The sequence below is a fragment of the Pongo pygmaeus genome, chromosome 22, assembly GCF_028885625.2.
Source record: "Pongo pygmaeus isolate AG05252 chromosome 22, NHGRI_mPonPyg2-v2.0_pri, whole genome shotgun sequence".
In the NCBI taxonomy this organism is placed as follows: Eukaryota; Metazoa; Chordata; class Mammalia; order Primates; family Hominidae; genus Pongo; species Pongo pygmaeus.
Window position 1 is genome coordinate 22,323,692 of NC_072395.2, and position 72,089 is coordinate 22,395,780.

Consider the following 72,089-nt stretch of genomic DNA (forward strand, 5'->3'; position numbering starts at 1 on the left):
GTTCCATTCCACATTCCATTCCATTCCATTCCACATTCCATTCCATTCCATTCCACGTTCCATTACATTTCATTCCACGTTCCATTCCATTCCATTCCACGTTCCATTCCATTCCTTTCCAATTTCCATTCCACGTTCCATTGCATTTCATTCCACATTCCTTTCAATTCCATTAAATTGCATTCCATTCCACATTCCATTCCACATTCCATTCCACTTTCTATTCCATTACACTCCACTTTCCTTTCCATTCTATTCCTCTCTACTTTCCATTCCATTCCATTCCACATTCCGTTCCATGTTCCATTTCACATTCCATTCCACATTCCATTCCACTTTCAATTTCATACAATTCCACATCCCATTCCATTCCATTCCACTTTCCATTCCATTACATTCCAGGTTCCACTCCATTCCATTCCACGTTTCATGACATTCAATTGCACGTTCCATTCCATTCCGTTCGACGTTCCATTCCGCATTCCACTCCATTCCACATTCCAATCTTTTCCATTCCACATTCAATTCTATTCCATTCCACATTCCATTCTATTCCAATGCACTTTCCATTCCACATTCCATTCCATTGCATTCCACATTGCATTCCATTCCATTCCATTCCACATTCCATTCCTTTCCATTACACGTTCCATTCCATTCCATTCCGCATTCCACTCCTTTACATACCACGTTGCATTCCGCATTATATTCCATTCCAAATTCCATTGCATTCCACATTCCATTCCATGACATTCCACATTCCATTCCATTCCATTGCACATTCCATTCCATTCCATTCCACATTCGATTCCATTACATTCCACATTCCATTCCATGCCATTGCATATTCCATTGCATTCCTTTCCATTCTGCATTCCTTTCCACATTCCATTCCACATTAAATTCCTTTCCTTTCCATTCCGTATTCCATTCCGTTCCTTTTCAAATTCCATTCCATTCCATTCCACTTTCCATTCCATTCCATTACATTACATTCCACAATCCATGCCATTCCTTTCCACATTCCATTCCATTCCATTCCTCATTCCATTCCACTTTCCATTCCATTCCATCTCATATTCCATTCCACAATCCATTCCATTCCACTCCATTCACTTCCTTTCCATTCCATTCCATTCCACTTTCAATTGCATTCCATTCCATTCCAGATTCCTTTCCATTCCATTCCACATTCAATTGCATTCCATTCCATTCCAAATTCCTTTCCATTCCATACCACCTTCCATTCCACATTCCCTTCCATTGAATTCCACATTCCATACAATTCCATTCCATTCAAATCCACATTCCATACCACATTCCATGCCATTGCATTGGATTCCACATTGCATTCCATTGCATTAAAGGTTACATTCCATTCCATTCCTTTGCATTCCACATTCCATTAGATTTCATTCCATTCCACAATCCATGCCTTTCCGTTCCACATTCCATTCCATTCGATTCCACATTCCATTGCACATTCCTTTCCATTCCAGTCCACATTCCATTGCATTGCATTCCACATTCCATTCGGTTGCATTCCACATTCAATTCCATCCATGCCTTTCCATATTCTATTCCATTCCATTCCATTCAACATTCCATTCCACATTCCATTGCATCCTGTACCACATTCCATTCCATTCCATTCCACATTCCATTCCCTTCCATTCCATCCCACATTCCATTCCAATCCATTCCACATTCAATTCCATGTTCCATTCCATGTTCCTTTCCATTCCATTAAACTTTCCTTTCCACGTTCCATTCCACGTTCCATTCTTCGTTCCATTCTATTTTATTCCACGTTCCATTCCACGTTCCATTCCACGTTCCAGTCCACATTTCATTCCATTCCACTTCGTATTCCATTCCACATTCCATTCCATTCCGTTCCACATTCTATTCCATTCCATTTCATTCCAATCCACATTTCATTCCATTCCCTTCAACATTGCATTCCATTGCATTCCACATTCCATTCCATTACATTCCACATTCAACTCCATATTCCATTCCACATTCCATTCCATTCCATTCCACAATCCTTTCCTTTATTTCCATTGCATTAAACATTGAATTACACATTCATTTCCATTCCATTGCACGTTCCATTCTACAATCCATTCCATTCCATTTCACATTCCATTCAATTCCAATCCATTCCATTCCACATTCATTTCCATTCCATTCATCATTCTATTCCATTCCTTTTCACATTTCATTTCATTGTATACCACATTCCATTCCATTCCATGCCACATTCCATTCCAAATTCCATTCCATTCCATTCAACATTCCATTCCACATTCTGTTCCATTCCATTCTCATTCCATTCCAAATTCCCTTCCATTACATTCCACATTCCATTCTACGTACCAATGCATTCCATTCCACTTTCCATTCCATTCCATTCCATTCCACTTTCCATTCCATTCCATTCCACCTTTCATTCCATTCCTTTCCACTTTGCATTCCATTCCATTCCACGTTCCATTCCACTTTCCTTTCCATGTTCCATTCCATTCCATTCCACATTCCTTTCCACTTTGTGTTCCACATTGCATTCCATTACATTCCACATTCCATTTCCCATTCCATTCCATTCAACATTCCATTCGACATTCCATTAAATTCCATTTCACATTCCATTCCATTCGACATTCCACTCTACATTCGAATTCATTCCATTCCGCTTTCCATTCCATTCCTTTCCATTCCATTCCACGTTCCGTTCCATTCCATTCCACCTTCAATTTAATTCCCGTCCACGTTCCATTCCATGTTCCCTTCCACGTCCCATCCCACATTACATTCCATGTTCCATTCCCCTTTCCATTCCACGTTACATTCCATGTTCAATTCCACTCCATTCCACATTCCATTCCATTTCATTCCATATTCCATTCCATTCCGTATTTCATTCCGTTCCTCATTGCATTGCATTACATTCCGCATTCCCTTCCATTCCACAATCCATTCCATTACATTCCACATTCCATTCCAAATTCCATTCCACTCCAATCCTCATTCCGTTCCACATTCCATTCCATTCCATTCCACTTTGCATTCCAAATTCCACTCCATTCCATTTCACATTCCATTCCATTCCATTCCATTGCATTCCACATTCCATTCTATTCCATTGCACATTCCATTCTATTCCATTCCATGTTCTATTTCTTTCAATTCCACGTTCCATTCCATGTTCCATTCCACATTCCATTCCACGTCCCTTTCAACGTTCCATTCCAATCCATTCCATGTTCCATTCCACATTTCATTCCATTCCATTACATATTCCATTCCACATTCCATTTTATTTCATTCCACGTTCCGTTCCACATTCCATTTCGTTCCGTTCCGCATTCTATTCCATTCCATTTCAAATTCCATTCCATTTCATTCCATTCCAAATTCCATTCCATTCAATTCCACTGCATTCCCTTCCACATGGTTTTCATTTTTATTCCACGTAGCATTCCATTCCATTACGCATTCCACTCCAATTTTCATCCCACATTCCATTCCATTCCATTCCACATTCCTTTCCATTCAATTTCACATTCAATACAATTCCAATCCATTCCCCATTCCATTCCATATTCCATTCCTTTCCATTCCACATTCCATTCCATTCCATTCCAGTGTCCATTCCATTTCCACTTTCCATTTCACATTGCATTCCATTTCATTCCACGTTCCATTCCAAATTCCATTTTACATTCCATTCCACTTTCCATTGCACTTCCCATTCCATTCCATAACACATTCCATTCCATTGCCTTCCACATTCCATTCCATTCCATTCCACATTCCACATTCCATTCCACTTTCTATTCCACGTTATATTCCACATTCCGTTCCACGTTGCATTCCTTTCCATTCTCCATTCCATTACACTTTCCATTCCATTACATTCCACTTTCCATTCCACGTTCCATTGCATTCCATTGGACGTTCCATTCCACATTCTATTCCATTCCATTCCACATTCCATTCTGTTCCATTCCACATTCCATTCCATTCCACATTCTATTCCGCGTTGCTTTCAATTCCATTCTACATTCCATTCCACATTCCATTCAATTCCATACCACTTTCCTTTCCATTCCATTCCACATTCCATTCCACATTCCATTCTATGCCATTCCGGTTTCCATTCCACATTCCATTTCATTCAAATCCACATTCCATTCCATTCAATACCATTCCAGTCCGCATTCCATTCCATTCAATACCATTACACATTCCATTCCATTCCATTCTACATTCCATTCCATTCCATTCCACATTCCATTCCATTCCATTCCACATTCCATTCCATTCCATTCCATAACACTCCAAATACCATTCCATTCCATTCCATTACAAATTCCATCCCATACCATTCCACATTCCATTCCATTCTATTCCACTTTACATTCCATTCCATTCCACGTTCTATTCCACGTTCCATTCCAGTTTCCGTTCCACTTTCCATTCCCTTACATTCCACTTTCAGTTCTACGTTCCATTCCATGTTCCATTCCATGTTACTTTCCATTCTCTTCCACTTTCCATTCCACTTTCAATTCCGCATTCCATTCCATTCCATTCCACCTTCCATTCCACGTTCCAGTTCATATTCCATTCCATGCCATTCCACATTTTATTCCATCACATTCCACATTCCATTTTAGATTCCATTATATTCCATTCCACATTTCGTTCCTAATTCCATTCCACTCACTTCCACTTTGCATTGCAGATAGCATTCCATTCCTTTCCACATTGCATTCCATTCTATTCCAGATTCCATTCCATTGAATTCCACATTCCTTTCCCATCCATTCCACATTGCATTCCATTCCTTTAAATTCCACATTCAATTCCAAATTCCATTCTACATTCCATTTGATTCCATTCCACATTCCATTCAATTCCATTCCACATTCCATTCCATTCCATTCCATTCCATTCCATTCCATTCCACGTTCCATTCCATTCCATTCCACATTCCATTCCACATTGCTTTCCATTCCATTACATTTTCCATTCCACATTGCATTCCATTCCATTCCACATTCCATTCCATTCCATTCCTCATTCCATTCCTCATTACATTCCATTCCATTCCACATTCCATTCCATTCAATATTCCATTCCATTCCAATCCACATTGCATTCCATTCCAATCCATTCCGAATTCCATTCCACTTTCTATTCCATTCCACTTTCCATTACACTCTCCATTCCATTTCATTCCACATCCCTTTCTGCATTCCATTCCATTACATTCCATTCCATATTCCATTCCATTTCATTCCACTTTCCATTCCATTCCATTCCATTCCACTCTACTTTCCATTCCATTGCATTCCATTCCATTCCACCTTACATTCCACATTCTATTCCGTTTCATTCCTCATTCCATTGCACATTCCATTCCACGTTCCATTCCACATTCCATTCCATTCCATTCCATTCTACATTATATACCACATTGTATTCGATTCCACTCCATTCAACATTCCATTGCACATGCCATTCCACGTTCCATTCCACATTCAATTCCAATTCATTCCACATACCATTCCACATTCCATTCCATTTCACTTTCCATTCCACATTCCTTTCCACAATCCATTCCACATTCCGTTCTATTCCATATTCCATTCTACATTCCTTTACATTGCATTCCACATTCCATTTCACATTACATTCCATTCCATTCCTCTTTCCATTCCACATTCCATCCCATGCCATTAAACATTCCACTCCACATTCCATTCCATTCCTTTCCAGATTCCATTCAATTCCATTACACATTCCATTCCACATTTCATTCCACATCCCATTCCTTTCCATTACACATTCAATTCCACAATCCATTCCACATTCCATTCTACAATCCATTCCATTGCTTTCCACATTCCATTCCACATTCCATTCCATTCCATTGCAGATTCCAATCCACTTTCCATTCCATTCAAATCCAGATTCCATTCCACCTTCCATTCCACATTCCATTCTCATTCCATTGCATTTCGTTCCACATTCCATTCCACATTCCATTGCATTCCAATTTACATTCCATTCCACATTCCATTCCATTACATTCCATTCCACATTACATTCCGAAGCCGATTTCACATTCCATTGCACATTCCATTCCACGTTCCATTCTCATTCCTTTGCATTTCGCTCCACATTCCATTCCAGAATCCATTGCATTCCAATTCACATGGCATTCCACATTCCATTCCATTCCACATTCCATTACACATTCCTTTCGACATTCCATTACGCTGTCCATTCCATTCCATTCCTCTTTCCATTTCATTCCAATCTGCTTTCCATTCCACATTTGATTCCATTCCATTCCACATTCCATTCCACATTCCATTCCATTCCATTCCACATTCTATTCCATTCAATTCCATGTTCCATTCCTATTTCCATTAAATTCCAATCCACATTCCATTCCATTCCATTCCATATTCCATTCCTTTCCAATACACATTTCATTCCATATTTCAATCCGTTCCATTCCATTACACATTCCATTCAACATTCCATTCCGTATTCCATTCCATTCCATTCCACATTCCATTCCATTCCATTTCATTCAATTCCACGTTTCATTCCACACTCAATATCATATTCCATTCCACAATCCATTCCGTTACATTCCACATTTCATTCCACATTCTATACCATGTTGAATTCCATATTCCATTCCACGTTACATTCCACGTTTCATTCCACGTCCAATTCTATTGCATTTCACGTTCCATTCCACATTCCATTCCATTCCTTTCCAAGTTCCATTCCACATTCATTTCCACTTTCCATTCCATTTCATTCAATGTTCCTTTCAACATTCCATTGCATTTCATTCCATGTTCCATTCCAGACTCCATTCCACTTTACATTCGTCATTCTATTCCGTTGCATTCCACATTCCATTCCACAATCCATTCCACATTCCAATCCACTTTGCTTTCCACATTCCATTAAATTCCCTGCCACATTCCATTCCACATTCCATTCCATTCCATTCCACATTCCATTCTATTCCATTCCACATTCCATTTCACTTTCTATTCCACTTTCCATTTCACGTTCCATTTGATTTCATTCCTTGTTCCATTCCACATTCGATTGCATTCCATTCCACATTCCATTCCAAATTCCATTCCACATTCCATTCCGCAGTCCATTCCAAATTCCATTCTACATTCCAGTCCACATTCCATTCTCATTCCATTTCATTTCTTTCCACTATCCATTCTACATTCCATTGCATTCCAATTCACATGCCATTCCAAATTCCAATAAATTCCATTCCATTCCATTCCACATTCTATTCCGCATTCCATTTCACATTCCATTTCGCTGTCCATTCCATTCCATTGCAGATTCCATTCCATTCCAATCAACATTCCATTTCACATTTCATTCCACTCCATTTCACATTCCATTCCACATTCCATTCCACATTCTGTTCCATTCCATTGGAGATTCCATTCCCTTCCCTTCCATTCCATTGCACGTTCCATTCCACTTTGAATTAAATTCTATTCCACATTCTAGTCCATTCCATTGCACATTCCATTCCATTCTAATCTGCATTTCATTCCACAATTCATTCCACTACATTCCACATTCCATTCCACATTCCTTTCCACATGCCATTCCATTCAATTCCACATTCCATTCCATTCCATTCCATTCCATTCCACGTTCCATTCCACATTCCATTCCATTCCATTCCACGGTCCATTAAACACTCAATTCCATATTACATTCCACATTCCATTCTGTTCCATTGCATATTCCATTCCATATTCCATGCCAAGTTCAATTCCACATTCCCTTCCACGTTCCTTTCCACGTTCCATTCCACGTTCCATTCCATTCCATTCCACTTTCCATTTGACATTCCATTGCATTCCATTCCAAGTTCCATTCCACACTCCATTACACACTCCATTCCATCTTCCATACCGTACCATTCCACATTCCTTTACACATTCCATTCCACTTTCCATTCCACATTCCATTAAATTCCATTCCATATTTCATTCCGTTCCGTTCTACATTCCATTCCACATTCCATTCTACATTCCATTCCACATTCCATTCCATTCCGTTGTACATTCCATTCCATTACACTCCTCATTTCATTCCACATGCCCTACCATTCCATTCCACATTCTATTCCAAGTTCCATTCCATTCAATTACACGTTCCATTCCACGTTTCATTCCACGTTCCATTCCACATTCCATTCCATTCCATTCCACTATCATTTCCACATTCCATTCCACATTACATTCCTTTCCATTCCACATTCCATTCCACATTCTGTTCCATTCCATTCCACATTCCATTTCATTCCATTCCACACTCCATTCCACATTGCATTCCATTCCATTCCTCATTCCATTGCATTCCATTCCACATTTATTTCCACATTCTACTCCATTCCCTTCCACGTTTCATTCCATTCATTTCCACATTACATTCCACATTATATACCACATTCCAATAAACTTTCCATTCCATTCCATTGCAGGTTCCTTTAAACATTCCATTCAATTCCATTATACATTCCATTCCATATTCCATTCGATTTCATTCCACGTTCCATTCCACGTTCCGTTCCATTCCATTTGACTTACATTTCCGCTTTCCATTCCGCAGTCCATTCTACATTACATTCCGTTTCATTCCACATTCCATTCCGCATTCCATTTCACTTTCTATTCCCCTCCATTCCACATTCCATGCCACCTTCCATTCCATTCCATTCCACAATCCATTCCACATTCCATTCCATTCCATTCCACATTCCATGCCACATTTCATTCCATTCCATTCAAATTCATTCCACATTCCTATCCATTTCATTCCACATTCCATTCAATTCCATTCCACATTCCAATCCACGTTCCATTCCGTTCCATTCCACTTTCCATTCCATTCCATTCCACATTCCATTCCTTATTCCATATCACATACCATTCCATTGCATTCCACATTCCATTGCATTCCATTATACATTCCATTTCATTCCTTTCCATAGTCCATTCATTCCCACTTTCCATTCCACATTCCATTACACGTTCCATTCCATTCCATTCCACATTCCATTCCACGTTCCATTCCATGTTCCAATCCGTTCCATTCCACCTTGCATTGCACGTTCCATTCCATTCCATTACACCCTCCATTGCACATTCCATTCAACATTCCTTTCCCGATTCAATTCCATTCGATTCCACATTACGTTCCACATTCCACTGCTTTCCATTCCACATTCCATTAAACCTTCCATTCCACATTCCATTCCTTTCCATTCCACATTCCGTTACACGTTGCAATCCATTCTATTCCACTTTCCATTCCACGATACATTCCACATTCCATTCCACATTCCATTCCACTTTCCATTTCAGATTCCTTTCCACATTCCATTTGACATTCCATTCCATTCCATTTCACATTCCATTCCACATTCCTTCCATTCCATTCCACATTCCATTCCACTTTCCCTGCCACATTCCATTCCATTCCATTCCACATTCCATTCCACGGTCCATTCCATTCCATCCCAAATTCCATACCACTTTCCATTGCATTCCATTCCACGTTGCATTACTCCTTCCGTTCCACGTTCCATTCTACGTTCCATTCCACATTCCATTCTATTCCATTCCACATTCCCTACCATTCCATACCATTCCATTTCACAATCCATTCCATTCCATTCCACTTTTGATTCCACAGTGCATTGCACATTCCATTCTCTTCCGTTCCACATTCTATTCCCCTCTCCATTCCACATTCCATTCCACATACCATTCCGTTCCATTCCATATGCCATTCCACATTCCATTCCACATTCCATTCCATTCCATTCCACATTCCATTGTATTCCATTCCACATCCCTTTCCACATTCCATTCCATTCCATTCCACATTCCATTCCATTCAATTCCACATTCCATTACACATCCTATTCCACATACCATTCTACATTCCATTCTATTCAATTCCACATCTACATTCCATTCTATTCAATTCCACATTCCATTCCTTTCCATTCCACTTTCCATTCCATTCCATTCAATGTTCCATTACACGTTCCATTCCATTACATTCCAGATTCCATTCCACAGTTCATTCCACTTTCCATTCCACATTCCATTCCGTTCCATTCCATATTCAATTCCACATTCCATTTCACATTCCATTGCGTTCCATTCCACATTCAATTTCACATTCCATTCCACATTCCATTCCACATTCCACTCCCTTGCATTCAAGATTTCATTCCTCATTCCATTCCATTCCATTCCACATTTCATTCCACATTACATTCCATTCCTGTCCACATCCCATTCCACATTCCATTCCATTCCTTTCCAAATTCCATTCCGTTTCATTACACATTCCGTTCCACATTTCACTCCACATCCAATTCCATTCCATTCCACAATCCATTCCACATTCCATTTCGCCTTCCATTTCGCAATACATTCCATTCCTTTCCACTTTCCATTCCATTCCAATCCACTTTCCATTCCACATTTCGTTCCATTCCATTCCACATTCCTTTCCACATTCCATTCCACATTCCATTCCATTCCATTCCACATTCCTTTTCATTCCATTCCATTCCATTCGACATTCCATCCCAATGTCCATTAAATTCCATTCCACATTCCATTCCTTTCCATTCCACATTGCATTCCATTCCAGTCCACATTTCATTCCACATTTCATTCCATTCCATTGCACATTCCATTGCACATTCCATTCCACAACCCATTCCATTACATTCCGCATTGCATTCCATTCCATTCCATTGAATTCCACGTTCCATTCCATGTTCCATTCCATTCCATTGCACTGTCCATTCCACACTGAATTACACATTCCACTCCATATTCTGTTCCGTTTCATTCCACACTTGATACCACATTCTATCCCATGTACAATTCCACATTCCAATCCACGTTCCATTAGACGTTATATTCCACGTTCAATTCCATAACATTTCATGCTCCATTCCACATTCCATTCCATTCCATCACAAGTTCCATTCCACATACCATTCCACTTTCCATTCAATTCCATTCCACGTTTCATTCCACGTTCCATTCCATTCCATTCCACGTTCCATTCCACATTCCATTGAATTCCATTCCACCTTCCATTCCATATACCTTTGCATTCCATTCCAAGTTCTATTCCACACTCCATTACACATTCCATTCCACATTCCATTAAGTTCTATTCCACATTCCATTCCGCAGTCAATTCCACATTCCAATCCACGTTCCATTCCACCTTCCATTCCCTTCAATTCCACACTCCATTCCACATTCCATTCTACATTCCATTCCATTCCATTCCATATTCCATTCCACATTCCATTCCACTTTCCATTCCATGTTCCATTCGATTTCATTCCAGGTTTGATTCCACATTCCATTCCATTCCATTAAACTTTCCATTCCACATTCCATTCAACATTACATTCTGTTCCATTCCACATTCCATTCCATTCCGTTCCACATTTCTTTCCATTACACTCCACATTTCATTCGACTTTCTCTTCCATTCCATTCCATATTCTATTCCAAGTTCCATTGCATTCCTATCCGCCTTCCGTTCCACGTTTCATTCCATATTCTATTCCACATTCCATTCCACATTTTATTCCGTAACATTCCGCATTCCATTCAACATTCCATTCCACATTCCAATCCATTCCATTCCACATTCCATTCCACATTGCATTCCATTAAATTCCACATTCCATTTTCATTCCATTGCATTACATTCCACATTCCATTTAACATTCCATTCCATTCCATTTCACATTTCATACCACATTACATTCCATTGCATTCCACATTGCATTCCACATTCCATTCCATGTTCCACTCCACCTTTCATTCCGGGTTCCATTCCATATCATTCCATGTTCCATTCCATTCCATTCGACGTTCCTTTTCATTCCGTTCCACATTCCTTTCCACATTCCATTTCACACTCCTTTCCACATTCTATTTCTCTTTCCATTCCATTCCATTCCATTCCATTACACATTCCATTCCATTCTATTCCTCATTCCTTTCCATTCCATTCCACATTCCTTTCCAGATTCCATTCCACATTCCATTCCATTCCATTATATTCCACATTCCATTCCATTCCATTGCACAGTCCATTCCACATTCCATTCTAAGTTCCATTCGATTGTACTCCACATTCAAATCCTTTACATTCCGCATTGCATTCCATTCAACTCTATTGCACATTCCATTCCATTCCATTAAACAATCAATTCCACGTACCATTCCACATTCCATTCCACGTTCCATTCCATTCCATTCCACATTCCAGTACATTCTCTTCCACATTCCAATCCATTCCATCCAACATCCCATTCCACATTCTACCACATTCCATTCCAAGTTGCATTGCATTCCTTTCCACGTCCCATTCCGGATTCCATTCCACATTACATTCGTCATTCCAAACCAATCTATTTCACGTTCCTTAACATTCTATTACACGTTCCATTCCCCTCTTCATTCCTCATTCCTTTCCACATGGCATTACAAGTTGCATTCCATTCCATTCCGCATTCTATTCCACGTTCCATTCCATTCCATTCCACATTCCATTGCATTCAATTCCACATTCCTTTCCATTCCATTCTATTCTATATTCCATTCCATTACAGTCAACATTCCATTCCATTCCATTCCACATTTCATTCCACATGCCATTCCACATTCCATTTCACATTCCATTCCATGTTCCATTCCATCCCATTCCACACTCCGTTCCATTCCATTCCACATTCCATTCCATTCAATTCCAAATTTCACTCCATTCCATTGCATTCCACATTCTATTCCATTCCATTCCACATTCCATTGCATCCCATTCCATTCTATTCCACATTCCACATTCCATTCCTTTCCATTCCACTTTCAATTCCACATTGCATTCCACATTGTATTCCATTCCATTCCACATTCCATCCCATTCCATTCCACATTCCATTCCATTCCATTCCACATTCCAATACATTCCCTTCCACATTACAATCCATTCCATCCAACATTCTATTCCACATTCTACCACATTCCATTCCAAGTTGCATTGCATTCCGTTCCACGTCCCATTCCGCATTCCATTCCACATTACATTCGAAGGTCCAATCCAATCTATTTCACGTTCCTTAACATTACATTACGCGTTCCATTCCACTTTTCATTCCTCATTCCTTTCCACATTGCATTTCACGTTGCATTCCATTCCATTCCACATTCTATTCCACGTTCCATTCCATTCCATTCCACATTCCATTGCATTCAATTGCACATTCCATTCCATTCAATTCCACATTCCATTCCCTTCCATTCTATTCCATATTCCATTCCAATACAGTCAACATTCCATTCCATTACATTCCACATTTCATTCCACATGCCATTCCACATTCCATTTCACCATCCATTCCATGTTCCATTCCATACCATTCCACATTACGTTCCTTTCCATTCCACTTTCCATTCCATTCAATTCCAAATTTCACTCCATTCCATTTCATTCCACATTCTATTCCATTCCATTCCGCATTCCATTGCATCACATTCTGTTCTATTCCACATTCCATTCCTTTCCTTTCCACATTCCATTCCATTCCATTCCACTTTCCATTCCACACTCAATTCCACATTCCGTTCCAACTTCCATTCCTTTTCATATTCCATTCTATTCCAATCCACATTCCATTCCACGTTGTATTCCATTCCATTCCACATTCCATTCCATTCCATTCCACATTCCATTCCTTTCAATTCGTTATTTCATTCCATTGCATTGCATTCGATATTCTATTCCATTCCATTCCTTATTTCCTTCCATTCCATTGCTTTCCACATTCCATTCTATTCCATTCCCATTCCATTCTATTCCATTCAATTATATTCCACATTCCCTTCCATTCCATTCCACATTCCACTCCACATTCCTTTCCACATTACTGTCCTTTCCATTTCACATTCCATTTCATTCCATTCCACATTCCATTTCACATTCCATTGCATTCCATTTGACATTCCATTGCACATTCCAGTGCATTCCATTCCACATTCCTTTCCATTCATCTCCACCTTACATTCCACATTCCGTTCCATTACATTCCACATTCCATTGCACATTCTATTCCACATTTCATTCCACGTTGCATTCCATTCCTTTCCACGTTCCATTCCACGTTTCATTCCACATTCCATTCCACTTGTCATTCCACATTGCATTCCGTTCCATTCCACAAGACATTCCTTTCCATTCCACATTCCATACTACATTTCATTCCATATTCCATTCCACATTCCATACACATTCCATTCCACATTCCATTACACATTTCATTCTACATTCCATTCCTTATTCCATTCCATTCCACTTTCCTTTCCACATTCCATTCTCTTCCATTCCACATTCCGTTTCATTCCATTCCATTCCATTCCACATTCCGTTCCAAATTGCATTTCACTTTCCATTCCATTCCATTCAATTCAACATACCATTCCATTCCATTCCACGTTCAATTCCATTCCATTCGATACTACATTTCATTCCACATTCCATTCCATTTGAATCCAGATTACATGCACAATCCATTCCATTCCACTCCACATTCCATTCCACATTCAATTCCATTCCTTTCAATTCCATCTTGCATTCCACTTTCCATTCCACATTCCATTCCACTCCATTGCACTTTCCATTCCACGATCCATTCCACATTCCATTCCTCATTCCGTTCCACATTCCATTCTGTTCCATTCCACATTTCATTCCACATTCCATTCCACATTCCATATTCCATTCCACATTCCATTGCGTTTCATTCCACATTCCATTCCGCATTCCATTCCACATTCCATTCCACATTCCATTCCGTTCCATTCCACATTGCATTCCACATTCCATTCCACATTCAATTCAACATTCCATTCCACAATCCATTCCATTCCACATTCCATTCCGTTCCATTCCACATTGCATTCCACATTCCATTCCACATTTAATTCAACATTCCATTCCACATTCCATTCCATTCCATTCCACATTCCATTCTCATTCCATTGCATTCCTTTCCATATTCCATTCCACATTCCATTCTATTCCATTCCACATTTCATACCGCATTTCATTCCACGTTCCATTCCGTGTTCCATTCTATTCCATTCCTTTCCATTCCTTTCCATTCTACTCCACTTTGCAATTCATTCCATTCCACATTCCGTTACACAATCCATTTCACCTTCCGTTCCACATTCTATTTCACCTTAAATTCCTTTGCATTCCATTCCATTACTCATTCTATTCCATTCCATTCCACATTCCATTCTATTCCATTCCACATTACATTCCACATTCCTTTCCATTCCATTTTATTCCACATTCCGTTCAATTCCATTAAACATTCCATTGCACATTCCATTCCATTCCACTCCACATTCCATTCCACATTACATTCAATTCCTTTCCATTTCAAATTACATTCCACATTCCATTCCACATTCCATTCCATTCCATTCCACATTCCATTCCACGTGCCGTTTCACGTTCCTTTCCGTTCCATTCCACATTCCATTGCACATTCCATTCCACATTCGATTCCAGATTCCTTTCCGTTCCATTCCATATTACCTTCCACATTCCATTCCAAATTCCATTCCACATTCCATTCCATTCCATTTCACATTCCATTCTCATTCCATTGCATTCCATTCCACTTTCCATTCCACATTCCATTCCATTCCATTCCACATTTCATTACACATTCAATTCCATTCCATTTAACATTCCATTCCACATTCCATTCCACGTTCCATTCCATTTTCCATTGCACGTTCCATTCCGTGTTCCATTCCATTTCATTCCTTTACACTTTGCATTCCATTCCATTCCACGTTCCATTTCATTCTGTTTCTCATTCCACTCCACATTCCATTTCACATTCTGTTCCACATTCTATTTCACTTAGCATTCCACTCCATTCCACATTCCACTCCAATCAATTCCACATTGCATTCCACATTCCATTTCATTACATTTCACCTTCCATTCCATGCCATTCAACATTCCATTCCACATTCCATTCCATTACATTTCACTTTCCATTCCATTCCATTCAACATTCCTTTACACATTCCTCTCCATTCCATTCCACATACGATTCCACATTGCATTTCATTTCATTCCACTTTCCATTCTATTCAATTCCATATTCCATTCCATTCCACTACACAATCCATTACTCATTCCATTCCACATTCCATTCCACGTTACATTCAATTCCATTCCACATTCCAATCCAATCCATTCCTCATTGCATTCCATTCAATTCCACATTCCTTTCCATTAGATTCCATTCCATTCCACATTCCATTCCATTCCACTCCATTCCATTCCACATTGCATTCCATTCCATTCCACATTCCATTCCACATTCCAGTCCATTCCATTCCACATTCCATTTCATTCCATTCCACTTTCCATTCCATTACATTCCATTCCATTCCACATTCCATTCCATTGCACATTCCATTCTCATTAATTGCATTCCATTCCACATTCCTTTCCACATTCCATTCCATTCCATTCAACGATTCATACCGCATTCTATTCCATTCCATTCCACCTTCGTTTCCTCATTACATTCAACTGTTGATTCCATCATCCATTTCACGTTCCATTCCAAGTTCCATTCCATTCCATTCTAGGTTCCATTCCATTCCTGTCTACTTTCCATTTCATTCATTTCCACATTCCGTTCCACATTCCACTTCAGATATTGTTCCACATTCTATTTCACTTTGCATTCCATTCCATTACACATTCCATTCCATTGAATTCCACATTCCTTTCCATTCCATTCCATTCCACATTTCATTCCACATTCCACTCAATTCCATTCCACGTTCCATTCTACGTTCCATTCCTTTCCATTCCCCATCCCTTTCCATTGCATTTTACATTCCATTGCATTCTATTCGACATTCCATTCCACGTTCCATGCCACGTTGAAATACATGTTCTATTCCACGTCCCATTCCACGGTCCATGCCTTTCAATTCCACATTCCATTTCATTCCATTCCACATTCCATTCCATTCCATTCCACATTCCATTCCTTTCCATTCCTTTCCATTCCACATTCCATTCTTTTCCGTTACACATACCATTCGACATTCCATTCCCCTGTCCATTCCATTCCATTCCAAGTTCCATTCCACGTTCCTTTCCATTCCATTGCACGTTCCATTGCACATTCCATTCCATTCCACAATGCATTCCACTTTCCATTGCACATTGCATTCCACATTCCATTCTGTTCCATAACACGTTCTATTCCACATTCCATTGCTCATTCCATTCCGTTCTATTACACATGCCAATCCACATTCCAGTCCATATTCCTTTCCATTCCATTCCACTTTCCATTCAAAATCCCATTCCATTCAATTCCACATTCTATGCCACTTTGCATTCTACATTCCATTCCATTCCTTTGCACATTTCATTAGACATTCCATTCCATTCCATTCCGTATTCCATTCTACATTCGATTCCATTCCATTTCACATTGCAATCCACATTCCATTTCACATTCCCTTCCTCGTTCCATTCCATTCCATTCCACATTCCATTCCAAATTCCATTCCGTTCCATTGCACGTTCCCTTCCACATACCATGCCACATTACCTTCCACAATCCATAGCATTCCATTCCACTTTCCATTCCACATTCCATTCAATTCCATTCCACATTCCATTCCACATTCCTTGCCACATTCCCTTCCACATTCCATTCCATTTAATACCATTCCAGTCCACATTCCATTCCATTCCATTCCACATTCCATTCCTTTCCTTTCCACATTCCATTCCTTTCCATTCCACTTGCCATTCCCCATTCCATTCCACTTTCTATTCCACATTCCTTTACACATTGCATTCCACATTCCATTCCATTCCATTCCACTTTCCATTCCACGTTGCATTAAATTCAATTCCAAGTTACTTACCACATTCCATTGCACATTCCACTCCACGTTTCATTCCACGTGCCATTCCATGTTACACTCCACATACCATTCCATTCCATTACACTCTCCATTCCACATTCCATTCCATTCCATTACACTTTCCATTCCACATTCCATTCCACATTCCATTCTACATTCTATTACATTACATTCCACATTCCATTCAATTCCTTTCCGCGTTGCATTCCATGTTAAATTCCACATTCTGTTCCATTCCAGTTCACATTCCATACCATTGCATCCCACTCCACATTCCATTCCATTCCATTCCACGTTCCATTCCATTCCATTCCACGTTCCATTCCATTCCCTTCCGCATTCCATTCCATATTTCATTCCACATTCCGTTCCGCATTGCAGTCCCTTCCATTCTACACTCCATTCCATTCCATTCCACTTTCCATTCCATTCCGTTCCACCTTCCATTCCATTCCATTCCACTTTCCATTTCACGTTCCATTCCGCACTCCATTCTGCATTCCATTCCCTTCCATTCTACAGTCCATTCCATTGCATTACTCATTCAATTCAACGTTCCGTTCCACGTTCCATTGCATGTTCCCTTCCACGTTGCATTCCACTTTCCATTCCACGTTCCATTCCATTCCATTCCACATTCCATTACACATTCCATTCCATTCCATTCAACATTTCATACCATTCAATTCGATTCCATTCGAAATTCCATTCAATTCCACTTTCCATTTCACATTACAGTCCATTCCTTTCCACATTCCATTCAATTCCATCCCGCATTCCATTCTGTTCCATTCCACTTTCCTTTACATTCCATTCCATGTTCCATTTCACTCCATTCCACAGTCCATTCTACATTCCATTTCACATTCCGTTCCACATTCTATTTCACTTTCCATTCCACGCTCCATTCCACATTACGTTTCTCTTCGAATTCCACATTTCATTTCACATTTCACATTCAATTCCATTCCATTTCACGTTCCATTCCATTTCACATTCCTTTGCATTCCGTTCCAGATTGCATTCCATTACATTCCATATTCCATTCAATTCAATTCCGCATTCCATTCCACATTCCATTCCACATTCCATTCCATTCCATTCCATTCCACATTCCTTTCCATTCCATTCCTCATTCCATTCTATTCCACTCCATTCAATTCCTCATTACCTTCCACATTCCATTCCCTTCCACTCCACATTCCATTCCTTTCCACTTTACTTTCCATTCCTGTCCACATTCCATTCCTTTACACATTTCATTCCACCTTCCATTCCATTCTATTCCACATCCCGTTTGGCATTGCATCCCTTTCCATTCCATATTCCATTCCACATTGCCTTCCCTTCCATTCCACATTCCATTCCATGCCATTCCATTCCATTCCATTCCAAATGCCATTCCTTTCCATTGAATTCCACATTCCATTCCATTCCAATCCACATTCCATTGAATTCTATTTCACATTCCTTTCCATATTCCAATCCATTCCACGTTACATTCTATTCCATGCTCCATTCCACATTCCACCACACTTTCCATTCCATTGCATTCCACATACCATTCAACAATCCAATCCACATTCCATTCCATTCCATTGCACTTTCCATTCCACATTCCATTGCATTCTATTCCATTCCACATTCCATTCCATTCCATTCCATTCCACATTCGATTCCATTCCATTCGATACCATTCCACATACCATTTCATTCCAATCCATTCCACGTTGTATTCTACTCCACGTTCCTTTCCACATTCCACTCCGCATTCCATTCCAATAGATTCTGAACTCCATTCCACATTGCATTCCATTCCGTGACACATTCAATTGCATTCCGTTCCACATTGCATTGCAATAACTTCTACATTCCATTCCAAATTCCATTCCATTCCGTTCCACATTCCATTCCATTCCATTGCAGATTCCATTACATTACATTCTATTCTATATTAAATTCCATTCCATTCCTTTCCACATTCCATTCCAAATTCTATCACATTTCATTCCATATTCCACTCAACATTTCATTCCATTCCATTCCACATTCCATTCCACATTCTATTCCATTCCACTGTCCATTGCATTCCTTACCACATTCCATTCTTTTCAGTTCAATATTCCATTCCATTCCATTCCATTCCATTCCATTCCATTCCACATTTCATTCCATTCCATTCCAATCCATATTCCATTCCAAATTCCATGCAATTCCATTCCACTTTCCATTCCATTCCATTCCATTCCATATTCCATTCCAAATTCCATGCAATTCCATTCCACTTTCCATTCCATTCCATTCCACTTTCCATTCCATTCCATTCCATTCCACATTGCATCCATTCCATTCCATATTCCATTCCACATTCCATTCCATTCCATTCCATATTCCATTCCATTCCATTCCATTACAAATTCCATTCCATTCCATTCCATTCCACATTCTATTCTATTCCACATTCCGTTCCATTCCAATGCACATTCCATTACATTCCACATTGCAGTCAATTCCATTCCATTCAACATTCCATTCCATTCCATTACAAATTCCATTCCGTTCCATTTCACATTCCATTCCATTCCATTCCAAATTCCATTCCACGCCATTCCATTCCACATTCCGTTCCATTCCATTGCACAGTCCATTCCATTCCATTCCACTTTCCATTCCATTTAATTCCACATTCCACATTCTCTTCCACTTTCCGTTCCGTGTTCCATTTCATGTTCCATTCAATTCCATTCCGCACTCCATTCCATTCCTTTCCATTCCACATTCCATTCCACATTTCAATCCATTCCATTCCACATACGATTCCACATTCCATTCCATTCCATTTCTCATTCCATTCCACATTCCATTCCACCTTCCATTCCACATTCCATTCCATTCCTTTCCATTCCACCTTCCATTCCACATTTCAATCTTTTCCATTCCACATACCATTCCACATTCTATTCCATTCCATTTCTAATTACATTCCACATTCCCTTCCACTTTACATTCCACATTCCATTCCATTCCACGTTCCATTCCACATTCCATTCCATTCCATTCCACATTCCAGTCCATTCCATTCCACATCCCATTCCATTTCATTACACATTCCCTTCCACTCCACATTCCATTCGACTTTTCATTCCACATTCCAATCCATGTTCCATTCCACATTCCATTCCACATTACATCCCATTCCATTCCACATTCCATTCCATTCCATTCCACGTACTATTGCTTTCCATTCCACAATCCATTCCATTCCCTTCCATTCCAGGTTCCATTCCATTCCATTCCACATCCAATTCCATTCCATTCCACATTGTATTCTATTCCATTCCATTCCCTTCCATTTAAATTTCCATTCCAGTCCATTTCACATTCCATTCCATTCCATTCCAAATTCCATTCCATTCCATTCCAAATTCCATTCCATTCCATTCCATTCCATTCCATCCATTCCACATTCCATTCCACATTCCATTCCATTCCACATTGCATTTATCATTACACCCCATTCCATTGTACTTTCCATTCCACATTCCCTTCCACTCCATTCTACATTCCTTTGCAAGTTCTAGTCAACGTTCCATTCCATGTTTCATTCCACACTCCATTCCATTCCATTCCACATTCCTTTCCATTCTATTCCACATTCCATTACACATTCCACTCCATTCTATTCTACTTTCCATTCCAAATTCCATTCCGTTCTACTCCATTCCATAACACATTGCATTCCATTCTATTCCTTTCCACATTCTATTCCATTCCACATTCCAATCCTCATTCCATTCAATTCCATTAAACATTCCATTGTGCTTTCCATTTCATTCCATTCCACATTCCATTCCACTCCATTCCACATTGCATTCCACATTCCATTCCATTCCATTCCACGTTCCATTCCATTCCATTACAGGTTCCATTCCTTTGCATGCTCCCATCGATTACATTCCACGTTGCATTCGGCATTCCATTCCATTCGATTCCACTTTCCATTGCATTCCATTCCACGTTCCATTTCATTCCATTCCACATTCCATTCCACATTCCATTTTACATTCCATTCCACATTCCATTACACATGTCATTCCATTCCACGTTCCATTCCATTCCGTCCACATGCCATTCAATTGCATTCCACATTCCATTCCATTCCACATTCCATTACCCTTTCAATTCTATTCCATTCCATTCCACATTCCATTCCATTCCATTCAACATTGCATTCCTTATTCCAATCCACATTACTTTTCACATTCTATTCTACATTCCATTCCACGTTCCATTCCATTCCATTCCACATTCAATTCCATTCAATTCTACATTTTATTCCATTCCATTGCACATTACATTCCATTCCGTTGAATTCCACATTCCATTCCATTCCACGTTCCTTTCCACATTCCATTCTTCGTTCCATTCCATTCTATTCCACATTCAATTCGATTCTATTCCACATTCCATTCCACATGCCATTCCACTTTCCATTCCATTCCATTCCACATTCCATTCTTTTGCATTCCACATTGTATTCCATTCCATTCCACGTTCCATTCCATTCCACTCCATTACATTTCATTCCACATTACATTGAATTCCATTCCATTCCACAATCCATTCCACATTCCATTGCATAGCATTCCACATTCCATTCCACATTGCATTCCATTCCATTCAATATCTTTCCACATTCCTTTACATTTCATTCCACATTCCATTCAATTCCATTCTACATTCCATTCCATTCCACTCCACATTCCGTGTCATTACATTCCACATCCCATTCCATTCCGTTCCACCTTCCATTTCACTTTCCATTCTATTCCATTCCACATTCGGTTCCATTCCATTCCACATTCCACTCCACATTCCATCCCATTACGTTCTACATTCCATTCTATATTCCATTCCATTCCGTTCCACATTCAATACCATTCGGTTGCATATTCCATTATATTCCATTCCATTCCCCATTCTATTCCGCATTCCATTCCACATTCCATTCCACATTCCATACCATTCCATTCCATATTCTATTCCACATTCCATTCCACATTCCATTCCACATTGCTTTACACATTCGTTTCCATTCCATTCAACATGCCATTCCACAATGCATTTCACATTTCATTCCACTTTTCATTGCATTCCATTCCGCATGTCTTTGCACTCCACGTTCCCTTCCATGTTGCATTCCACGATCCACACCCCATTCCATTCCAATCCATTCCACGTTCCATTCCACAATCCATTCCGTTCCATTCGACTTTCCATTAGGCATTATATTCCACATTACATTCCACATTTCATTCCTTTGCCTTACACATTCCATTCCACAATACATTCCACATTCCATTCCATTCCATTCCACATTCCCTTCCACATTCCATTGCATTCCGTTCCACATTCCATTCGATTACATTCCACATTCCATTCCATATTACACTCCATTCTATTCCACATTCCATTGCACATTACATTCCACATTCCATTCCATTCCATTCCACATTCCATTCCACGTTCCATTCCATTCCATTCCACATTCCATTCCGCATTGCATTCCTTTCCGTTACACATTCCATTCCACAGTTCAGTCCACAATCCATTCCACATTCCATTCCACATTCCAAACTCTTTCCATTCCATTCGATTCCTCATTAATTTCCGCAATCCATTCCATTCCATTCCACATTCCATTCCACTTTACATTACACGTCCCATACCATTCCATTCCACGTTCCATCCCATTCCATTCTAATTTCCATTCCATTGTATGCTACCATCCATTCCATTCCACGTTGCATTTGGCATTCCATTCCATTCCTTTCCAGTTTCCATTGCATTCCTTTCCACGTTCCATTACATTCCATTCCACATTCCATTTCGCATTCCATTTTACATTCCATTCCACATTCTATTTCACATTCCATTCCACATTCCATTTCACATTCCATTCCACATTCCATTTCACATTCCATTCCACATTCCATTTCACATTCCATTCCATTCCATATTCCATTCCATTCCACATTCCATTCCATTCCGTCCAGATTCCATTCCATTGCATTCCACATTCCATTCCACTCCACATTCCCTTCCACATTCCATTACCCATTCAATTCTATTCCATTCCATTCCACATTCCATTCCATTCCATTCAACATTGCATTCCTAATTACAATCCACATTACTTTTTACATTCCATTCCACATTCCATTCCCTTCCATTCCACATTCAATTCCTTTCAATTCTACATTTCGTTCCATTCCGTTCCATATTAACTTCCTTTCCATTGAATTCCACATTCCATTCCATTCCACATTCAATTCCAAATTCCATTCCTCATTCCATTGTTAGTAACATTCCATTCCATTCTATTCCACTTTCAATTGAATTTCATTCCACATTCCGTTCCACATGCCATTCCACTTTCCATTCCCTTCCATTACACATTCCATTCCATTGAATTCCACATTCTTTTCCATTCCATTCCACGTTCCATTCCATTACAATCCATTACATTCCATTCCACATTCCATTTCACATTTCATTCCACATTCCATTTCACATTCCATTCCATTACACATTCCATTCCATTCCGTCCACAGTCCATTCAATTGCATTCCACATTCCATTCCATTCCAAATTCCATTACCCGTTCAATTCTATTCCATTCCATTCCGTCCACATTCCATTCAATTGCATTCCACATTCCATTCCATTCCACATTCCATTACCCGTTCAATTCTATTCCATTCCATTCCTCATTCCATTCCATTCCTTTCAACATTGCATTCCTTATTCCAATCCACATTACTTTTCACATTCCATTTCACATTCCATTCCATGTTCCATTCCATTCCATTCCACATTCAATTCCCTTCAATTCTACGTTTCCTTCCATTCCATTGCCCATTACTTTCCATTCCATAGAATTCCACATTCCATTCCATTCCACATTCCATTCCACATTCCTTTCTTCGTTCCACTCCATTCTATTCCACATTCAATTCGATTCTATTCCACATTCCATTCCACATTCCATTCCACATGCCATTCCACTTTCCATTCCATTCCAATCCACATTCCATTCCTTTGAATTCCACATTCTATTCCATTCCATTCCACGTTCCATTCCATTCCACTCCATTACATTTCATACCACATTCCTTTGAATTCCATTACATTCCACAATCCATTCCACATTCCATTCCATAGCATTCCACATTCCATTCCACATGGCATTCCATTTCATTCAATGTCATTCCACATTCCTTTCCGTTTCATTCCACATTCCACTCAATTCCATTCTACATTCCATTCCATTCCATTCCACATTCCGTGTCATTCCATTCGGCATTCCATTCCATTCCGTGCCACCTCCCATTTCACATTCCATTCTATTCCAATCCACATTCCATTCCATTCCATGCCATGTTCACTTGCACATTCCATTCCACATTCCATTCCACATTGCATTACACATTCGTTTCCATTCCATTCAACATGCCATTCCACAATCCATTTCACTTTTCATTCCACTTTTCATTTCCTTCCATTCTGCATGTCATTCCATTCCACGTTCCCTTCCACGTTCCATTCCATGTTCCACACCACATTCCATTCCAATCCATTCCACGTTCCATTCCACATTCCATTCCATTCCATTCGACTTTCCATTATGCATTATATTCCACGTTACATTCCACATTTCATTCCTTTGCCTTACACATGCCATTCCACAATACATTCCACATTCCATTCCATTCCATTCCACATTCCATTCCAAATTCCATTGCATTGCTTTCCACATTCCATTCCATTCCATTCCACATTCCATTCCATATTCCACTCCATTCTATTCCACATTCCATTGCACATTACATTCCACATTCCATTCCATTCCATTCCACATTCCATTCCACGTTCCATTCCATTCCATTCCACATTCCATTCCGCATTCCATTCCGTTCCGTTACACATTCCATTCCACAATTCAGTCCGCAATACATTCCACATTCTATTCCACATTCCAATCACATTCCATTCCATTCGATTCCTCATTCGTTTCCTCAATCCATTCCATTCCATTCCACTTTCCATTACACGTCCCATACCATTCCATTCCACGTTCCATCCCATTCCATTCTAGGTTCCGTTCCATTGCATGCTCCCATCCATTCCATTCCACGTTGCATTCCACGTTGCATTCGGCAATCCATTCGATTCCGTTCCATTGCATTCCATTACACGTTTCATTTCATTCCATTCCACATTCCATTCCGCATTCCATTTTTCATTCTATTCCACATTCTATTTCACATTGCATTCCAGATTCCATTTCACATTCCATTCCACATTCCATTTCACATTCCATTCCAGATTGCATTTCACATTTGATTCCATTCCACATTCCATTCCATTCCGTCCACATTCCATTCCATTGCATTCCACATTCCATTCCAGATTCCATTCCACATTCCATTACCCATTCAATTCTATTACATTCCATTCCACATTCCGTTCCATTCCATTCAACATTGCATTCCTCATTCCAATCCACATTACTTTTCACATTGCTTTCCACATTCCATTCCACGTTCCATTCCCTTCCATTCCCCATTTAATTCCTTTCAATACTACATTTCATTCCATTCCATTCCACATTAACTTCCATTCCATTGAATTCCACATTCCATTCCATTCCACATTCAATTCCACGTTCCATTCCATTCCATTCCACATTCCATTCCACCTTCCATTCCATTACCTTCTACATTCCATTCCACATTTCATTCCATTCCTTTCCATATTCAATTCCTTTCGGTAGCATATTCCATGATATTCCATTCCATTCTCCACTCTATTCCACATTCCATTCCACATTCCATTCCACATTCCATCCCATTCCATTCCAAATTACATTCAACATTCCATTCCTTTCAATTCCACAGTAATTTCCATTCCATTCCACAATCCATTTAATGCCATTCCATTCCATTCTATTCCACATTCCATTCCAGTCCATTCCACATTCCGTTCCACATTCCATTGCATTCCATTCCATATTCTATTCCACATTACACATTCCATTCAATTACATTCCACATTCAATTCCACATTCCATTCCAAATTCCATTCCATTCCATTACACATTCCATTACACGTTCCATTCCATTCCATTCGATGTTCCATTCCACGTTCCATTCCATGTTCCATTCCACTCCATTCTACATTACATTCCACATTCCATACCATTGCATTCCACATTCCATTCCACATTCGTTTGCACATTCCTTTCCATTCCATTCCACATTCCCTTACACGTTCCATTCCATTCCATTCGACGTTCCATTCTAGGATCCATTCCACATTCCGTTCCACATTCCATTGCACATTCCATTTAACATTCCATTCCACATCCCATTTCTCATTCCATTCCAATCCATTCCACATTCCATTCCAATCCATTCCACTTTTCATTCAAGATTGCATTCCACATTCCATTCCACATTCCATTCCATTCCATCCCACATTCCATTGCACGTTCCCTTCCATTCCATTCCACATTCCATTCCTTGTTCCATTCCATTACTTTCCACGTTCCATTCCACGTTCCTTTCCACGGTCCATTACACATTCCATTCCTTTCCATTCTACATTCCACTCTGCCTTCCATTCAAAATTCCATTCCGCATTCCATTCCTATTCCATTCCACATTCCATTCTACATTCCATTTCATTCCATTCCACATTCTGTTCCACATTACACATTCCATTCAATTACATTCCACATTCAATTCCACATTCCATTCCAAATTCCTTTCATTCCATTACACATTGCATTACACGTTCCATTCCATTCCATTCGATGTTCCATTCCATTCCATTCGACGTTCCATTCCACGTTCCATTCCATATTCCATTCCATTCCATTCTACTTTACATTCCACATTCCATTCCATTGCATTCCACATTACATTCCACATTCCATTGCACGTAGTTTTCCATTCCATTCCACATTCCAACACGTTTCATTCCATTCCATTCGAGTTTCCATTCTAGGTTCCATTCCACATTCCGTGCCACATTCCATTCCACATTCCATTTCACATTCCATTCTATTCCATTCCACATTCCATTCCAATCCATTCCACTTTTCATTCAAGATTGCATTCCACATTCCATTCCACATTCCATTCCTTTCCATCCCACATTCCATTCCACGTTCCATTCCATTACTTTCCACGTTCCATTCCACATTCCTTTCCATGGTCCATTACACATTCCATTCCATTCCATTCCATATTCTATACCATTCCATTCCATTCCGCAATCCTTTCAGAATTCCATTCCACATTCCATTTCACATTCCATTCCACATTCCATTCCATTCAATTCCATATTTCATTCCATTCCATTCCACATTCCATTCCATTCCATTCCACATTCCATTCCAATTAATTTCAACTTCCATTGCATTACTTTACATCCCACTTTCCATTCTATTTACTTCTGCATCAGTTCAATTCCTTTCCACATTCCGTTCCTTTCCATTCTATTCCAGAATCCATTCCATTCCATTCCACTTGAAATTCCATTCCTTTCCACATAACATTCCACATTCCACTCCGCATTCCATTCCACTTTCCATTCCATTCATTTCCACATTCCACTCCATTCCATTCTTCATTACATACCATTCCATTTCACATTCCACTCCATTATATGGCTTTCCCCATTCCATTGCATTCCATTCCACATTGCATTCCATTACATTATATTTTCTTCCACGTTCCATTCCATTCCATTCTATTCCACATTCCATTCCATTCCATTCCACAATCCATTCAACTACATTCCACATTCCTTTCCACATTCCATTCGAAATTCTGTTCCACGTTCCATTTCACATTCCATTCCACCTTCCATTCCATTGCATACCACAGTCCATTACACTTTCTATTCCATTCCATTCCACATTCCTTTCCACTTTTCATTCCTTTCCATTCCACCTTGCTTTCCACTTTCTATTACACGTTCTATTTGTCATTTTACATTCCATTAGAAATTGCACTCCATTCCATTCCACACTCCATTCTACATTCCATTTAATATTCCATTCCTTTCCATTCCACATCCCTTTCCACATTCCATTCCACATTCCATTCCACACTCCATTCCACATTCCATTCCACTTTGCGTTCCAGATTCCGTTTCACATTCCGTTCCACATTCCATTCCATTCCATTCCACATTCCATTTCATCTTCCATTCCGTTCAATTCCACATTCCTTTACACATTCCATTATACTTTACATTCCACATTCCATTCCATTGCATTCCACATTCCAATCCACAACCCATCACATTCAATTCCACTTTCCATTCCATTCCACTTTCTATTACACGTTCCATTCCATTCCATTACACGTTCCACTCCACGTTCCATTCCACGATTTATTCCACATTCCAATCCACTTTCCATTTCACATTCCATTCCATTCCATTTCATATTCCATTCCACATTCCACTCCATTCCATTCCACATTCCATTCAACATTACGTTCCACATTCCATTCCACATTCCATTTCATATTCCACTCCATTCCATTCCACGTTCGTTTCCACATTCCATTCCACATTCCATTCCATTATATTCCACATTCTATTCCTCAAACCATTCCATTCCATTCCACATTCCATTCCATTCCATTCCACATTCCATTGCACATTCCTTTCCACATTACATTCCACATTCCATTCTATTACTTTTCACATTCAATTCCACATTCCTTTCCGCATTCCATTCAACATTCCATTCCATTCCATTCCACTTTCCATTCCACGTTCCATTCCACTTTCCATTCCACGCTAAATTCCACGTTTCATTCCATTCCATTCCACCTTCCATTCCAGGTTACATTCCATTCAATTCCACGTTCCGTTAGACAATCTATTCTATTACATTTCTCTTTGGAATTCACATTACATTCCACACAGCATTTCACATTCCATTCCACTATCCATTCCACATTCCTTTCCATTCCCTTCCACGTTCAATTCCACGTTTCATCCAACGTAACATTCCTTATTCCATTCCAAGTTCCATTCCATTCCTTTCCACGTTCCGTTCCACGTTCCATTCAACATTCCATTACACATTCCATTTCATTCCATTCCACGTTCTGTTCCACATTCCGTTCCACGTTCCATTCGATGATCCATTCCATTCCAATCTACGTTCTATTCCTTTTCATTCGATGTTTCTTTCCACATTCCATTTCACATTCTATTTCACATTCCGTTTCCCGTACCGTTGCATTCCCTTCCAAATTCCATTCCACATTCCTTTGCACATTACATTCCATTCCATTGCACATTCCATTCCGCATTGCCTTCCATTCTATTCCATATTCCGTTCCACGACCCATTCCATTCCATTCCACATTCCATTTCACTTTTCATTCTATGTTCCATTTCATTCAATTCCACATTCCATTTCACATTCCATTCTACATTCCATTTCACATTCAATTCCGTTCCATTCCATTCCATATTCCATTCCACATTCCATTCCACATTCCTTTCCATTCCATTCCACATTCCATTCCACGTTCCAATACATTCCATTCAAATTTCCATTCCACATTCCATTCCACTTTCCATTCCGTTCCATTATACTTTCTATTCCACATTCCATTCCACTTTCCATTCCATTGGATTCCACTTTCCATTCCACATTCTATTCCACATTCCATTCTATATTCCATTGCGTTCCATTCCAAATTACGTTCCAGATTCCATTCCGTATTCCTTTGAAAATTCCTTTCCATTCCATTCTTCATTCCATTCCGCATTCCATTCCATTCCGTTCCACATTCCATTCCACATTCCATTACACGTTCCATTCCACGTTCCATTCCATTCCATTCCACGTTCCATTCCATTCCATTCCACATTCCATTTTATGCCGTTCCACGTTCCATTCCACATTCCATTTAGAATTCCATTCCATTCCACACTCCATTCCGTTCCATTACACATTCCATTCCATTCCATTTCACTTTCCATTCCGCATTCCATTTCATTCCATTCTATTGTATACTACATTCCATTCCATTCCATTACACGTTCCATTCCTTTCCATTCCACATTCCATTCCGCATTCCGCTCCACATTCTTTTGCAAGTTCCTATCAATTCCATTTAAATTTCATTCCATTCCATTCCACATTCCATGCCACTCCATTCCACGTTCCATTCCACATTCCATTCGACATTCCATTCCTCGTTGCATTCCATTCTCTTCCACATTCCATTGCACATTCCCATCCACGTTCCATTCCACGTTGCATTCCACGTTCCATTGCTCTTTGTATTCCGTACCATTCCAAGGTCCATTCCATATTCCATTCCATTCCATTTCAGGTAACATTCCACATTCCATTCCACATTGCATTCCACATTCCATTCTGTTCCATTACACTTTCCTTCCACATTCCATTCCACATTCCATTCCATAATAAATTAGATTCCATTACATTCTATTCCACATTCCATTCTACATTCCATTCCACATTCCATTCGTCATTTCATTCCATTCCATTCCACATTAGATTCCAAATTCCATTCCATTCCATTCCATTCCACATTCAATTCCACATTCAGTTTCACATTCCCTTCCACATTCCGTTCCGCATTCCTTTCCACATTCCATTCCATTCCATTCCCCATTCCTTTCCATTCCATTCCACGTTGCATTCCACATTCCATTACTTTCCTTTCCACATTCCATTCCACATAGCTTTCCAAATTCCATTCCATTCCACGTTGCACTCCACGTACCATTGCATTCAATTACACGTTCAATTCCACGTTGAATTCCATTCCATTTCACGTTCCATTCCACAATCAAGTCCATTTCATTTCAGATTCCATTTTACGTTCCATTCCACCATCCATTCCACATTCCATTCCACAGTTCATTCCAAATTACATTCCACATTCCATTCCGTTCCATTCCACATTCCATTCCACATTCTACTCCATTGCATTCCACATTCCATTCCACATTCCGTTTCATTCCATTACCATTCCATTCCATTTCTTTCCACGTTACATTCCACTTTCGTGTCCACCTTCCAATCTACGTTCCATTACACATTCCATTCCATTCCACGTTCCATTCCATTCCATTTTACATTCCATTCCACTTTCCATTCCATTCCATTCCACATTCCATTTCACATTCCGTTCCATATTCCATTCTGCATTCCTTTTCGCACTCCATTCCACATTCAATTCCACATTCCATTCCGTTCCAATCCACATTCCTTTCCACAATCCATTCCACATTCCATTCCATTCCATTCCACCTTCGATTCCACATTCCATTCCATTCCGTTTCAAATTCCAGTCCATTCAATTCCACATTCCTTTCAACATTCTATTCCATATTCCATTCAACATCCCGTTCGACATTCCATTCCATTCCACTTCACATTCCATTCCGTTCCATTTCACATTCCTTTGCACATTCCATTCCACTTTTAATTCCACATTCCCTTCCATATTCGGTTCCAAATTCCATTCCACATTCCATTCCAAATTCCATTCCATTTCATTTCGCATTCCTTTGCATTCTATTCCAAGATACATTCCACGTTCCTCTCCAAGTTCCATTCCATGTCCCATTCCACTTTACTGTCCAAGTTCCATTCCTCGTTCCATTACATGTTCCATTCCACATTACAATCCATGTTCCATTCCACATTCCATTCCACATTCCAATCCACCGTCCTTTTCATTTGCCATTCCATTCCATTCCATTCCACATTCCATTCCATTCCATTCCACATTCCATTGCGCATACCATTCCACATTCCATTCCACATCCCTATCCCTTCCATTCCACTTTCCTTTTCATTCCATTCCATTCCACATTCATTATGAATTCCATTTCACATTCCATTCCACAATCCATTTCATTCCAATCCACGTTGCATTCCTTTCCATTCCACGTTCCATTCCATTCCACTTTCCATTCCATTTCATTCCACATTCCATTCCACAGTCCATTCCCCGTTCCATTCCATTCCATTCCATATTCAATACTATTCGGTTCCATTAAACATTGCATTCGATTCCATTCTGCTTTCAGTTTCATTCCATTCCACATTACATTCCATATTCCATTCCATTCCATTCCACATTCAATTCCATTCCATTCCATTCTGCATTCCTTTCTTTTCTGCATTCCAATCCACTACATTCCACCCCACATTCCATTCCCTTCAATTCCACATTCTATTCCACATTACATTCAACATTCCATTTCATTCCATTCCATGTTCCATTCCATTCCATTCCACATTCCATTCCATTCCATTCCACATCCCTTAACTTTGCATTCCACGTGCCATTCCACATTCCATTTCACATTCAATTCCAATTTACATTCCACATTCCATTCCACATTCCATTCCATGTTCCATTCTATTCTTTTCCACTTTCCACTCCACTTTCCATTCCACATTCCATTCCACATTCCATTCCACGTTCCATTCCATTCCATTCCACATTCCATTCCACTTTATATTACATTCCATTCCGCATTCCATTCCACGTTACAATATTTTGCATTCCACATTCCATTCCACATTGCATTCCACGTTCCATTCCATTCCATTCCACATTCCATTCCACATTATATTACATTCCATTCCGCATTCCATTCCACATTACATTATGTTGCATTCCACATTCCATTCCACATTCCATTCCACATTCCATTCCATTCAATTACACTTTCCATTCCACTTTATATTACATTCCATTCCACATTCCATTCAACATTCCATTCCACATTCCATTCCACTTTCCATTCCATTTCTGTCCACATTCCATTCCACATCACATTGCATTCCATTCCAGATTCTATTCCGCATTCTATTCCATTCCATTCCACATTCCATTCCATTGCACATTCCATTACACAATCCATTCCATTCCTCATTCCATTGCACGTTCCACTCCACATTCCATTCCACAATCCATTCCATTCCATTCCACCTTCCATTCCACATTCCATTCCAAACTCCTATTCACATTCCTTTCCACTTTCCATTCCACATTCCATTCCACGTTCCATTCCACGTTGCATTCCATTCCACGTTCCCTTGCATTGCATTCCGTTCCACATTCCATTCCATTTCATTCTATTCCATTGCATTCCATTCCACATTCCATTCCATTCCATTCCACAGTCCATTTCATATTCCATTCCCTATTCCATTCCATTCTATTCCATTCCACATTCCTTTTCACATTCCATTCCACATTCCATTCCATTCCTTTCCACATTCCATTCCACATTCCATTAAACGTTCCATTCCTCTCCATTCCGCTTTCCATTGCACGTTCCATTCCACGTCCTATTCCCTTCAATTCCACGATAAATTCCACGGTCAATTCCTTATATTTCACGTTCCATGCTACATTCCATTCCACATTCTATTCCACTTTCCATTGCATCCATTCAACATTCCATTCCACACTCCATTCCACATTCCATTCCACATTCCATTCTGTACCATTCCACATTCCATTCCATTCCATTCCACATTCCCTTCCAGATTCCATTCCACAGCCCATTCCACATCCCATTCCATTGCATTCCAGATTCCATTTCACCTTCCGTTCTACATTACATTGCACATTCAATTGCACACTCCATTCCACATTCCATTCCACATTTCATTCCATTCCATTCCACAAACCTTTCCAGATTCCATTCCACAACCCATTCCATTCCATTCCACATTCCATTCCATTCCATTCCATTCCACATCACATTCCACATTCCATTCCATTCCATTTCACATTCCATTCCGTTCAATTCCACATTCCATTCCACATTCCATTCCACAACCCATTGCATTCCATTCCACATTCCATTCCATTCCACATCCCATTACACATTCCATTCCACATTCATTTCCACATTCCATTCCACCGTCCATTACACATTCCATTCCATTCCATTCCACATTCCATTCCATTCCATTTCACATTCCATTCTGTTCCTTTCCACATTCCTTTCCACATTCCATTCCGCATTGCATTCCACATTCCATTCAACATTCCAATCCACACTCCATTAACCATTCCATTCCACAATCCATTCCGTACCATTCCACATACCTTTCCACATTCTATTCCAAATTCCATTCCGTTACATTCCACATTCCATTCCATTGCAATTTACATTCAATTCCGTTCCATCCCACATTCCTTTCCACATTACATTCCACATTCCATTCCTCATTCCGTTCCACATTCCATTCCCCATTCCATTCCATTCCATTCCACAGTCCATTTCATATTCCATTCCGTTCCATTCCACGTTCATTTCACATTCCATTCCATTCCATTCCATTCCACATTCCATTCCATTCCTTCAGACATTCCACTCCACAATCCATTAAACGTTCTATTCCTCTCCATTCCACTTTCCATTGCACATTCCATTCCACGTCCAATTCCATTCCATTCCACGTTCAATTCGACGGTCAATTCCTTACATTTCACTTTCCATGCTACATTCCATTCCACATTCTATTCCACCTTCCATTCCATCCATTCCACATTCCATTCCACATTCCATTCCGTTCCATTCCACATTCCGTTCCACATTCCAATCCATTCCATTCCAGATTCCATTCCACAATCCATTCCACATTCCATTCCATTCAATTCCACATTCCATTCCATTGCATTCCAGATTCCATTTCACATTCCGTTTCACATTACATTCCACATTCAATTGCACACTCCATTCCACATTTCATTCCGTTCCATTCCACATACCTTTCCAGATTCCATTCCACAACCCATTGCATTCCATTCCACATTCCATTCCATTCCATTCAATTCTACATCCCATTCCACATTCCATTTCACTTTCCATTCCGTTCAATTCCTCATTCCATTCCACATTCCATTCCATTCCATTCCACATTCCAATCCATTCCATTTCACATTCCATTCCTTTCCATTCCACATTCATTTCCACATTCCATTCCACCGTCCATTACACATTCCATTCCACATTCCATTCCACATTCCAATCTAGTCCTTTTCATGTTCCATTCCGTTCCATTCCACATTCCTTTCCACATTCCATCCAACATTGCTTTCCACATTCCGTTCCACATTCCATTCCACAGTCCTTTCCACATTCCATTCCATTTCATTTCATTCCACATTCCATTTCTTTCCATTCTACGTTACATGCCACGTACCTGTCCACGTTCTTTTCCAAGTTCCATTCCACGTTGCATTCCATTCCATTCCACGTTCCATTCCAGGTTCCTTTCCACATTCCAATTCACATTCCATTGTACATTCCATTCCATTCCATTCCACGTTCCATTCTGCATTCCATTGCACATTCCATTTCACATTCCATTCCACATTCCGCTCCACATTCAATTCCACATTCCATTCCACATTCCATTCCATTTCATTTCATTCCATTCCATATTCCATTATACCTTCCATTTCACATTGCATTCCACATTCCATTCCATTCCAATTCACATTGCACTCCTTTCGATTTCATGTTCCATTCCTTTCCACATTCCATTCCATTCCATTCCACATTCCTTTTCATTGCATTCCACGTTCCTTTCCACAATGCATTACAATCCACTCCATTCCACTTTCCATTCCATATTCCATTCCACATTCCATTCCCTGTTCCATTCCGTTCCATTCCACATTCCATAGTATTCCCTGCCATTCCACATTGCATTCCATTCCATTCCACATTCCATTCCATTCCTTTGCACATTCCATTCGACATTGCATTCCACATTCCATTCTATTCCATTCCACATTCCATTCCATTCCATTCCACACTCAATTCCATTCCATTCCACATTCCATTCAACATTCCATAACATTCCAGTCCACATTCCATTCCATTCCATTCCACATCCCATAAATTTCCATTCCACATTCCATTCCGCATTTCAGTCCACGTTCCATTCCTCGTTCCATTCCACGTTCCATTCCATTCCACATTCCATTGCATTCCATTCCTTTCCACATTCCATTCCACATTGCATTCCATTTCATTCTATACCATTGCATTCCATTCTATTACATGTTCCATTCCACATTCCATTCCACGTTCCATTCGATTACACATTCCATTGCATTCCATTCCATTCCACATTCCATTCCACATTGCATTCCATTTCATTCTATTCCACTGCATTCCATTCCACATTCCAATCCTTTCCTATCCTCTCCACATTCCATTCGATTCCATTCCACATTCTATTCTATTGTTTTCCAAATTCCAATCCATTTCGTTGCACATTCCATTCCATTCCACATTCCACACAATTACATTGCATTCCACATTGCATTCCTTTCCATTACACATTCCATTCCTTTCCATTCCACGATCCATTCCATTCCATTTCACAATCTATTCCTTTCCATTCCATCTTCCATTCCACGGTCCATTCCACATTACCTTGCATTACATTCTATTCCATTGCACTCCATTCCAAGTTCCATTGCATTCCATTCCGTTCCACATTCCATTCCACATTCCATTCCATACCATTCCACATTCCATTCCACATTCCATTGCATTCCTGTCAACATTCCATTCCACATTCCATTGCACATTCCATTCCACATTCCATTCCATAATCCATTCCTTTCCACATTCCATTCCATTCCATTCCAAATTCCATTCCACATTCCATTCCATTGCATTCAACATTGCATTACATTAAATCTGACTTTCCATTCCACGTTTCCTTCCATTACATTCCACATTCCATTCCATTCCGTTCCACATTCCATTCCACATTCCATTTCATTCCATTCCACATGCCATTCCATTCCACTGCACATTCCATTCCACATTCTTTTCCACATTCCATTCCATTCCATTCAACATTCCATTCCATTCCCCATTTCATTCCACGTTCCATTCCATGTTCCATTGCACGATCCTTTCCACGTTCCGTTCCATGTTCCATTCAACGTTCCATTGCATTCCTTTCCACATTCCACTGCACATTCCAATCCATTCCTTTCCACATTCCATTCCACAGTCCATTTCACATTCCATTCCACATTCCAATCCATTCCATTCCACATTCCATTCTAATTTCCATTCCATGTTCCATTCCATTCCATTCCATGATCCATTTCTTTCCATTCCACTTTCCATTCCACATTCCCTTCCACATTCCCTTTCACATTGCATTCAACATTCCATTTCACTTTCCATTCCATTCCACTCCATTTCATTACACATTCCATTCCATTCTAATTCACATTCCATTCCATTCCACTCAACGTTCCATTCCGTTCCACATTCCATTCCATTCGGTTCCACTTTCCATTCCATTCTATTCCTCATTCCATTCCATTACATTCCACATTCCCTTCCACATTTCTTTCCATTCCATCCCATTCCACATTCCATTCCATTCCATTCCGTTGCACATTACATTCCATTTGATGCCACATTACATTCCACATTCCATTCCACATTCCATTCCACGTTCCAATCCAATCCATTCCACATTACTTTCCACATTGTAGTCCACATTGCATTCCACTCTCCATTCCATTCCATTCCACTCCACATTCTATTCCATTCCATTCAATTTCACATTTCATTACATTACATTGTATTTCACATTCCATTCCATTCCATTCCGCATTAAATTCCATTGCATTCCCTTCTGTTCCACATTCCATTCCATTCCACTCTATTCCACAATCCGTTCCATTCCATTCCAAATTCCATTCAACTACATTCCACGTTCCATTCCACATTATATTCCACATTCTATTCCACGTTCCATTCTTCTTTCCATTCCACTTTCCATTCCATTCCGTCACACATTCCATTACATGTTCCATTCCGTGCCATTCAACATTCCATTCCACATTCCTTTCCTTTCCATTGCACATTCTATTCCACATTCCATTCCGGATTCCTTTCCACATTCCCTTCCACATTCCATTCCATTCCATTCCACTTTCCATTAATCATTCCATTCCCCATTCCATTCCACTTTCTATTCCACATTCCGTTACACATAGGAATCCATGTTACATTCCATTCCATTCCACTTTCCATTTAACGATCCATTGCATATTCCATTCCACGTTCCATTCCATTCAATTCCATGTTCCATTCCGCGTTCCATTCCATTCCATTCCAATTTACTTTCCACATTCTATTGCACATTCTACTCCACGTTCCATTCTACGTGCCATTCCACGTTCCATTCCACATTCCATTCTACATACCATTACATTCCATTCCACATTCCATTCAATTACTTTCCACGTTGCATTCCATGTTAAATTCCACATTACATTCCATTCCCTTACACATTCCATTCCATTCAAATCCATTCCACATTCCATTCCCTTCCATTCCGCGTTCCATTCCATTTCATTGCACGTTCCATTCCATTCCATTCCACATTCCATTCCATATTCCATTCCACATTCCATTCCGCATTGCAGTCTCTTCCATTCCACACTCCATTCCATTCCATTCCACTTTCAATTCCATTCCATTCCACGTTCCATTGCATTCCATTCCACTTTCCATTCCACGTTCCATTCCACACTCCATTCCGCATTCCGTTCCCTTCCATTCTACAGTTCATTCCATTGCATTACCCATTCCATTCCACGTTCCATTCCACGTTCCATTGCACGTTCTATTCCACGTTGCATTCCACGTTCCAGTCCCCGTTCCATTCCATTACATTCCATAGTCCATTCCATTCCAGTTTTCATACCATGTGATTCGATTCCATTCCAAATTCCATTCCATTCAATTCCACATTCCATTCCACATTCCATTCCATTCCTTTCCACGTTCCATTCCATTGCATCCCACATTCCATTCCGTTCCATTCCACTTTCCTTTCCATTCCATTCCATGTTCTATTTCATTCTATTCCACAATCCATTTCACACTCCATTTCACATTTCATTTCACATTCCATTCCACAGTCTATTTCACTTTCCATTCCACATTCCATTCCGCATTACATTTCTCTTTGAATTGCACATTTCATTTCACATTCTACATTCAATTCCATTCAATTTCACGTTCCATTGCATTTCACATTCCATTGCATTCCATTCCACATTGCATTCCATTACATTCCACATTCCATTCAATTCAATTCTGCATTCCATTCCACATTCCATTCCATATTGCATTCCATTCCATTCCACATTCCTTTCCATTGCATTCCTCATTCCATTCCATTCCATTGATTCAATTCCACATTCCCTTCCACATTCAATGCCATTCTACTCCACATTCCATTCCTTTCCACTTTACATTCTATTCCAGTCCACATTACATTCCTTTACACATTTCATTCCACGTGCCATTCCATTCTATTAAACATTCCATTCGGCATTGCATCCCTTTCCATTCCATATTCCATTCCACATTGCTTTACATTAGGTTCCACATTCCATTCCATGCCATTCCATTCCATTCCATTCCAAATGCCATTCCGTTCCATTGAATTCCACATTCCATTCCATTCCTGTCCACATTCCATTCCTTTCCATTCCACATTCCATTCCACATTCCAATCCATTCCACGTTCCATGCCACATTCCACCCCAATTTCAATTCCATTGCATTCCACATACCATTGCACAATCCAATGGTCATTCCATTCCATTTCATTGCACATTCCATTCCACTTTCCATTCCATTCCATTCCATTCCACATTAAATTCCATTCCATTCAATTCCATTCCACATTCCATTCCATTCCATTCCATTCCACGTTATATTGTACTCCACGTTCCTTTCCACATTCCACTCCACATTCCATTCCAATAGCTCCTACATTCCATTCAACATTGCATTCCATTCCGTTCCACATTCCATTCCATTCCGTTACACATTGCATTGCAATGACTTCTACATACCATTCCACATTCCATTTCATTCCGTTCCACATTTTATTTCTTTCCGTTCCACATTCCATTCCAGGTTCCATTACATTACATTCCATTCCACATTAAATTCCATTCCATTCCTTTCCACATTCCATTCCCCACTCCATCCCATTTCATTCCACATTCCATTCCATATTTCCTTCCATCCATTCCACATACCATTCCACATTCTATTCCATTCCACATTCCATTACATTCCTTTCCACATTCCATTCTTTTCAGTTCAATAGTCCATTCCATTCCATTCCAGTCCACATTCCATTCCATTCCATTCCATTCCTGATTCCATTTCACATTCCATGCAATTCCATTCCACATTCCATTCCACATTCCATTCCACATTGCATCCCATTCGATTCCATATTCCATTCCACATTCCATTCCATTCCATTCCGTATTTCATTCCATTCCATTCCAAATTATATTCCATTCCATTCCATTTCACATTCCATTCTATTCCACATTCCATTCCATTCCATTGCACATTCCATTCCTTTCCAGATTGCAATCAATTCCATTCCATTCAACATTCCATTCCATTCCATTCCAAATTCCATTCCATTCCATTTCAATTTCCATTCCATTCCTTTCCATTCCATTTCACATTCCATTCCATTCCACATTGCATTCTATTCCATTCCATTCCTTTCCACTTTCCATACCATTCCATTCCATTCCACATTCCATTACACATTCCATTACATTCCATTCCACATTCCATTCCCTTCCATTCCACGTTCGATTCCTTTCCATTCCACATTCCATTCCACGTTGCATTCCACGTTCCATTCCCCTTTCCATTGCATTCCATTCCATTCCATCCCATTCCACTCCATTCCGGATTCCTTTCCACATTATATTCAACATTACTTTCCATTCTATTGGACACTGCATTCCATTCCATTCCACATTCGATTACATTCCATTCCACGTTCCATTCCACCTTACATTCCACATTCCATTACACGTTCCACTCCACGTTCCTTTCCATTCCCTTCCACGTTCCTTCCCACTTTCGATTCCAAGTTCCATTCCATTCCATTACATGTTCCATTCCAGTTTTCCTTCCATAACATTCCACATTCCGTTCCATTCCATTCCATTCCATTCTACATTCCATTCCATGGTCCATTACATTCCATTCCACATCCTTTCCATTCCATTCCACATTCCTTTGCATTCCATTCCACATTCAATTCCACATTCCATTACCTTCCATTCCACATTCACTTCCATTTCATTCCTCATTTCCTTCCACTTTCCATTCCACGTTGCATTTCACTTTCCATTCCACTCCATTCCTTTCCATTCCCTTCCAGATTCCATTCCTTTCCATTCCACATTCTATTCCACATTCCATTCCATTCCGTTTCACCTTCTATTCCGGATTGCATTCCATTCCATTCCATTCCACTTTCCATTCCACTCCATTCCACGTTACATTCCACGTTCCATTCCACGTTCCTTTCCACGTTCCATTCCACGTTCCATTCCACGTTCCATTCCATTCCATTCCACGTTCCATTCCACCTTTCATTCGTTTCCATTCCATCTTCCATTCCACGTTCCATTCCACCTTCCATTCCATTCGATTCCACTTTCCAATCCACCTTCCATTCCACTTTCCATTGCACATTCCTTTCCACTTTCCATTTCACATTCCATTCCAGGATCCATTCCACTTTCCCTTCCACGTTCCGTTGTGCGTTCTATTCCGTACCATTGCAAGTTCCATTCCACATTCCATTAAATTCCATTCCGTATTCCATACCATTCTATTCCAAACCATTCCACATTCCATTCCATTCCATATTGGATTCCACTTTCGATTCCTTTCCTCTTTCCTTTCCATTCCATTCCACATTCCATTCCATTCCATTCCATTCCACTTTCCATTCCATTCCATTCCACCTTCCATTCCACGTTCTATTCCATTCCATTCCACGTTCCATTCCACCTTCCATTCCAGGTTCCATTCCACCTTCCACTCCGCGTTCCATTCCAACTTGCATTCCATTCCATTCCACGTTCCAATCCACCTTCCATTCCAATTTCCATTGCATTCAATTCCTGTCCAGTCCACATTCAAATCCATGCCATTCCACATTCCATTACATTACTATCCACGTTCCATTCTATTTCATTCCACGTTCCACTTTGCTTCACTACACGTTCCATTTCATTCCATTTCAAAATCCATTCCGCATTAAATCATACATTCCATTCCATTCCATTACATTACATTCCATATTCCATTCCATTCCAATGCACATTCCGTTCCATTCCATTCCACTTTCCATTCATTTCTACATTCCTTTCCATTCCATTCCATTCCATTCCACATTCCAAAACATTCCATTCCACGTTATATTCCACCTTCCGTTCCATTCCATTCTATTCCACATTCCATTCCATTCCATTCTGTTCCACTTTCCATTGCATTCCACCACACATTCCATTCCATTCCATTCCACATTCTATTCCACATTCCTTTCCACGTTCCATTCGACGATCCATTGTATTCCATTCCACATTCCATTCCATTCCTTTCCACAATCCTTTCCATATTCCATTCCATTCCATTCGACCTTCCTTTCCATTCCATTACACATTCCATTCCACATTCCATTCCATTGCATTCCACATTCCATTCCACCTTCCATTACACAATCCATTCCATGTTCCACTCCAAGTTCCATTCCATTCTATTCCACGTTACGTTCCACGTTGGATTCCATTCCATTCCACTTTCCATTGCTTTCCTTTCCACGTTCCATTCCATATTCCATTGCATAATTCCATTCCATTCCATTCCACATTCTCTTCCACGTTCCCTTCCACATTCTATTCCATTCAATTCCACATTCCATTCCACATTCCAATCCTTTGCATTCCACATTCCATTCCACATTCCATTACTTTCCTTTCCACATTCCATTCCATTCCAAACCACGTTCCATTCCATTCCACGTTCCATTTCATTCCATTCCATGTTCCGTTTTATTCTGTTTCACATTCCATTCCATATTCCATTTCACATTCCACTCCATTCCATTCCATTGCATTCCACATTAAATTCCATTCCATTCCACGAATCATTCCATTCCACATTCCATTCCATCCCATTTCACATTCCATTCCATTATATTACACGTTCCATTCCACCTTCCATTAGGTGTTACATTCCTCTTTCCGTTCCATTCCATTCCATATTCCATTCCACGTTCCACTGCAGATTCCATTTCACATTCCATTCCACATTCCATTCCACATTCCACTCTATTACATTCCATTCCTTTCCACATTCCTTTCCATTCCATTACGTTTCATTCCAAATTCCATTCCCTACCATTCTGTATTCCATTCCATTCCATTCCATTCCTCATTCCATTCAATTCCATTCCAGTTTCCTTTCCATTCCATTGCATTCCCTTACACATTCTATAAATTTCCATTCCATTCTGCATTCCATTCCTTTCCTTTCCACATTCCATTCCATGTTCCATTCTACATTCCATTCCCTTCCATTCTAAATTCCATTGGATTCCATTCCACATTCCATTCCTCTTTCCATTCAACTTTCCATTCCAAGTTCCATTCCATTCTATTCCACATTCCTGACCATTCCATTCCCTTCCATTCCACATTGCATTGGATTCCATTCCACATTCCATTCCATATTCCATTCCATGTTCCATTCCCCATTCCATTACACGTTCAATTCCATTTCATTCCACGTTCCACTCCACGTTCCCTTCCACGTACCATTCCATTCCATTCCACTTTACATTCCATATTCCATTCAATAGTATTCCAGATTCCATTCCATTGCATTCCACATTCCATTCCTTTACATTCCACGTTCCATTCCACGTTCCATTAGATTACATTCCACATTCCATTCCACAATCCCTTCCACAATCCATTCCATTCCATTCTGCAAACCATTCCACATTCCGTTCCATTCCACTCCACATTCCATACCATGTTCCATTCCATTCCATTCCACATTCCATTCAGTTACTTTCCACATTCCATTCCATATTCCTTTCCACGTTCCATTCCACGTTCCACTCCACGTTCCATTCCAAGTTCCTTTCCACGTTCCATTCCATTCCATTCCACGTTCCATTCCATTGCATTCCACGTTTCATTTCATTCCATTTCACTTTCCATTCCACACTCCATTTCATATTCCATTCCACCTTCCATTCCATTCCATTCCACTCTATTCCATTCCACATTCTGTTCCATTCCATTCCAATTTCCATTCCGTTCAATTCCACATTCCTGTCCTCAGTATATTTCTCGTTCCATTCCACGTTGCATTCCACGTTCCATTCCACGTTCCATTCCATTCAATTCCACGTTACATTCCACAGTCCATTCCATTCTATTCCACTTTCCTTTGCACATTCCACTCCACATTCCATTCCATATTGCATTCTGTTCCATTCCACATTCCGTTCCACATTCCATTCCATTCCATTACATTCCATTCCACGTCCCATTTCACTTTACATTCCATTCCATTCCATTCCACGTCCCATTTCACTTTACATTCCATTCCATTCCATGTTCCATTCCACATTCCATTGCCCATTCCATTCCACGTTCCATTCCATGTTCCATTCCACGTTTCATTCCATTCCGTTCTACTTTCCATTCCACGTTCCTCTCCATTCAATTCCACTTTCCATTCCATTGCATTCCACATTTCATTCCACATTCCATTCCATTGCATTCCACATTCCATTCCACATTCCATTCCATTCCACATTAATTTTGACATTCCATTACGTTCCATTCCACATTCCATTCCATTGCATTCCACATTCCATTCCACCTTCCATTCCATTCCATTCCATTCCACATTCCATTCCACATTCCATTCCATTGCATTCCACATTCCATTTTACATTCCATTCCATTGCATTCCACATTGCATTCCACATTCCATTCCATTCCATTCCATTCCACTTTCCATTCCAAATTCACTTCCACATTCCTTTCCATTATGTTCCACATTCCATTTCACATTCTATTCCATTCCATTTCACATAACATTCCACATTCTCTTCCACGTTAAATTCCAGTCCATTCCACATTGCATTACACGTTCCATTGCATGCCATTCCACTTTCCATTCCACGTTCCATTCCGCATTCCATTCCTTTCCTTTCCATTCCATTCCAGATTCCATTCGACATTACACTCAATTCCATTCCACATCCCATTCCACATTAAATTCTACATTCCCTTCCACATTCCATTCCATTCCATTCCAAATTCCATTCCACATTCCATTCTCTTCCATTCTACATTGCATTCCACATTCTATTCCACATTGCATTCCTCATTCCACTCCATTCCATTCCACATTCCATTCCTCATTCCAATCCATTCCATTGCACTTTCCATTCCACATTCGATTACATTCTTTTCCAGATTACATTCAATTCCATTCCACATTCCTTTCCACGTTCTATTCCATTCCATAAATAAAATGGAATAGGGAAAGGAATGGAATGAAATATGGAATGGAATGGAATGTGTAATGGAATGTGGAATGGAATGAGGAATGGAATGTGGAAAGGAATGGAATGGAAAGTGAAACGGAATGGAAGGGAATAGAATGTGGAATGGAATGTGGAATGGAACGTTGAATGGAATAGAATGGAATGAGGAATGGAATGGAATGGAATGTGGAAATGAACAAGGAATGTAATGGAATAGAATGTGGAATGGAATGGAATGGAATGTGGAATGGAACACAATGGAATGTTTAAAGGGATGGAATGGAATGTCGAATGGAATGGAAAGTGGAATGGAAGTTGGAGTGGAAAGTGGAATGGAAAGGGATGTAAAGTGGAATGGAAGGTGGAGACGAAAGTGGAATGGAATGGAATGCAATGTGGAATGAAATGTGGAATGAAATGTGAAATGGAATGGAATATGGAATGGAATGGAATGGAGTGGAATGTCGAGTGGAATGGAAAGGAATTTGAAATGGAATGGAATGGAATGTGGAATGGTATGGAATGTGGAATGGAATGGAATATGTAATGGAATGTGGAATGGAATGGAATGGAACAATGAATGGAATGTTGAATGGAACTTGGTATGGAACATGGAACGGAACGTGGAATGGAATGTGGAATGGAATGGAATGGAATGTTGAAAGTAATGTGGAATGGAATAGAAGGGAATGTAATGGAATGTGGAACGGAATGGAATGAAACGTGGAATGGAATGGAATCTGAAATGGAAAGAGGAAAGGAACGTGGAATGGAATGTGGATTGGAACGTGGAATGGAACATGGAATGGAATGTGGAAAGCAATGTCGAATGAAATGAGAAATGGAATTTAAAGGAAAGGGGAATGGAAAGGAATGGAATGTGTAATGCAATGTAATGGAATGTGGAACGGAATGGGGCATGGAATGGTATCGAATGTGGAATGGAATGGAATGGAATGGAACGGAATGTGGAATGGAATGGAAATTAATGTGCAATGGAAAGGAAAGTGTAATGTAATGGAATGGAATGTGGAATGGAATGGAACGGAACATGGAATGGAATGGAATGGAATGAAATGTGGAATGGAATGGAAAGTAATGTGGAATGGAATGTGGAATGGAAAGTGGAATGGAATGGAATGTGAAAAGGAATTGAATGGATTGGAATGGTAATTGGAATGGAATGGTATGGAATGTGGAATGGAATGGAATGGAATGTGGAATGGAATGGAATGGAATGTGGAATGGAAGAGAAAGTGGAATGGAATGGAATGTGGAATGGAATGGAATGGAATGTGGAATGGAATGGAATGGAATGGAATGTAGAATGTAATGGAATGGCATGCGGAATGTAATGTGGAATAGAATGGAATGGAATGTTGAATGAAACGTGCAATGAAAAGTGGAATGGATCATGGAATGGAATGGAATGTGGAATGGAATGTGAAATGTAATGTTGAATGGAATGGAAAATGAAATGGATTGTGGAATGGAATGGAATGGAATGTCGAAAGGAATGGAGTGGAATGTGGAAAGGAATGGAAAGGAATGTGTAGTGGAATGGATTTAAATTTGGAATGGAATGCAATGGATTCGAATGTGGAATGGAGTGTGGAATGGAATGGAATGGAAAGTGCAATGGAAAGTGGAGTGGAGTGGAAAGGAATGTGGAATGAAATGGAATGGAATGTGGAATGAAACGTGGAAAGGAATGAAATGAAAAGTGGAATTGAATGGAATGGAATGTGGAACAGAACATGGAATGAAATAGAATGGAATGTTCAATGGAAATTTTAATGGGGTGGAATGTGGAATGGAATGTGAAAAGGAACGTGGAATGGAATGGAATGGAATGTGGAATGGAAAGTGGAATGCAACGTGGAATGGAATGGAATGTGGAATGGATCATGGAATGGAATTGAATGTGGAATGGATTGTGGAATGGAATGGAATGTGGAATGCATTGTGGAATGGAATAGAATGGAAAGAAATGTGGAATGGGATGTGGAAAGGACTGGAATGGACTGCAGAAGGAAATGTGGAATGCAAAGGAATGGAATGTGGAATAGAAGGTGGAATGGAATGGCATGGAATGGAATGCAATGTGGTATTGAATTGAAAGGAATGGAATGGAAATTAAAGTAGAATGGAATGGAATGGAATGTGGATTGGAATGGAATGCTACGTTGAATGCAAAGTGGAATGGAATGGAAAGGAATGTGGAATGGAATCTGGAATGGAATGGAATTGAATGTGAAATGGAAAGTGGAATGGAATGAAATAGAACCAGGAATTGAATGCAATGGAATGTGGTATGGAATGGGAAGGAATGTGTAATCGGTTGCGGAATTGAAAGTGAAATGGAATGGAATGTGTAATGGAATGGAATGGAATGCAGAAAGGAATGGAATGGAATGTGGAATGGAATGTAATGGAGTGGTATGTGGAATGGAATGCAATGGAATGTGTAATGAAATGTAATGGAATGTGGAACGGAATTTGGAATGCAATGGAATGGAATATGGAAAGGAATGGAATGGAATGGAACGTGGAATGGAATGGAATGGAATGCGCAAAGGAATGTGGAAATAAACGGAATGGATTGAGGAATGGAAAGGAATGGAACGTGGAAAGGAACGTGGAATGGAATGTGGAATGGAATGTAATGGAAAGGAATGTGGAATGGAAAGGAAAACGAAATGGAATGCAATGCAATGGAATGGAATTTGAAGTCAAATGGAATGTAATTTGTAATGGAATGGAATAGAATGTGGAATGGAATGTGGAATGGAATGGAATGTGAAATTGAATTTTGAATGAAATGGAATGGAATGGAATATGGAATGGAATATGAAATGGAATGCAAAGAAACATGGAATGGAACGTGGATTGGAATGTGGAAAGGAACGTGGAATGGAACGTGGAAAGGAACGTGGAATGTAACTTGGAACGAAAGGTGGAAAGGATCGTGGAATAAAATGGATGGGAAACTGTAATGGAACGTGTAATGGAACGTGGAGTGCAACATGGAATGGAACTTGGAATGGAACGTGTGATGGAACATGGAATGGAATGTGGAAATGAATGTGGAATGAAACGGAATGGAATGCGGAATGGGATGTAACGGAATGTGGAATGGAAGTGAACGGAATGTGGAATGGAATGGAATGGAATGTGGAATGGAATTGAATGGAATGTGGAGTGGCAGGGAATGGAATCTGAAATGGATTGGAATGGAATTTGGAATGGAATGGAATGGGATGTAATCGAATGTGCAATGGAATGGAATTGGGAATGGAATGGAATGGAATGGAATGAGGAATTAGAAAGGACTGGAATGGGGAATGGAATAGAAAGGAATGAGGAATGGAATGCAATGGAATGTGGAATGGAATGGAATTGATTTTTATGGAATGTGGAATTGAATGGAATATAATGTGGAATGGAATGGAACGGAATCTGCAATGGAATATTAAATGGAATGGAATGAAATGTGGAATGGAACATGGTATGGAAATTGGAATTGAATGTGGAAAGGAATGTGGAATGGTATGGAATGGAATGTTGAATGTAATGTGGAATGGAATGGAAGGGAATGTAATGGAATGTGGTACGGAAAGGAATGGAGTGAAATAAAGAATGTAATGTGGAATGGAATGGAAGGGAATGTAATGGAATGTGGAACAGAATGGAATGGAACGTGGAATGAAATGGAATGTGGAATGGAAAGTGGAATGGAACGTAGAATGGAACTTGGATTGGAACGTGGAATTGAACATGAAACGGAATGTGGAAAGGAATGTGGAATGGAATGAGGAATGGAATTTAATGGAATGTGGAATGGAATGCAATGGATTGTGTAATGCAATATAATGGAATGTGGAACGGAATGTGGAATGGAATGGAACGGAATGTGGAATGAAATGGAATGAAATGTGGAATGGAATGGAATGGAACATGGAAGGGAACATGGGATGTTATATGGAATTGAATGCAATGGAAAGGAAAGTGGAATGGAATGGAATGGAAAGTGAAATGGGATGGAATGCAATATAATGGAATGTGAAATCAATTGCAATGTAATGTGGAATGGAATGGAACAGAATGTGGAATGGAATATGAAATGGAATTGAATGAAAGACGGAATGGAACATGAAAGGAAAGTGGAATGGAACGTGGAAGGGAACGTGGAGTGCAACGTGGAATGGACCTTGGAATGGAACGTGGAATGGAACGTGGAATGGAATGTGGAAAGGAATGTGGAATGGAATGGAATAGAATGCGGAATGGAATGGAATGGAATAGAATGTGGAATGGAATGGAATGGAATGTGGAATGGAATGGAATGGAATGTGGAATGGAATGGAATGGAATGGAATGTGGAATGGAATTGAATGGAATGTTGGGTGGAAGGGAATGGAAAGTGAAATGGATTGGAGTGGAATATGGAATGTAACGTGGAATGGAATGGAATGCAAAATGGAATGGAATGCAAAGGAATGGAAAGGAATCTGAAATGGAATGGACTGGAATGTGAAAAGGAAAGGAATGGAATATGGAATAGCATGTGGAATGGAAACAAATGCAATCTGGAATGGAATGGAATGGAATGGATTGGAATGTGAAATGGAATGGAATGGAATGTCGATTGCAAAGGAATGGAATGTGGAATGGAATGGAATGGAATGCGTAATGGAAAGTGGAATGGAATGCAATGAAAAGGAATGGAATATGTTATGGAATGATATGGAAAGTGAAATGGGATGGAATGGAATGGAATGCGGAATGGAAAGTGGAATGGAATGCAATGAAAAGGAATGGAATATGTTATGGAATGATATGGAAAGTGAAATGGAATGGAATGGAAAGGAATGGAATGGAATGAAATTGGATACAATGGAATGTGCAATGGAATGAAATGTGGAATGGAATGAAATGGAATGAAATGTGGAATTGAAAGGACAAGAACGGGGAATGGAATGGAATGGAATGAGGAATGGAATGGAATGCAACGTGGAACGGAATGGAATGGAATGGAAAGGAATTTGAAATGAAATGGAATGGAATGTTGATTGAAATGGAATGGAATGTGGAATGGAATGGAATGGAATGTGAAATATAATGCGGGGTGGAATGGAACGGAAAGTGAAATGGAATATGAAGTGGAATGGAATGAAATGTGGAATGGAACGTTGAATGGAAGGCGGAACGGAAATTTGAATGGAACATGGATAGGAATGGAATTCAAACTGGAATGGAATGGAATGGAATGCGAAACCCAATGTGGAATGAAATGTCATGGAATAAGGAATGGAATGGAATGCAGTGTTGAATGGAATGGAATGGAATATGGAATGGAATGTGAAATGGAATGGAATGGAATGTGGAATGGAATACGGAATGGAATGGAATGGAAAGTGAAATGGAATGTGTAATGTAAAGTAGAGTGAAACGTGGAATGGAACGTGGAATGAAATGCGGAGTAAAACATGGAATAGAACGTGGAATGGAAAGTGGAATGCAACGTGGAATGGAATGTTGCATATAATGTGGAATGGAATGGAATGGAATTTGGAAAGGAATGGAACGTGGAATGGAATGGAATGGAATGCGGAAAGGAAGGGAATGGAATTTGGGAAAGGAAGGGAATGCGGAATGCAATGGATGGGAATGTGGAATGGAATGTGGAATGCAATGAAATTTGACATGAAATGGAAAGTGGAATGGAACATGGAATGGAAAGTGGAAAGCAACGTGGAATGGAACATGGAATGGACTGTGGAATGGAATGGGGAATGGAATGGAATGGAAAGTGAAATGGAATGTGGAGTGGAATGGAATGGAATGTGGAATGGAATGGAATGTGGAATGAAATGTGGAGTGGAATGGAATGGAATGTGGAATGGAATGTGCAATGGAATGGAATGGAATGGAATGGAATGCGGAATGGAATGGAATGCATAATGGAATGGGAAATGGAATGGAATGGAATGTGGAATGGAATGCATTTGAAAGTGGAATGGAATGGAATGGAATATGAAATATAATGTGAAATGGATTTGAATGGAGTGCGGAATGGAAAGTGGAATTGAATGGAATGGAATTTGGAAAGGAATGTGGAATGGAATGTGGAATGCTATGTGGAATGGAATGGAAAGCAATATGGAATGGAATGTGGAATGGAATCTGGAATTGAATGGAATGCAATGTGGAATGGAATAGAATGGAATGTGCAATGGAATGGAATGGAATGTGGAATGGAATGTGGACTGGAATGGAATGGAATGTGAAATGGAACGGAATTTAATGTGGAATGGAATGGAATGCAAAGGATGTGGAATGGAATGGAATGCAATGTGGAAATGTATGTGGAATGGAATGCTGTGGAATGTGGAATGGAATGTGGAATGGAATTAAATGGAATTTGGATGGAAAGTGGACTGTATTGGAATGGAAATGAACGGAATGTCGAATGGAACTGAATCTATTGTACAATGGAATGTGAAATGGAATGGAAAGGAATGTGGAGTGAAATGCTGTATGGAATGGAATGGCATGTGTTATGCAATGGAATGGAATGTGGAATGGAATGAAATTGAATGAAATGTGGAATGGAATGTAATGGAATTTGGAATGTAATGTGGAATGGAATGTGGAATGTAATGGAAAAGAATGTGGAATGGAAAGGAATGCAATGTCAAGTGTAATGGAATGGAATGGAATGTGGAATGGAATGTGGAATGGAATGGAATGGAATGTGAAAAGGAATTGAATGGAATGTGGAATGGAAAGGAATGGAATGTGAAAAGGTATGGAATGGATTGTGGAATGGAATTTAATGGAATTTGGAATGCAATGTGTAATGGAATGTGGAATGGAATGGAATGGATTGGAATGTGGAATGGAATAGAATGCAATGGAATGGAATTCAATGTGGAATGGAAAGGAATGGAGTGTGGAATGGAAATTGCAATGGAATGGAATTGAATGTGAAATGGAATGGAATGGAATTTGGAATGGAATGGAATGGAATTTGGAATTGAATGGAATGGAATGTGGAATGGAATGAAATGGAATGTGGAATGGAATTGAATGGAATGTGGAATGGAGTGTGGAATTGAATGGAATGGAATGTGGAATGGAATGGATAGGAATTTGGAATTTAATGTGGAATGATAAGAAATGGAATGTATAATGCAATGTAGAATGGAACGGAATGGAACGTGGAATGGAACGTGGAATGGAAAGTGGAATGGAATGTGGAAAGAAATGTGGAATGGAATGGAATGGAATTTGGAATGGAATGGAATGGAATGTGGAAAGGAGTGGAATGGCAAGTGGAAGGGAATGGAATGGAATGTGGAATGAAATGGAATGGAACGTGGAATGGAACATGGAATGGAACATGGAATGGAATGTGGAATGGAATGGAATGAAATATGGAATGGAATGAAATCGAATGTAATGTGGAATGGACTGGAATGGAATGTGGAATGGAATTGAATGGAATGGAATGGAATTTAAATGGAATGGATGGGAATTTGAAATGGAATGGAATGGAATCTGGAATGGAATGCAATGTAACGTGCAATGGAATGGAATGAAGTGGAAAGTGGAATGGAATGCATTGGAATGTGGAATGGAATTTGGAATGGAATGTGGAATGCAATGTGGAATGGAATGCATTGCAATGTGGAATGGAATGGAATGGAAGGTAGAATGTAATGGAGTGGGATGTGGAATGGAATGTGGAATGGAAAGGAGTGGAATGTGGAAAGGAATGGAATGGAATGCGCAATGGAATGTGGAATGCAATGGAATGGAATGTGGAATGGAATGTGTAATTGAATGGAATGCAACATGTAATGGAATGTGGAAAGGAATAGAATGGAAATAAGAATGGAACGTGGAGTAGAAAGTGGAATGGAATGTGAAATGGAGTGTAACGCAATGTGGAATGGAATGTGGAATGAAATGGAATGGAACGTGGAATGCAAAGTGGAATGGAACGTGGAATGGAATGCGGAATGGAAAGTGGAAATGAATGGAATGGGACATGGAATTAAAAGTGTAATGGAACGTGGAAATGAACGTGGAATAGTACCTGGAATGGAACGTCGAATGGAATGTGGAAAGAAATGTGGAATGGAATGGAAAGGAATGTGGAATGAAATGTGGAATGGAAAGTGGAATGGAACGTGGAATGGAATGTGGAATGGAACGTGGAATGGAATGGAATGGAACGTGGCATGGAAAGGGGAATGTAATGGAATGGAATGTGTAATTGAATGTGGAATGGAAAGGAATGTGGAATGCAATGTGGAATGGAATGGAATGGAAGGGAATGGAATGTGGAATGGAATGGAATAGTACTTGGAATGTAACGTGGAATGGAACATGTATTGAAATATAGTATGGCATGGAATGAAAAGTGGAATGGAATGGAATGGAATGCAATGTGGAATGGAATGGAATGGAATGGAATGTGGAATGAAATTGAATGAAATGGAATGGAATGTCAAATGGAATGGAATGAAATGGAATTTGGAATGGAATGGAAATTGCAATGGAATGGAATGAAGTGGAAGGTGGAATGGAATGGAATGTGGAATGGAATTTGGAATGGAATGTGGAATGAAATGTAGAATGGTATGCAGTGGAATGTGGAATGTAATGGAAGGGAATGTGGAATGGAATGAAGTGGAATATGGAATGAAATTTGGAATGGAAAGGAGTGCAAAGTGGAATGGAATGGAGTGGAGTGTGGAATGGAATGTGCAATGCAATGGAATGTCATGTGGAATGGAATGCATAAAGGAATGGAATGGAACGTGGAATGTAATGTGGAAAGGAATGGAATGGAACTCTGAATGGAACGTGGAATTGAATGTGGAATGCAATGTGGAATGGAGTGTAATGCAATGTGGAATGCAATATGGAATGGAATGGAATGGAATGGAACGTGGAATGCAAATCGGAGTGGAAAGTGGAATGGAATGTGTAAAGTAAATTTGAATGGAATGGAATGGAACGCGGAGACAGAAAGGAATGTGGAAAGGAATGTAGAATAGAATGGAGTGGAATGGAATGGAATGTGGAATGGAATGGAATGAAATGGAATGGAATGGAAAGGGGAAATGGAATGTAATGGAATGTGAAATGGAATGTAGTGGAATGTGGAATGGAATGTGGGATAGAAAGGAAAGTGGAATGGAATGTGGAATAGAATGGAATGGAATTGAATGCGGAATGGAATGGAACAGAATGCGGAATGTAATGGAATGGAATGGAGAATGGAATGTAATGGAAGGTGGAATGGAATGCAATTGAACGTGGAATGCAATGCAATAGAATGTGAAAGGTAATGTGAAATGTATATGAATGGAATGCGGAATGAAAAGTGGAATGCAATGGAATAGAATTTGGAAGGGAATGCGGAATAGACTGTGGAATGGAATGTGGAATGGAATGGAATGCAATGTTGAATGGAATGTTGAACGGAATCTGCAATGCAATGGAATGCAAGGTGCAATGGAATTGAATAGAAAGTGCAATGGAATGGAATGAAATGTGAAAAGAATGTGGAATGGAATGGAAAGGAATGGAATGGAATGTGTACTGGAATGGAAAGGAATGGAATGGAATGTGGAAAGTAATTGAATGGAAAGTAGAATGGGAAGTTGAATGGAATGGAATGGAATGTGGAATGGAATGTGGTATGGAATGGAATGGAATGTGGTATGGAATGGAATGGAATGTGGAATGGAATGGAATGTGGAAGGGAATGGAATGGAAAGCAGAATGGAATCTGGAATGGAATGTGGAAGGTAATGGACAGGAATGGAATGGAATGAAGGGAATGCGGAATGGAATGTGGAATGGAATGGAAAGGAATGCTTAATGGAATGGAATGCAATGTTAGCTGGAATGGAATGGAATGAGATGTGTAACGGTATGTGGAAAGGAATGGAATGGAATGTGAAAAGGAATGGAATGGAATGTGGAATGGAATGGAACTGAATGTGAAAATGTAAGGAATGGAATGTGAAATGGAATTCAATGGAATGTGGAAAGGAATGTGGAATGGAATATGGAATGGAATGCAATGCAATGGAATGTGGAATGGAATGGATTGCAAGCAATGGAATGGAATGTGGAATGAAATGGAATGGAATGTGTACGGGAATGGAAGGGAATGTGGAAAGAATTGAATGGAATGTAGAATCTAATGTGGAATTGAATGGGATGGAATGTGGAATGGAATGTCGTATGGAATGGAATGGAATGTGGTTTGGAATGGAATGGAATGTGTTATGGACTGGAATGGTATGTTGAATGGAATGGAATGGAATGGAATGTGGAATGGAATGTAACGGAACTTGGAATGGAAAGTGGAATATAATGTGGAATGTAATGGATTGGAATGCAATTAAGGGAATGCGGTATGGAATGCAAAGTAATGTGGAATGGAAAGGAATGCAATGTAATGTTTAATGGAATGGAATGGAATTTGGAAATGAATGTGGAACAGAACGGAATGGAATGTGAAAAAGAATGGAATGGAATGTGGATTGAAATATAATGAAATGTGAAAAAGAATGGAATGGAATGTGGAATGGAATGGAATGGAATGTGGAATGGAATGGGCAATGGAATGTGGAATGGAATGGACTGGAATGGAATTTGGAATGGAATGCAATGGAATGCAATGGAATGCAATGGAATGTGGAATGGAATGGAATGGAGTGTGGAATGGAAATTGGAATGTAATGGAATGGAACGTTAAATGGAATGGAATGGAATTTGGAAAGGACTGGAATGGAATGTTGTATGGAATGGAATGGAATATGGAATGGAATGTGGAATGGAATGGAATGGATCGTGGAATGGAGCATGGAATGGAATGTGGAATGTTACGGAATGGAAAGTGGTATGAAATGGAATGGAAAGTGGAATTGAATATGGAATGGAATGGAATGGAATGGAATGTGGAATGGAACGTGGAATGGAATGTGGAATGGAATGGAATGGAATGGAATATGGAGTGCAATCTGAAAAAGAATGAAGCGGAATGGTATATGGAATGGAAAGGAATGATATGTGGAATGGAAGGTGGAATGGAATGGAATGCAAAGTGAAATGGAATAGAATGGAATGGAATGATAAATGGAATGGAAAGGGGTGTGAAATTGAATGGAATGGATGCTTGAATGGAATGGAATGGAGTGGAAATTGGAACGGAATGGAATGGAAGATGGAATGCAATGCAAAAAGGAATAAAATGTGGAATGCAATTGGTTGGAATGGAATGGAATGGAAAGAATGGAATGGAATGGAATGCGGAATGGAATGTGGAATGAATTGGAAAGGAATGTGGAATGGAATGGAAAGGAATGGAATGCGGAATGGAATGGAATGTGGAATGGAATGTGGAATGGAATGGAATGGAATGTGGAATGGACTCTGGAAAGTAATGGAATGGAATGTGGAATGGAATGGAATGGCACTGAATGGAATGTGGAATGGAAAGGAATGGAATGAAATGCGGAATGGAATTCAATTGAATGTGGAACGGAATGGAATAAAATGTGGAATGGAAAGTGAAATGGAATTGAAAGGAATGTGGAATGGAATGTGGAATGGAATGGAATGGAATTTGGAATGGAATGTGGAATAGAATGCGGAATCGAATGTGGAAAGGAAAGGAAAGCAAAGTGGAATGGAATATAGAATGGAATGTGCAATGGAATGGAATCCAATGTGGAATGGTATGGAAACGAATGTGCAATTGAATGGAATGGAATGTGGAATGGAATGGAATGGAATGCAATGTGGAATGGAATTTGGAATTGAATGGAAAAGAATGTGGACTGGAATGGAATGAAGTGGAAGGTGGAATTGATTGGAATGGAAAGTGGAAAAGAAAGTGGAATGGAATGTGGAATGGAATGGAGTGGAATGTGGAATGCAATGGAATGGAAAGGAACGTGAAATGAAATGTGGAATGGAATGGAATGGTATGTGTAATGGAATGGAATGGATTGAGAAAAGGAATGGAATGGAATGTGGAATGGATTGGAATGCAATGTGAAAAGGAATGAAATGGAATGGAATGTGGAATGTGGAATGGAATGGAATGGATTGTGGAATGGAATGTAGAATGGAATGTGGACTGGAATGAAGTGGAATGTGGAATGGAATGTGCAATGGAATGGAGAGGAATGTGGAATGGAAAGTACTGGAATGTGGAATGGAAAGCGGAATGGAATGAAATGGAATGTGGAATGGAATGTGGAATGTAATGTAATGGAACGTGGAATGGAATATGGAATGGAATGTGGAATGGAATGGAAGGGAATGTGGAATGGAATGGAATGGTATTTGGAATGGAATGTGGAATTGAATGGAACGGAATGTGGACTGAAATGGAATGAAGCGCAAGGTGGAATGGATTGGAATGGAAAGTGTAGTGGAATGTGAAATGCAATGTGAAATGGACTGAGGAACGGAATGGAGTGAAATTTGGAATGGAATGGAAGGGAATGGAACGTGAAATGGAATGTGGAAAGGAATGGAAAGGAATGTGAATTGGAAAGGAATGCAATGTGAAAAGGGATGCAACGGAATGAGGAATGGAATGGAATGGAATGGAATGGAATGGAACGGAATGGAATGGAATGGAATCGAATGCAGAACGGAATAGAATGAAATGTGGAATGCAATGCAATTCAATGTGGAATGGAATGGAATGGAAAGTGGAATGTAAAGTGAAATGGAATTGAATATAATGGAGAATGGAATGTGCAATGTAATGGAATGGAATTTGGAATGTAACGTGGAACGTAATGCGGAATGGAATGTGAAATTGAATGTGGAAAGAATGGAATGCAATGTGGAATTGAAAGTAGAATGGAAAGTGCAATGGAAGGCAATGCAAAGTGAAATGGAATGAAATGGATTCTGCAATAGAATGCAATGGAATGTGGAATGAAATGGAATGGAATGTGGACTGGAATGGAAAGAAATGGAACGGAAAGTGTAATGGAATGGAATCAGGAGTGGAATTGAATGTAATGTGGAAGGGAATGGAATGGAATGCAAAATGGAATGTGGAATGGAATGGAGCAGAATGTGGAATGGAATGAGATATGGAATGGAATGTGAAGTGGAATGCAATGGAATGGATTGTGGAATGGATTGGAAAGAAATGGAATGGAATATGGAATGGAATTTAATGGAATGGAATGCGGAACGGAATAGAAAGGAATGGAATGTGCAATGCAATTGAATTTAATGGAATGGAATGGAATGGAATGGAATGGAATGCAATGGAATGGAATGGAATGGAGGGGAATGTGGAATGAAATTTGGAATGGATTTTAAAGCAGTGTTGAATGGAAAGAAAAGGAATGGAATGTGGAAAGGAATGGAATGGAATGTGGAATGGAATGGAAGGGAATGTGAAATGGAATCGCATGGAATGGAATGGAACGCAGAATGGAAAAGAATGGAAAGTGGAATGTAATAGAATGGAAAATGCATGGAATCGAATGGATTCTGGAATGGAATGTAATGGAAAGGAATGGAATGTGTAGTGGAAAGGCAGGAATTAGCAATGGAATGGAACAGTATGGAATGTTCAATGGATTGGAATGAGGAACAGAAAGGAATATGGAATGGAATGAAATGGAATGGAAAACAATGCAATGTGGAATGAAATGGACGGGATTGTGGAATGGAAGGTGGAATGCAATGGAATGGAAAGGAATGAAATGTGAAATGGAATGGAATATGTAATGGAATGGAATGGAAAGGAATGGAATGAGGAATGAAATGGACGGGAATGTGGAATGGAATGTGGAATGGAAAGGAATGGAAATGAAGGGAATATGGAATGAAACGGAAGGGAATTTCGAAGGGAATGTGTCATGGAATGAAATGGAATGTGGTATGGAATGTGGAACTCAAAGGAATGGAAGGTGTAATGGAATGAGAAATGGAATGCGTAATGGAACGTGGAATAGAATGTGGAATGGGATGGAATGGAATGTGGAATGGAATGGACTGGAATGTGGAATGTAATGGAATAGAACGGAGTGCAAAGTGGAACGGAATGGAATGGAATGTGGAATGGAATGTGGAATGGAATGGAATGGAATATTCAACGGAATGATGGATAGAAAGGAAGGGAATGGAAGGGAATCAGGAATGGAATGGAATGTAATGTGGCATGGAAGGGAAAGGAATGGAATGGAATTAGGAAAGGAATAAGGAATGGAATGGAAGGCAATGTGGAATGGAATGGAATGCAATATGGAATGGAATGTGGAATGGAAACAGTAATGCATGAAATGTGCAATGGAATGGAATGGAATGTGGAATGGAATATGGAATGGAATGGAATGGAATGCTGAATGGAATGGAATGAAATGTGGAATGGAATGGAATGGAATGGATTGTGGAATGCTATGTGGAATGGAATGGAATGTAGAATGGAATGTGGAATAGAATGGAATGTGGAATGGAATGGAAAGTGGGATGGAATGTGGAATGGAATGGAATGGAATGGAATAGAATATGGAATGGAATGGACTGGAATGGAAAGGAAAGTGGAATTGAATGTGAAATGGAATGGAATGGAATGGAATAGAATATGGAATGGAATGGAATGGAATGGAATGGAAAGCGGAATGGAATGGAGTGGATTGTGGAATGGAATGGAATGGAATGTAATATGGAATGAAATGGAATGGAATGGAATGTGGAAGGGAGAGGGATCGAATGTGGAATGGAATGTGGAATGGAATGTGGAATGGAATGTGGAAAGGAATGAAGTGGAATGTGGAAACGAAAGTGGAATGGAATGTAGTGGAATGTGGAATGGTATGGAATGGAGAGGAATGTGGAAAGCAATGTAAAGTAATATGGAATGGAAAGTGGAATGGAATGGAATGGAATGTGGAATGCAATGTGCAATCGAATGGGATGGAACATGGAATGGAACGTGGAATGGAATGTGGAATGGAATGAAATCTGGAATGGAATGGAATGGAATGTGGAAAGGAATGTAATGGAACGTGGAATGGAATAGAAAGGAATGGAAAGGAAAGTGGAATGGAAAGGAATATGGAATGCAAAGGAAAGGAATGTGGGATGGAAAGGAATGGAATGTAGAATGGAATGTGGAACGGAAAGTTTAATGGAATTCAGTGGAATGTTTAATGGTATGCAATGGAATGTAGAAAGGAATGTGGAATGGAAGGTAATGGATTTTTGAATGGAATGTGCTATGGAATGGAATGGAAAGTGGAATGGAATGGTATGGATTGTGGAATGGAATGGAATGGAATGCCATGGAATGGAATATGTAATGGAATAGAATGGAATTGAGAATGGAATGGAATGGAATACAATGGAATGGGGAATGCAATGGAATGGAATGGAATGGAATGCAATGCAATGGAATGGAATGGAAAGGAATGCGGAATGGAAGTTGGAATGAATTGGAAAGGAATCTGGAATGGAATGGATAGGAATGGAATGTGGAATGGAATGGAATGGAATGGAATGTCGAACGGAATGAAGAATGGAAAGGAATGGAATGTGAAAAGGAATGGAATGGAATGTGGAATGGAATGGAATGTGAAAAGGAACGGAATGGAATGTGGAAAGAAATGGAATGGAATCTGCAATAGAATGGAATGGAATGTGGAATGGAATGTGATATGGAATTGAAAGGGAACGAGGAATGGAATGGAATGGAAAGTGGAATGGAATGGAATGGAATGTGGAATGGAATGTGGAATGTAATGGAAAGGAATGGAATGGATTGGAAAGGAATGGAATGTGTAATGGAATGAAAGGCAATGTGGAAACGAATGGAATGTAATGGAATGTGTAATGGAATGGAATGGAATGGAATGGAATGCAATGCGGAATGGAATGCAAACCAATGTGGAATGGAAAGGAATGTAATGTGGAATGGAATGTGAAATGGAATTGAATATAATGCAGAATGGAATGCGGAATGGAATGTGGAATGGAATGTGGAATCGAATGTGGAAAGAATGGAATGCGGAATGGAATGTGGAATGGAATGTGGAATCGAATGTGGAAAGAATGGAATGCAATGTAGAATAGAATGTAGAATGGAATGTGCAATGGAATGGAATGCAATGTGAAATGGAATGGAATGGATTCTGCAATGGAATGGAATGGAATGTGGAATGAAATGGAATGGAAAGGAATGGAATGGAAAGTGGAATGGATGAAATGTGGAATGGAATTAAATGCAAAGTGGAATGTAATGGAATGGAATGTAAAATGGAATGAGGAAAGAAATGGAGGGGAATGTGGAAGGGAATGTGGTATGGACTGGAATGGAAAGTGGAACAGAATAGAATTTATTGTGGAATGGAAGGGAAGGAAATGGAATGGAATATGAAATGAAATGGAAAGCAATATGGAATGTAATGGAATGGAACTGAATTTGGAATGCAATGGAATGGAATGGAATGTGGAACGCAACGGACTGGAATGGAATGGAATGGAATGGAAAGGAATGTGGAATGTAAACTGGAATGAAATGGAATGAAAGGGAATTGATTGCGGAATGGAATGGAATGAAATCGAATGGAATTTGGAAGGGAATGGAATGCAAACGAAAGGAAAGGAATGTGGAATGGAATGGAATGGAATGTGGAATGAAATGGAATGGAAAGTAATGGAATGTGGAATTAAACGGATGTTAACGTGGAATGGAATGTGGAATGGATGGAATGGAAAATAATCTGGAATGGAAAGGAATGGAATGTGGAATGGAATGGAATCGAATATGGAATGGAATGGTATGGAATGGAACGGGGAAAGGAATGGAATGGAATGGAATGTGGAAAGGAACCTAATGGAATGGAATGGAATGGAATGGAATGTGAAATGGAATGGAATGGAAAATGGAATGGAACATGGAATGGAATGTGGAATAGAATGGAATGGAATGTGGAATGGAATGGAATGGAATGGAATGTGGAATGCAATGTGCAATGTAATGGAATGTGGAAGGGAATGTGAAATGGAATCGAATGAAATAAATTGTGGAATGGAATGTGGAATGGAATGGAATGGAATGGAATGTGGAATGCAATGTGCAATGTAATGGAATGTGGAAGGGAATCTGAAATGGAATCGAATGAAATAAATTGTGGAATGGAATGAGGAATGGAATGTAAAAGAAAGGAATGGAATGGAATGGAATGTGGAATGAAATGTATTGTGGAACGTAATATGGAATGGAATGGAATGTAAATTCGAAAGGATCGTGGAATGCACAATGGAATGGAAAGTGGAAACGAACGTGGAATGGAACGTGGAATGGACCGTGGAATGGAATGTGGAATGGAACGTAATATAATCAAATGGAACGTGGAATGGAATGGAATGGAATGTGGAATGGAATGTGGAATGGTACGGAATGGAATGTCGAATGGAATGAAATGCAAAGTGGAAAGGAATGTGGAATGGAATGGAATGCAATGTGAAATGGAATGGAATGGAAAGTGGAATGCAATGGAATGGAATGGAATGTGGAATGGAACGGAGTTATATGTGGAACGGAAGGTTTAAACCAATGAAATCGAATGTGGAATGGAATGGACTGGAATGTGAATTGGAATGGAATGGAAGGTGCAATGCAATGCAATGGAGTGGAATGTGAAATGGAATTGAATGGAATGTGGAATGGATGTAGAATGGAATGTGGAATGGAATGGAATGGAATGTGGAGTGTAATGGAATGGAATGTGGACTGGAATTTAGTGGAATTGAATGGAACGTGAAATGGAATAGAATGGAAGTTGGAATGGAATTCTTTGGATTTTGGAATGGAAAGGAATGGAATGTGGAATGGAATGGAAATTAATGTGAAATGGAATTTGTAATGGAATGGAAAGGAATATGAAATGGAATGTGGAATGCAATGTGAAATGGAATGTGGAATGGAAACTGGAATGGAATGAAACGGAATGTGGAATGGAATGGAATGAAACGTGGAATTTAATGGAATTGAACGTTGAAAGGGACGTGGAATGAAATGGAATGGAATTTAATGTGGAATGTAATGTGGAATGGAATTCAACGGAGGGTGGAATTGAATGAAATACAATGGTATGGAATGAGGAATGGAATGGAATTGAATGTGGAATGGAATGTGGAATGGAATGGAATGGAACGAGGAATGGAACATGGAATGGAATGTGGAATGGAACTAGTAATGGAATGGAATGGAATGTGGAATGGAATGGACTGGAATCTGGAATGCAATGGAATGGAACATGGATTGGAATGGAATGGAATGGAATGGAATGTGGAATGGAATGGAATGGAATGTGGAATGTGAAATGGAATGTGGAATGGAATGTGAAATGGAATGTGGAATGGAATGTAAAATGGAATATGGAATGCAATGTGATATTGGAATGTGGTATGTATAGCGTAATGGAATGAAACAGAAAGTGGAATGGAATGGAATCTAACGTAGAATTTAATGCAATAGAACATCGAATGGAACGTGGAATGGAATGGAATGGAATGGGGAATTGAATGAAATGGAATGTAGAACGGAATGGAATGGAAAATGGAATGGAATGGAATGTTTAATGGAATGTGGAATGGAATTTGGAATGGAATGGAATGGAACGTGGTATGTAATGCAATGGAACGTGGAATGGAATGGAATAGAATGTGGAATAGAATGAAATTTAATGTGGAATTGTATGGCATTGAATGTGGAATGGAATGGAATGGAATGCAACGTAGAATGGCAGGTTTAAAGGAAAGTGGAATGGAATGCGCAATGGAATGGAATGGAATGCAAAGTGGAAGGGAATGGAATGGAATGGATTGCAGAATGGAAGGAGGAATGGAATGTGGAATGGAATGGAATGTGGAATGCAATGGTATGGAATGGAATGTGGAATGGAATAGAATGGAATTTAGAGTGGAATGGAATGGAATTTAGAATGGAATGGAATGGAATGTGGAATGGAATGGAAATGAACGTGGAATGGAATGGAATGGAATTTGGAATGGAATGGAATTGAATGTGGAATGGAATGTGGAATGGAATGGAATGGAACGAGGAATGGAACATGGAATGGAATGTGGAATGGAACTAGTAATGGAATGGAATGGAATGTTGAATGGAATGGACTGGAATCTGGAATGCAATGGAATGGAACATGGATTGGAATGGAATGGAATGGAATGGAATGTGGAATGCAATGGAATGGAACATGGATTGGAATGGAATGGAATGGAATGGAATGTGGAATGGAATGGAATGGAATGTGGAATGTGAAATGGAATGTGGAATGGAATGTGAAATGGAATGTGGAATGGAATGTAAAATGGAATATGGAATGCAATGTGATATTGGAATGTGGTATGTATAGCGTAATGGAATGAAACAGAAAGTGGAATGGAATGGAATCTAATGTAGAATTTAATGCAATAGAACATTGAATGGAACGTGGAATGGAATGGAATGGAATGGGGAATTGAATGAAATGGAATGTAGAACGGAATGGAATGGAAAATGGAATGGAATGGAATGTTTAATGGAATGTGGAATGGAATTTGGAATGGAATGGAATGGAACGTGGTATGTAATGCAATGGAACGTGGTATGGAATGGAATAGAATGTGGAATAGAATGAAATTTAATGTGGAATTGTATGGCATTGAATGTGGAATGGAATGGAATGGAATGCAACGTAGAATGGCAGGTTTAAAGGAAAGTGGAATGGAATGCGCAATGGAATGGAATGGAATGCAAAGTGGAAGGGAATGGAATGGAATGGATTGCAGAATGGAAGGAGGAATGGAATGTGGAATGGAATGGAATGTGGAATGGAATGGAAATGAACGTGGAATGGAATGGAATGGAATTTGGAATGGAATGGAATTGAATGTGGAATGGAATGGAATGGAATGGAACATGGAATGGAATGTGCAATGGAATGTGGAACGGAATGTGGAATGGAATGTGGAATACAATGTGGAATGTAAAGGAATGGAATGTGGAATGGGATGGAATGAAATGGAATGTGGAATGAAATGGAATGGAATGTGGATGCAATGGAATGGAATGTGGAAAGGAAAGGAATGTGAAATGGAAGTTGGAATGCAATGTGAACTGGAATGTGGAATGGAAAGTGGAATGGAATGATATGAAACATTGAATGGAATGCAATGGAACGTGGAATGCAGTGTAATGGTACGTGGAATGGAAAATGAAATATCATGTGGAATGGAACTGAATGGAATGTGGAATGTAATGGAATGGAATCTGGAACGGAATGGAATGGAATGTGGAATGGAAAGGAATGGATTGTGGAACGGAATGTGGAATGGAATAGAATGGAATGTCTAATTGAATGTAATTTGGAATGAAATGGATTGTGGAATGGAATGTGGAATGGAAAGGAATGGAAGGGAATGGAATGGGCAATGTAAAGGAATGGAATGGAATGTGGAAACGAATGGAACATGGAATGGATTGGAATGCAATTGTATGTGCAATGGATTGGTATTTAATGGAAAGGAAACTGGAATGGAAAGTGGAATGGAAGTTGGAATGGTTTGGAATGGAAGGTGGAATAAAATGTGGAATGGAATGTGGAATGGAAGGTGGAATGGTATGTGGAAAGGAATGTGGAATTGAATGGAACGGAATGTGGAATGGAATGAGTTATGGAATGGAATAGAATGTGGAATGGAATAGAGTGGGAAGCGGAACGGAATGTGGAATGGAATGTGGAATGGAACGTGGAATGGTATGTGGAAAGGAATGTGGAATGGAATAGAATGGGATGCGGAACAGAACGTGGAATGGAACGTGGAATGGAATGTGGAATGGAATGTGCAATGGGATGGGATGGAATGGAACGTTCAATGGAATGGTATGGAAAGTGGAATGGGATGGAATGTTATGTGGAATGGGAGGGACTGTAATGTGGAATGGAATGTGGAATGGAATATGGAATTGAATGTGGAATGGAATGGAAAGGAACGTGTAATGGAATGGAATGGAACGTAGAAAGGAATGGAACAGAATGGAATATACAATGGAATGGAATATTATTAAATGTGGAATGGAATAGAATGCAATGTAGAAAGGAATGGAATGGAATGTGGAATTTAATGAAATGGAATTGAATATTAAATTGAATGGAATTGAATGTGTAATGCAATGGAAGGGAAAGGAATGGAATGGAATGTGAAATGGAATGGAACAGAATGTGGAATGGATTGTGGAATGGAATGGAATGGAACGTGGAATGGAATGTGGAATGGATGGGAATGGAAAGTGGAATGGAATGGAATCTAATGGAACATGGAATGGAATTGAATGGAATGGGGAATGGAATTGAATGTGGAATGGAATGGAATGTGGAATGGAATGGAATGGAATGTGGAAAGCAATGGAATGGAATGTGGGTCGGAATGGAATGGAATAGAATGTGGAATGGAATGGAATATGGAATGGAAGCGAATGGAATGTGGAATGGAATGGAATGGAGTGTGGAATGGAATGCGAAAAGGAAGGGAATAGAAGGTGCAATGGAATGGAATGTAATATGGAATGGAATGTGGAATGAATGGAATGAAATATGGAATGGAAGGGAATGGAAGGTGGAATGGAATGGAATGGAATTTGGAACGGAGTGGAAAGGAATGTGGAATGGAATGGTATGGAATTTGGAATGGAATTTAATGGAATGGAATGGAAAGTGGAATGGAAAGCAAAGGAATGTGGAAAGGAATATGGAATGGAATGGAATGTGGAATGGAATGGAATGGAATGTGGCATGGAATGGGATCGAACGTGGAATGGAACGTGGAATGGAACGTGTATTGCAATGGAATGTGGCATATAATGCAATGGAATGGAATGTCGAATGGAATGGAATGGAATGCGGAATGGAAGGTGGAATGGAATGTAATGGAATGTGGAATGGAATGTTGAATTGAATGGAATGGAATGTGTAATGGAATGTGGATTGCAAAGGAATAGAATGCTGAATGGAATGTGGAATGGAATGGAATGTGGAATGCAATGTGGAATGGAATGGAATGGAATGCTGAATGGATTGTGGAATGGAATGGAATGTGGAATGCAATGTGGAATGGAATGGAATGGAATGCGGAATGGTATGTGAAATGGAACAAGGAATGGAATGGAATGGAATGTGAAATAGAATGGAATGGAATGCTGACTGTTAGGTGGAATGGAATGGAATGCAATGCAATGTGGAATGGTATGGAACGGAAAGAAATGGAATGTGGAATGGAATGGAATGGAAAGGAATGCGAAATGGAATGAATGGAATGTGGAATGGAGTGGAATGAAATGTGGAATGGAGTGAAATGGAATTCGGAATGGAGTGGAATGGAATGTGGAATGTAATGGTGTGGAATGTGGAATGGAGTGCAATGGAACGTGGAATGCAATGGAACCGAATGGAATTGAATGTGAAATGGAATGAAATGGAAGTAGGAATGTAAGGAAATTGAATGGAATGGAATGAGAAATGGGATGGAATGGAATGTGAAATTGAAGGGAATGGAATGGAATGATATATGGAATGGAAAGGAATGGAATATGGCTGGGAATGTGGAAAGGAATGGAATGGTATGTGGAATGGAATGAGGAATGGAATGGAATGGAACGTGAAATGCAATGGAATGGAATGTGTAATGGAATGAAGGATGAAATGGAATAGAATGGAATGGAATGTGGAATGTAATGGAATTTAATGTGGAATAGAAGGGATTCGAATTTGGATTGGGATGTGGAAAGAAATGTGGAATAGAATGGAATGGAATGTGGAATGGAAGCAGGAATGGAATGTGGAATGGAATGGAATGGAAAGTGGAATGGAATGGAATGGAACGTGGAATGGAATGGAACGTGGAATGGAGTGTAATGGAAAATGAAACGGAATGTGGAATGGAATGTTCAGTGGAAGGGAATGGAAAGTGGAATGGAATATAATGGAATGTGGAACGAATAAGAATGGAATGGAAAGTAATGTGGAATGGAATGGAATGGAATGAAAGGAATGGAATGGAATGTGGAATGTAATGTGGAATGGAATGAGGAATGGAATGGAATGGAATGGAATGTGGAATGGAAAGTGGAATGGAATGTGGAATAGAAAGTGGAATGGAATGTGGAATGGATTGAAATGTGTAAAGGAATGGAATGCAATGAGGAATGGAATGTGAATTGGAATGTGGAATGGAGAGGAATGTGTAATATAATGGAATGGAAGGTGGAATGGAATTTTGAATGGAATGTGGAACGGAATGTTGAATGGAATGGAATGTGGAATTGAATGGAATGGAAAAGAATGGAATGTGTAATGGAATGTGGAATGCACCGTGGAAAGGAAAGAAATGGATTATGGAATCGAATGTGGAGTGCAATGGAATGGAAATTTGAATGGAATGGAATGGAACCTGGAATGGAAAGTGGAATGGAACGCAGAATGCAACGTGGAATGGAATGGAATGTGGAATGGAATGCAATGGATTGGAAGGTGGAATGGGATTCAATTGAATGTGGAATGGAAGGGAATGGAATAGAATGGAATTTCAAATGGAATGGAATGAAATTTGGAATGTAACGTGGAATGGAACGTAGAATGGAAAGTGGAATGGAAAGTGGAATGGAATGGAAAGGAATGTGGAAAGGAAAGTAATGGAATGGAATGGAATGCGGAATTGAATGAGGTATGAAATTTGGAATGGAATGGAATATGGAATGGAATGGAAGGGAATGAGGAATGGAATGTGGAATGGAAAGTCGAATGGAATGGAATGTAGAATGGAATTGAAATGAATGTGGAAGGGAATGTGGAAGGGAATTGAATGGAATGTGGAATGGAATGGAATGGAATGTGAAATGGAATGGAATAGAAAGTGGGATGGAACGTGGAATGGAACGAAAGGGGATGGAGTGGAATGGGAAATGGAATTTAATGTAATGGAATGTGAAATGGAAATAGAATGGAATGTTTAATGGAATGGAATGGAATGTGGAATCCAATGGAATGGAATGTGGAATGGAATGGAATGGAACGTGGAATTGAATGTGGAATGTAATAGAGTGGAATGGAATTCAGAATCGAATGTAATGAAATGTGGAATGCAATGGAATGGAATGGAATGGAATGGAATGTGGAATGCAATGTAATGGAATGTGGAATGGGATGCAATTGAATGTGGAATGGAATGGAATTTAATGGAATGAAATTTGAAATTGAATTGAATGTAATTTGTAACGGAACGTGGAATTGAACGTAGAATGGAACGTGGAATGGAAAGTGGAATGTAATGGAATGGAATGTGGAAATGAATGGAACGAAATGGAATTTAATGTGGAATGGAATATCGAATGGAATGTGAAATGGAATGGAATGTGGAATGGAATGTAAGGGAATGAGGAATGGAATGTGGAATGGAATGTGGAATGGAATGGAATGTGGAAAAGAATGCAATGGAAAGTTATGGAAAGTGGAAAGGAATGGAATGGAATATGTAATGGAATGTGGAATGGAATTTAGAATGGAACGTTGAATGGAATGTGGAATGGAAAGTGGAATGGAATGTGGAATGGGATGTGGAATGGAATGTGGAATGCAGAGGAATGGAATGGGGAATGGAATGGTATGAAATAGTGAACAGAAAGTAATGAAATGTGGAATGGAATAGAATGCTATGGAATGTGGAAAGGAATGGAAAGGAATGGAATGGAATGCGGAATGGAATGCAATAGAAAGTGGGATAGAATGTGGAATGGAACAGAAGGTGATGGAGTGGAATGGGAAATCGAATTTAATGTAATGGAATGTGAAATGGAAATAGAATGGAATGTTTAATGGAATGGAATGGAATGTGGAATCCAATGGAATGGAATGTGGAATGGAATGGAATGGAACGTGGAATTCAATGTGGAATGTAATGGAGTGGAATGGAATTCAGAATCGAATGTAATGAAATGTGGAATGTAATGGAGTGGAATGGAATTCAGAATAGAATGTAATGAAATGTGGAATGCAATGGAATGGAATGGAATGGAATGTGGAATGCAATGGAATGGAATATGGAATGGGATGCAATTGAATGTGTAATGGAATGGAATTTAATGGAATGAAATTTGAAATTGAATTGAATGAAACTTGGAATGGAACGTGGAATTGAACGTAGAATGGAACGTGGAATGGAAAGTTGAATGTAATGGAATGGAATGTGGAAATGAATGGAACGGAATGGAATTTAATGTGGAATGGAATATGGAATGGAATGTGAAGTGGAATGGAATGTGGAATGGA